Below are 72,089 nucleotides of genomic sequence, written 5' to 3' on the forward strand. Positions count from 1 at the left end.
TGTTATTGTCTATGTGGGAGGCTGATTACCTCGATACTTGGTCTTCGGGGCTGTGGATCACACACTTGGGTATGCCAGGTAGGGTACCGGCTGGGTGGATGTGACAGTTGTAACCATGTATAGCATGTTGTTCTTATTATATGCTTGTGTGTACTGTCTTTACATATACTTTGTCAATTATGAATGTGATATGATGATGGTTGATGGTTTGTGGTTCTGATGGAAAGGGTATTCCATTGGAATATCTTGGCTTGAGATATCAGAGAGTTGTGGTATGGGACACATGCTCATTGATGTCTCCAGCACTGTCATAACTACTGGATGACATACCTAGGTAGAGTCTAGAGTTGCACGGCTAGGTACCCCACATATTACTACCCTTTTGGTAGGGGAATTGAAGCCGGATGACCCGTGACAACGGTGATGTGACTTTGTTTCATCCTATAGCAGTAACCAGTCCGTGCAGAGACTTAGTGGTCCACTGTTGGTCATACAATGGTAGGGTTGCATATGTTAGGGTTAGGCTCATGGACGTCCAAGGAGCAAACCGGGTGTCGTGAGGGAGTCATGAGAGCATTCCGCCCCAACAATATGTGGATGACCATAGGGTTATGGAATGGAGTCCAATAGTGGTAGCCAGTCCGTGAGGGTTCTCATTCCTAGGTTGCGAAGGATACTGAACCAAGTTGGTTGGTGCCATAGGGATGTATCTGGACTTCATGTAGTATGTTACCATTATGACTTGCATTGGATTAGAAACCCCGACATGCGCCAGTACTCATGCCAATGGTCATGGTGAGAGAGTGTTGACTTAACCCCGGCCATGGTTTGAGAGCCAGTGTGGACTTTCCATTTTACCCAGGATCCCTATAGAGGTAACCAGTCCTTGCCAGATCAAAGTGACTAGACCTACCCAGAGGAGGGCTGGTGTATATCTTAAAGCATGTCAACTATTAGAGACTTGCACAGTTAGATCATAGTGGTATTCATACTTTGCACTCATACATATCATATATGCATTTTTTATGGTTTGTCATATGGATGGGAATCATTATTGTTCTTACTGAATTCTCCAGAACTCATTCCTTTATTTGCCTATGTTTTATTAGCCTATACAGATGGAGGATATACGCCGGAAGATGGATTGGTTTCCCATGAAGGAGCCTTCTCGTATGAAGAAGATGTGGCACCGACAATGGGAAATGGAGATAGCCTATGCGGGAGCTCCTATGAGAGCATGGAGTGCGCTTATAGCACCCATTGATGGGCGTAGGAGACAAGTTGCTAGGCAGTTTGCCTATCGTATGGAGAAGAATTGGAGGACCCCTTTTCTTAAAATACATGAGAAACATTACCTATCTTTAGAGAAAGAAACTGGAAAGAAAATCATTTAATTCTTTTTATTGCTTCCGCTAAACTCATATTCTTTTTGATTAATTCTTTCCTTGATTATTTTATTGGAGTATTTGGACTCCTGTAATCCTTTTTTTTTAATTATTGAACTAACTCTTGCTCATGATTGTCTTTTTTTTGCTAAAAGGATCATTATATTAAGCGAAAAAGAAATATAAAAATACATCAATTAATACCTTATAAGGAACCAACCTTCCTTACCCACAACAACTGTTGACCCCAATGCACCTTTCCTCACTAGTTCCTACTCAGATTAGAAAACCACTACCTCATAAAACAAAATCTAGGACGTCTAGAGGCATCCACATCAAGTTCATTAAGGATTGAAGCTGACCAAGGAATGTTAATATCAGAAGTTCCTGTCCTAGCTGCCGAATTTGCCAAAAAATCTGCCACTGTATTAGTTTCACGATAGCAATGTAAAATCTTCCAATCTATAGTCAACAAATATTCTTGTAACTCTCTCCACATATGAAAGATATACCAAGGTATTTTCTTCTGTTGTATTAAAGTCACCACAGCTTTTAAAATAACTTTCTACCCAAAGCTTTGTAATTTGTAAATGCCTTGTCCAATGTAATCCATGAATGAAAGTTTCCAATTCAGCCTCAAAGTTGGTTTTAACATCTAAAAAAATATTGAAATTGAAAACCACCGCATCAACTTCATTTTGAAATACTCCTCCACCGCCAGACCTTCCTAGATTGCCTAAATAAGACCCATCAATATTTAGTTTAACCCAACGTGTAGCAGGAGGACACCAAAAAATTCTTGTGGAGGATCAACACTAAAGACAGAGAAGTGAAGGCACAGTCTTCTTGCATACGAAAAAAATGTTTCTTTACTTGCATTTATTATTATTAATAGACTAAAAATTGTGGATCCTATGACAGATCACTCCCACGGGTTGTCGGGCGGGTAACCAAGATCGGCGGGTGGGGTGTGACAGGGTAGGTCTCAAATCACTCTCCCTCAACCATCTCGATATCTTGAATTCTTCGATGGTAATTGGGTCCTGCATCCTTCTCGGACATTCCATGGTTGGGGTTTAGGTCACCGCTCTCTCACTATCTCACATCACCATTGCTCTGAATAGTGGCACATTTCAAGGTTAAACCTATCCCAATGCAAGTCTTCAACATAGTTATATCAACTCAGAGTTAGATACTTCCATTCCTCACCTCTCGCGATCCTTTCCAATATCCTTCTCACTAGAGTCGGTGTATCCTATGGCTACAACCAACTCAAACTACAGACTCATCAACCCTATTGGTCATCCACATATAGTAAATGGGAAGCTCTCATGTCCTCTCACGGGTTGGTTACCGGTCTTTAGCGCCCATGAGCCCAAGTCTACTACTGCAACCCTACCAATGAATGGCCCCTACAATGTGATTCATGTCCTCTCACGAGTTGGTTACCAGTCTTGAGTGCCCACAAACCCCCATTGCTGCCACGGGTTACTTGGACTCAATACCCTTTCGAATCGGGTCTGATATAACAAGGACATCCTAGCCAAACACTGCAAGACAAGACCTAGGTATGTCAACCAATAATCCGGGAAAGAGTTAAGGGGCACCATAGGAAATGTCCCATACTACTTCCACTAATGTCCAAAGATAGAAACATCAAAAGGACATTCCCCATTCCCAAATTATATATACTTAAGCAATCACATTCCCAAAATCAGTCATTCAAATACACAATTGATAATCCAATACATTGAAAGATAATCATTCATACATGATCAATTTAATAAAAAATTACATGAACAAGATCTACTGTAGTTACTGTACTTACAACAGTAATTAAATTATAAAGAATTATATGAACAATAGTAAGATCTTGCAAATCCAAATCATAAACAAGAGATCATGCATTTTAGGTTATTAGAGAATCAATCATCCTTACCTTAATTATCTTCGAAGAATTCTGGAGGAACAAAGAGGATAGGTCCAAGGATAGCAAATAAACCCTAATCAAGCATAGTTCAATCATTAGGAACAAACCCTTGAAGATCAGAAGTCAAACGGATCAAGACAGACCAAGAAAACAACTACTCTCAGCTTGGGCTGATTGGCTAGGTCAATTGGTCAAGTCAACCCAGGCAGTCGACCCAATGAACAGTATGGAACAGAATTTTGAATTTTGATCCGATACTCAACTTCCAGGATTCAAAACACTCCGAAAATTTAAGGGAAACTCTAGAACAGTAATCTAAGACTAACTAGCATAGATTAGACATCAACATTGATCAAAAGAATAGATATCTAATTTAATCAAAAACTAGGTTTTCAAAGAAAACAATCCGTGAATTCTACAAAGGCTAGAGAGAATGAGAATTCACTCTAGAAGAATAGCAACAGTAGATCATAGTAAGAAACTAACATAATAATGAATCTAACATGCTTTAGAAATCAAAACAATAGAATGATCACACATTCATGAAGATTTCACAAGATCTCTTCTTAAAATCATGTTGTGTAGATCATAGAAGCATTGGAGCGAATGGAGATTCACTCATAACTATAGAGATTGAAGAACAGGTGTTTGTAAGGTTACAAAACTATCTTCATAATCACAAAGATGAGAAGAAATCAATATGAGAGTAGATCAATGAATAGTATGAGCAATTACTAACCTTAATGAAGAATGATCGCTGAAAGACTTGAGAACCGCAAAGGATCTTCCACAACTCAAAGGAATAGGCTTGAGAGAAGCTACCTAGGTTCTCTAGAGGCTTTAGAAACAAGTGTGGCTAAAAACCACGTAGTCTCATTAAATAGAGCATCAAAACCCTAAAAATCAAAAGTTCACAATTAAGCCTCTGTCCCTGAGGGTTGATTGGTTGGGTCAATTGGCCCAGTCGACCCAGGCTGACAACAAGCCCCGAAATCAGGGAATTGAAGCACCAAACCTCCTAATTTTCAATGGGGCTTCTCCCAATTCAACAAGCAACTCACCTAGCGTTGAGGGATGCCTTCAAACCATGTCCAAATAGGCTTCAAGTCCATCAACCAAGCTCTTCTTCTTCAAGGTGTAGTTTCTTCTCCAACTCTGATAAGGTTTCCAAGTATGGGACTCCATCATCAATCTCCATAGGTTCTGGATCAAACACCATGTCCGCCATTGAGATGGCCCATAATTGTCTTCTACCTTCACTTTGGGTCTTCGGACCTACAAACAAAAAGGTTTCCGGGTTAGGGTTAGGGTTGGATTTCACACAAACACTTCTAGACATTTATCATTCATGTATTTAGGTCTAAATGCATACTCATGTAAGTTCACCAGGGTAATGGGCGAACCCGACCCTAGTTGATAAATAGATATAAGAGAATCTAAGTCTCGAAACCAATCACACACACATTCTCATATCATCATTCAAAGAACATTAAAAAATATAAGCAAACTTACCTTTCATTCCCACAAAGTCCACACACATTGTCACATCCTCCCAGCCGGTACCCTATCTGGCATACCCGAGAGTGTGATCCACAGCCCGAAGATCAGGTATCGAGTAATCAACCTCCCACATAAACAATAACATAATCATGAACAATAATAATAAAGTGCGGAAGATAAACCATAGATCCAATAAGGAAGATGATCATATATAAATCGTACTGATATAATCAGTGTCTAACATAGTAAGTGGCAAATCCCCTCTACACCGCGGTGTTCTAAGAATAGCAGAAAATCTAATCCGGGTATGGGAAACTAAATTGTTCTCAACTTTATAGACAACATCCCTATAAGTATAAATCTCATACGGCCGGGCGCTTCCCTCTGGTCGGACTAGCATCGTCGGACATAATCACTCGCGGGATCTTCGTGTTTGTTGTAACCGCAATCACCTTCTGGAGATATGCCTCTTCTCCTTGCGCTTCTTCATGGGACCGTCATATATTCGGTGCCTGCGAATAGTCTAACAAACATTGTACATAAGGAATGAGTTTCAAAGAACTCGTGCGTTAATCCATATAACATATGGCGGGATTTGAACAAACATAATGCAATATGGTATGAGACAGCAATGATGAATGAATCTAACTCTACATATGCTGGTCTCTATTGGCGGACATGCTTTAGTCATAGCATCGTACTTCTTTAGGAGGTCTCAATCACTCATCATCGGTTGGTTGGGTCCGCATCCCTCGAGACATTCCATGGCTGGGGGTATAGGTCACCACTCTCTCACATCACCATTGGTCTAGTACCGGCACATGTCGGGGTTGCCTAGCCAAATGCAAGTCTTCTACTTAGTTACATCAAGTCGGATCCGGATACGTCCATTCCTCGTCCCCGCGATCCTTTCCGGTATCCTTCACACTAGGTCCTCATAGTCCCCGACTACGGACTCATCAACCCTATTGATCATCCACATTGGTACGGGAGCTCTCACGTCCTCTCACGGGTTGGTTACGGGTCTTGACGCCCGTGAGCCCAAGTCTATCCATATGCAACCCTACCAATGTGGCCCCCACAATGTGATTCCTGTCCTCTCACGGGTTGGTTACCGGTCTTGAGCGCCCATGAATCCCCATTGCTACCACGGGTCGTTCGGTCTCAATACCCCTCCGATTAGGGTCTGACATAACGGGACATCCTAGCCAAACACTACTAGGCAGTCCTAGATATGTCATCCAACGGTTTAGGAAGGTGTCCGGAGGGCATCTCCGGCATCCCATAATATTCCCGTAGTGTCCAAGGACGAGTGTCAGGACACCTCTCCTTTCCAAACCATACTTAAGCATACACATGCATCAATTCATATCATCACATATATGGTAACTTCATATATGGAAAGAAATCAATAATTACAATCACTTATATATAATTGATAAGTAAATCATACATGAGTCAATTCAATATGAATAAGTAATGCTACTGTTATCAAGATTATGCAACGGTAATATATCATTGTAAGAATCTAATTAAGGAAACAAATCAATGATATTCAAATATAGAAACTAGATTCATGCTATCTATGTTGTTAAAGAGTAACCATCCTTACCTTTTATAGCTCGAGGAATCCTAAGAATCAAGTAAGATCTTGGCAAACTTGAGAGAGGTCCTAAACAAGTGTATACAACATATTAGGAAAGATCCCTATGAAAAGATACCAAAACATCCAACACGGACCATTCTGGAGTTTTGTACTCATTGGTCGAGTGGATTGGTCGCTGGTCCGTCGACCAATCGTCCCAATGCGGACAATAGCCTAAAATCAGTTTTGAGATATAAAATCCGAATTTGGTGGTTCAAAGGGTACTAATCAAGGGGTAAACTACATCGGTAGTATCCTAACATATAGGGGACCTCAAAACACTAATCGAATCAAGCCATCAAGATCCAAATTAGGAAACAAAAGTTACCATAATTAGATCAACCATGGATCTTGAAGAATTCAAGATAGAAATCAAAGGCAAGAACAATAGGAGAATGGATCATTGCTTCGGTAAAGGTATCATGAAAAGCATACTTAGATCTTCAAGAAAATAGACTTAAAAGCATAAATCTAAATAAGGAAACAAAACCTACCATATATGTAACTATCATGATTCATGAAGAAAACATGGTATGGTAGAAGAGAAACAACTAGAGATTGATAGATCATGGATCATGAAAAGAAAACACAGCAATTGACTACTAACATGATCAATATAGAAGATCCAAGGAGATCAAAATTCAAATCAGAGTTAAACAAAGACTAGATCATGGTTTGATCATGATTCCTTCAAAGCTTGCAATGATCATGGTTAAGATCATTGTTTTGCCATTAATCCTTAGGATGATCATGAGAGACAAGTCCAGAGATGTTTGCAACAGAGAATGCAGCATCTCCTCTCTGTCTCAACTCAAAAAGGAAAGAAAAACAGAGATGGAGGAGAAGAAGAGAGTGTAGACATACCTTTGATGCAAAAGGAAGAGTTTTGTCGAAGATCCGTCAAGAAAATCACCAGGATGCAAGGGAGATGACTTGCGGAGGTCTTTGGTTCGTTCCAAAGAGTTTGGAGGCGCAAATACGAAGTAGACTCGAGATTGGACTTAAATAGAGCAAGCAAGACCTAATTGCCAAAGACAGCCCCATTGGTCGGTGGATTGGTCGACGGTCCGGTCGACCAATCGTCGACCAATGCGACCCACAAACAGGGAAATGAAGACCCAAATCAAATCCAATCCTAAAGGGGTTTTGCACACATATCAAGTGACTTACCTAATAGGTAGAAATGCCTTCAAACCATGATAGAGAGCACTCCAAGTCCATCAACTAATCCGATCTTCATCAAGATTCAGTTTCCATAAATAGAACTTCATCATCAACTCTCATGGATTCAAGCCGGACCCAAGTCCTCCCGGGTGGCCCAAAGTCTTCTTACTTTACTTCGGTCCTGGACCTACAAATAACAAGGTTTCCGGGTCAAGGTTAGGGCTGGGTTTTACACACATAATCACAAGATAATACTAAAGCAAAGCAAGATATCAATAATGAAAACTAATTAACATCATTGAACATGCAAGAAAAGGTTAAGTATATTCTTCACCATTTTAGTTATTAGTATAAGCTCTCCAAAGTTCCACAAAGTCATAATTTCTCCCACAAGAGTTGGTGGTTATACTCACAATAATCCTAATTATATAATAGCATTAATAGATTTTAATTGGGTTTCAAAAAAGTTCCCAAAATCACTCAACAAAACCCCAATCAGTCATATGGGTTCAAACCTGCCGTTCTCAACCTAGTTTCGGCAAAAAGTCATTATTTCGCCACTGATTTGAAGTTGAATCAAAACAAAACTTTGAGAATATCTAATTGACAGTAATAGGGTCCTAAAGGTACCATCAATTTGATCCAATTCGTTTTTTAATCAACAAAAAAAAAAACCCAAATTTGGCTCTGGCGAGTGTCCGTGAGCATCTCTGAGAGCCAAAAAGCGAAATCGTTTGCAATGATTTGCACAAACTACTCACAAACTAGAGGGAAGCATAAATACAACTATTTATGAGCATTAAATATATCTAACATGCTTTAACTACCAAAATCCCATATTTATTATGATGAAACCCACAAACTTAGGTTTAAATAAGAGGGTTTGAAACTTAGGTTTAAAGAAGCAGGTTTGAAGAATTCTCACATTTCCCAAAGATTCCGCTATGATTCGGGTTTCGACATGCTTTCATGAGGGTAGAATCCACTCTTAGCTTTGGTTTCTCCTCTTCCCTTATCCTTAGCCTCGCACTAGCATTATAAAATGCGTGTAGGAGTGAATAGAAGCTTAAAGTAGGGTTTTAGAACACAAAATCTCGATTCTGCCTTGTCTCACTGGGGAGGGGTGGTCGGTCCAAGGCGTTCGAAAGGTCCAATCAACTAGTCCATGTTTGGCCCCCCATCTGGGGTCCGATTCCAGTGATTCTCGACTTGAAAGAAAGGTCTTTTGTCGATTATCTTCATTTAGGTATATTTACATCATCAATCGGACTCTCCATCGTCGGTCTATAGTCATGCCAAAATCGCCTTTTAATGCCCTCATGACTAACCTTCTCTCTTCTTTTAAATTCTAGGAGAGATGTTGAGCTATCACTAGAGCCATCCACCAATATTGAGTCCACTTCCGAACCTTCTGGCTCGACTCGAATGGCCCACAGTTGTTGCCGACTCAAGTTTCTGGTTCGCGGTGTTGAAACTATAGGTTAAAGGATTAGAAATTTGCAAGATTTCACATAATGAACACTTCTTTGCCTACATAAGTGAGAATAACCGTTTTCCATGAAGCCAGTTTGTGGTCATCTTGTTGAGAGGAAACTGCAAATCTTTTGTTCCCAAGTAGAAAGCATCCTTCTTCATTTCATTGATGCCTGGTAAAGAGAGTATTGTCTTTTTTTGCAAGCAATTCACATTCCTACTGAGGAAATCGTCACTTTTTTCAAAAATTATTTGTTGCCTTGTGATATTTAGAACAATTCCACAGCTGCTTTGATTGCAATGACATCCTCAGTTTTTGCTCTATCAGAATAAGTGTCAATAGTAAAAACAAAAAGAAAGTGAGAAACTTCTAGAGCCCTCTAGCAACTTGATAAGACCTCCATGTTGACTTACAGGACCCAGGAATGGAACTTGATCAACAAGAAATCGAACAAGTGTATCTCCCCTGACGACCAATGAAAATGCCTCATAAAGAACACAGCAGCACAGTCTCAGAAAAGCTGTCTTAAAGGTAAACTATATGTTGGAGTCATTGGGTTTTCTGTTAATTAAGCTATAAAAATAAGTGTGAAGATCATGCAAATGCCAAACCAAAGTGAAGATGCATGAAATGGTCGTTTGATTCATCTTCTTCAAAGGGGTTACTGAAGGGTCACTCGATTCACCTTCTTTGGTAGGAAAAAGTTAATCGTTATCTAACTTCTTAAGGGTTTTCAAACATCAATGGCGAAAGGTAACAGGTTTCAGGCAAGTGCAAGTAGCGATGCAGTGTCAGCTTCGTTGATCCCGGAGGACGAAGAGGTAAACTTTCTTGTTTGACCTTCTTGTGAGTTGATTAGGCTATGAAAGTTGGTTTTTCTTTTTCTTTTCTGGTACTCTTTAAAATCTCTGTGTGGGTAGTTACGAGTCCTGCTTTCATTCAGTTGATGTAGCTAATCGCCGCATTCCTTATTTATAGTGCGTTTGATTGCTTAATTCCGTCAATCCTGCTTGAGTTGATTTGATCAAATTTGTGGAATCAGAATCGGTAGGATCATAATTCGTTAAAGTTAACTGTTTGGTTCCCCTAATCATATGAACTGATTCATTTGGCAAGTTACCATGATTATGTGATTTTAAGGGTTGTTTTGTTTTTTCTCGGGTCAATTTAGAGGTACCCTTGGATTTAACCTGAAACATGACATCCGAATACTTCCAGATAATCACACAACCAGACATAACTCCAAATAGTTATTAAAAATTGAATTCATGATTCAATGAATTTGAAATCCAGATAATCACATATACCAGACATACTATTAATGAATTTGTATTTATTGAGCTTCAGTTTATGAGATATGTATTTCCCTTTCTCTATCACTCGTTGAAACAAGTGTTAGAGCTCTTTCATGATGCTATCACCTGGCATGTATTGTTTTCTGTTTGAAGATGACATGGGTTATGTGACTATCAGAGTTATCTACTCGATGATTACATTTCCCAACCATGTTTGTAGCCGGTCGAGTTTTGTCCTCCTTTATCGTTTTGGTTTAAGCAGGTCAAGAGCCAAATGACTGTTGTGCAACCTCAAACCTGCAATGGAAGCTACAGTTTGCAGTTTCAATTTTTTTTTGGTTGCATGTCTAGGGTGTAAACTCATTTCAAAATGTTACCCTGAACCTAAAATCCTCTCTGTTTCTTTCTTTCTTTCTTTCTTTCTTTTCTGTTTCACTGTTTCAGATGAAAATATTCTTGAAGCTTGTGAAAACTATGGCCTTAGAGGTGAAGAGGTCAGAGAGAATCAAAGACATTAAAGCTAAGATCCAGGACAAGGAAAGCATTTCAGGAATGATTCAAGGTCTCTACTATGACGGGAAGAAACTAGAGGACGATCACACAATGGTTGATTATGGTATCCAGAGGTACTCAACCCTTGATCTGTTTTTTCAAAGTGCAGTTGGTATGAAATTATTTGTCAGGTTACCACCAGACCAGAGAACCATAGAACTGGAAGTTGATGCCCAGGATTTCGTCCAAAACATCAAAGCTATGATTCAGAAACAAGAAGGCATAGCAAATGACTGTTTCACGCTGATCTACTCTGGAAGAAAACTTCAAGATAACTGGACTCTGGCTGCTAACAATATCCAGAATGAAGCGACATTGCAATTGATTTTTAACCCAAGGGATGTGATGTCTTTATCTGTGAAAAAACCCTGTGGGCAGAGCATGAGGCTTGAAGTGAAGATGTTGTACACCATCCGTGATGTGAAAGCAATATTGCAATGCATGACTGGCATCCCTATTTACCAACAGAAGCTTCTTTATGCTAAGCAGCAGCTAGTGGATGACCGGACATTGGCTCATTATAGAATCACTGAAGAGTCTGTAATAGAGATGTTACCTCCCTCATTTCAGATTTTTGTCAAACCTTGGAGTGGAAAGACCATTACAGTTGAAGTAGAGAGTTCTAATACTGTTGACGATGTTATGGCAAAGGTTAATCAAAAGATTACGTGTCCAACCTCTGAGTGGCACCTTCTATTTGCTGGTAAAATGCTGAAGGAGCATGCAAGCCTGGGCAGCTATTTGATCCAGAAAGATTCCACTCTAAGTCTGGTTATTTCACCTTCATCTCTTATTAGGCCAATCACCATATATGCCCGGGCCAGAGGTGTGCAAAAGAGTGAGCTTGTTGAATTGGCTGTAATTCCTTCATCTACTACTGTACATAAATTGAAGGCTAAGATCCAAAACCTCACAGCAGTTTCACCAACTAAGCTCTTCTGTAATGCAACCGAACTTGTCGATTCGGAAAAAACTCTGGCAGACTATGGGATTTGGAAGGAAACAACAATAGAATTTTCTACTAAGAAGTCTTAATGGGTTTTCCTGCTGTCTATTATGGAATATGGCTGTGGGCATCTTGGCAAGCAACATGGATCTCTCCATTGCAGAATGCAGGTTCGTTTAGTATTTCGTGAATAGCTAGTATGTGTAGTTGTAAACTTGTGGTGTTTGTCCATAACCGAACCTCTACTTAATGTTGTTGCTTGTAGGATAGGCTAGTTTCTGCTTTTGTATTTAATGGTTTTTGGCTTGAAGGAATGGAACTCTGTTCTTTTTGTATTTCTTTTGAGTACTGCTATCAACAGTGTTCTAAAGTCAGGGTTGTGGAAATTAGTTGACTTGATTCCAACTGAACCAGAACAGCCTAGGATAGACTGGGTTGATACATATCTTCCGGGATCTATTAGGATCCTGATTCTACCTATTAAAACCCTAGTAAGCGATGACTACTAAGCATATACGGTAAAGTGACAGAAATTTGAGTTTGATGACATTGTTTTATGAAGTTCACATCACACCTTCCACCAAAACCTCAATGCTACACAACTTGCTAGAACTATTTTCCTGTAAGTCTGACTGTCTTGTTGCAGAAGACCTGTAAATCATCCACTTTCATAGCAAGAAGGAGCCATTTTATAATTACCAATATACAGTCCAATCAAGTCAAGTTTTGCTAGTTATATGGATCTTGTTGTACCATTGAAATTTACTTTACCACACCATCTTCATTTTCTTCTTTCTTTTTTTCTTTTTTTCTTTACTCAACTGCTCTCGCTTAAATGCCTTTTCTTTTTTTTTTTCTAATTATTTATGAACTTGCACTTGGTATTTTTCTTCCGAAAGCTTGGTGTGCTTGTAAATTCCTAATGTGTTATATCCGAGAAGGAAAAGGAAACTGGAAGAAGTATGTGCTGTTTCATATGACTATGAAACAATGCAAAGAAAAACTCTAATTTTGATAACTAGGTTGCTTACCTTGATGGGTAAGTCTTATGTATTTATAAATAAACATGGTTGTTGTACAAGAGTCGTTTACAATATTCAAATTTGAATTCAAAATTAAAAACTTGAATTCAAATTTAAAAATTTGAATTCAAAACTCAAATTCAAAAACTTGAATTAAAAAATCAAATTCAAATCATAACAGATCCGTTATGGTCTTTCATCCCCCCTCAAACTCGAATTAGCAAGTGCAAGAGTTTGTCTCTATACTTGAAGAAAGCTTGTGATGTTAAGCCCTTAGTAAACACATCTGCAATTTGATCATCTGACCGAACAAAGTGCATTTTTATGTTATTGTTCTAAACCAAGTCTCGAACAAATGATAGTCCACTTCTATATGTTTTGTGCAAGCATGTAGCACTAGATTTGCAGCCATTTGCGTTGCAAACACATTATCACAATAAATTTCCATTCCTCTTGGAAGTTGTACTTGCAAATCACGTAAAACATAAGAAAGCCATAGTAACTCAGATGTTGTGACGGCAAGGGATTTGCACTCAACTTCCGTACTTGATCTAGATATTGTAGGTTGTTTCCTAGAAGACTATGATAATAAATTATCCCCAAGAAAAGTGCAAAACCCACTAGTTGATCGGCGTTTGTCTGGGCATCCTGCCTAATCTGCATCAGTGTAAGCAACTATGAAAGAAAGTTGGGTTGGTTTCAAGAGAACACCAGCACCAATAGTATAATTGACATAACGTAAAATATGTTTTGTTGCTTGAAGATAATCTTCTGTGGGAGATTGCATGAACTGACACACTTGATTGACTGCATAGGAGATATCTAGTCTAGTGATCATCAGATATTGTAAGACTTCTACTAATTGTTTGTATGGTGTTGGATCAGGTAGGGGATAACCTGTTGTTTATGATAAATTTGTTCCAATTGCAATTGGGGTTGTGCATGGCTTTGAAGTCTCCATTCCTATAAACTTCAATAAATCGATGGAGTATTTACTTTAAGTGAGTAAAAGACCATCTGAACTTCGATTAGCCTCAATTCCCAAGAAGTAATGCAAGTGTCCCAAATCTATCATTGCAAATTCTTTGCTCAGGCTTTGAATAACCTCTTGAATTGCAGCTTCATTGGCTCCTGTCAATACTATACCATCTACATATAATAGCAATACTGTCGGTATGTTTTGAATCTGTGAAATCAAGCTCGTGGAACTTGCTTGAGACCATAAATTGCTTTTTGTAGATGACAAACATGTGTTGGTTTAGATGTGGAAACAAACCCCTGTGGTTGTTCCATGTAAATATCTTCTGTTAAGTTGCCATTCAAGAAGGCATTTTTCACATCAAGTTGATGTATTGGCCATGACTTTAAGAGTACAACAGTTAATACTATCCGAATGGTAGCTGGCTTTACAACTGGACTAAATGTTTCATGAAAGTCCACTCTTGCCTGCTGGCTGAACCCCTTGGCAACTAATCGTGCCTTGTATCTCTCAATGGAACCATCACTTTTTGTTTTGATCATGTACACCCACTTATAGCCTACAACATTCATATCCTTAGTATAAGGCACCAAGTTCCAAGTTTGATTGTCTATCAAGGCTTTGTATTCTTGTTGCATTGCATCAATCCACTTTGGGTCTTTTGAAGCTAATTTGTAGGTTTTAGGTTTAGTTGGGATGTTGGAGATGGTGGTAAGAAAAGTTTGAGGTATTGGGTGTCTAATAGTGAATAAAGAGAGAGGGGTTTTTGGTTTGGCGGAATTGGTTTTACTCCTAGTAATCATAAGATGAGATGGTTGGGGTTGTGATTGGTCTATTGTTGGAGGTAGTTGAGGTGGGGATTGATTAACATCTTGGGTTGGATTTGCCATTGATAAGGCTGGTGATGATGTTGTAGGGGTTGTTTGTAATGGTTGGTTGTTTGAAATAGGTGAAAAATAATGTAAAGTGAGTGGAGGCACATTTGGTGGGGTGTGAGATGAAAACAGGCAGAGAAAGAAATTCAACTAGTGGTTTGTTTGATGATTGATGTGATTGGGGAATTTGAAAAGGAAAATTCCTTTTCTTCAAAAATAACATGTCTAGATAATTATACATTGCTAGTGTCCTTATCTAAGCATCTATAACCCTTGTGATAAAGACTATAACCAAGAAAGACACAAGCCTTGGACTTTCGCGATAATTTGTCTTTTCTGTAGGGTGTCAAGTTGGGGTAAGAAAGGTAGCCAAAAACTCTCAATAAACAATAACTGGTTCTAAGCCAAACAGGGCTTCATGATGAGATTTTCCTTGCAATATCGGTGTAGGTAACCAATTTAATAAATAAACAGCAACAGTAAAGGCTTCTAACCAATATTCTTTAGGCATGTGAGCTTGGAATAGAAGGGATAAACCCATCTTTGTAATGTGTCTGTGTTTTCTTTCTGAAAATCCATTTTGTTCTGGAGTGTGAGGACATGAAATTCTAGATATGATGTCACATTCATCAAAATAGTTTTTGAAAGTTCCCCTTGTTAACTCTAAGGCTCCATCACTTTGAAAAAAATTTAATAGAAGTAGAAAGTAAGTTTTCAACCATATTTTTAAAATGTTTGAAACAATGAATTGTATCAGATTTAAATCGCAAAGGATAAAACCAAGTGAATCAACTGAAATCGTCAACAAAGATAATATATGAATTGAATCCACTAATTGACAAAGTTTTAGTAGGACACCACAAATCACAATGAATAAGCCAACTTGGCAAACATCACAAATTACCCTTTTCTAATTTTAGTTAGTAGAACTACTCAACCACAAATTTTATTGGATCTAAGTGTTTCAAATGAATTAAATAAGACAATATTTCTCAAATGGGTAAGTACTTCAGAAGAAGGATGACCAAGCCGGTGATGCCAAATATTAGAAGAAGCTTTATTTCTATAAAGAGACAAAGGAGGCACAACATTGGCCGAGAAAGAATATAGTTTATCTTTGATTGGGCCCTTCAGTAGAGTGATGCCTGACTCCAAATCCTTAACACAAAAATCCCATGGAAAAAATTCAACAGAACAATTATTATCGGATGTAAGTTGAGAAATGGAAATTAAATTATTTGACAATTGGGGAACCATTAGTATATCATTAAGAGATAAATGATTTGAATTTGTTTTCAAAGTTGAGGAGCCTATATGAGCTATAGGGAGTTTCTTACCATCATCAACTGAAACCTGGTCTTCTCCTTTGTAAGTGGCAGATTGTTGTAGCATGGCTGGATTAAATGACATATGGTTGGTAGCACCTAAATTCGGTATCCATTGTGCATCATTCTATGGTGTAATGTGTTGGGTATTTTGGGTACCATGTAAGCCAACATAAGGAATGTGAGGTGGTGGATTAGGATTATTTCGGCTCTGGGCATAACGGAAATAGCATCTATTGGCCGAATGGCCTTGCTTAGCACATATTTGACATTTGAAAGAATTAGTATTAAAAGTGTTTTGGTTTGGTCGGTTATAGGAATTTTGAGATCTTGGAGGGCCATTTGATGAATTTCAAAAGTCAAATCTAGGTGGGTTTCGGTTGTTGGGTGGATAGGAATTAATACTATTATTAGGCCAATTAAATTTAGGTTGATCTATAACAAGTAATGTAGTAGGAGAATGAGAATCAGTTAAGATTGATTGAGTGTTCCCATAGCCACGACGTAATCGTTGCTCATGAGTAAGTAGTTTAGTCCTTAGGTCAATAGAGGTAACGGGTGGGCTATTATTTTCCACAGTGAAGATAAAAGTGAGATAATCCGAACCAAGACCATTTAGTATATATGCTACCAAGTTAGAGTCATTTACCTTATCATTGATTGCCGCTAAGGAATCAGCAATGGACTTAATTTTGTAAAGATAGTCCGTGATTGTGCTCGTTCCTTTATTGATCATCTACAATTCACTGCAAAGATAAGTCTTTCAAGCAGTGGACTATTGTTGGAAGAGTTGTGCAAGAGAATCACATACATCTTTTACTGTTTGAAGGCCAAGAATATGAGAAGAAAGAGATGGTGTGAGGGTAGCATTGATGTATGCTCGAACAAAATGATCATTCTTTCTCCAAGTTTGAAATGTTGGATTCGGCGTTTGAGTTCCTCTAGTAGTGACAGTTTTATTTGACATTGGTCTAGTACCATCAAAATGATGCATAAGATTATAGGTAATAAAAATGGATTCTAATTGTTCTTTCCACATAAGATAATTTGCTCTATCAAGCTTGACAGAAACAATGTTGGAGAGATTGGTAATGGAGAATAGAGTGTTATGCAGTAGCCATTGAAAATGTAGTGTTTTGGGGGGGGGAAAAATCTCAAAACTTTAGCTCTAATACCATGAAACAATGCAGAGAAAAATCCTAATTTTGATAAGTAGGTTAGTTACCTTGATGGGTAAATCTTACATATTTATAAATAAACATGGTTGTTGTACACGAGTTGTTTACAATATTCAAATTTGAATTCAAAATTCAAAACTTGAATGCAAAAATCAAATTCGAACCATAACAGATCTATTATGGTCTTTCAGACTAATTTTATGTTCTGTCTCAAATTGCACAGTATGGTAGTATGCAATACTCAAGTGAAGTTTTCTATTCATTCGGAAAAAAAAAATTAGAAGCTATGTGAAATGCATTGAAAACCTAAAACCCTTCCCTTTACACTCCATTTTACACCACGAAACAAAATTTTATATCACCTTTATGTTTGATAACTAGAGTGCAAAACAAGTGGCATGAGAACTACAATCTATGTATTGGCCTCTTTCCTCTCCTTGGCTTTTAGACCTTTGTCAATGTGAACTTGGGTCTCCCTGGCTTTTAGACCTTTGTCCGTCTAAACTCGGGTGTCCTTCTTGCGTTGTTGAATGAAGAGTGGTAAAACAAAAAAGAGAACCACAACTCAGAGCTACACTCGTGCAAAGATTTAGCTAGACTATCATTAACTCATAAAAAATGACTCTAAGCACATTACCACCATGTGAATCCATGTTTTTTTTTTTCCCTTTTTCTTTAGAGAGGGAGAAACCAATGTTTTTTGCAATTTTTGATGCACTGATTTTATTTACTAATCTTATCCATGGACCGACATGTCGTCGTGTCGGTCCTTGGCGACATGGGTGACATGTCGCCCGATTTTTGCAGGGGTTCGATGAAAAATTGACCTCCTGTTTCGAAGGGTATTTGAAGTCATTTTGACATGAAATTTGACGTGTAGTTTAATTTAAGGCCAATAAAGACATTGTGAGTGTTATTTTGACCTAAAACATCACCTAAACTAATGTTCTTAATCGACCCATGTCCTACTGTATGCGGGCAAAAGCCGCAAAACTAGAAATCTAAAAACTCATAAAAGCCAAATCATCTAAAATCTACAATTCATTGTACAAGTACATAGAGTCATCCAACCATATAAAATCTCAAACTCTCAATTCCGAGTATTGTACCTAGGTGGATCGAACTCCTATGACTCAGACTGTCTCCATTGATGCTCTCCAACCAAACTCACATACCGATCCCATCTCTTACGATATTGATAGTGTCTCCAAATAATCATCAATTATAGCTCTATAGCGGTCATCTTCTGCCGCCAAGAGAACTCCAATTTAAGGGAAGTGAGAATAGGGCCAAGGAAGGTAGGTGTCAATGATTGTGAAAACATGGACTCCTCAGTAGACATTGGCCTCCTCTCGAGACCATGGTCATTGTAAGTATCACAGCTATCGGCTTGCGAGTGCGCATAATACAAAGGATATGAGGGATATTGATATCCATATCATAGTCCATATGAAGGAGGGACACCATAAATACCCATAGGCCAATAACCTAGTGTGGAGTCTATAGACTCATCCAAGCTCATGGACCCCACCGCTCCTATTAAGTCGCCCGCCGGATCCGAAGGATTAATATAAGAACCATAGTATCTATAAGATCCATGCAGTAGGTTGACATCATCATAACCACCTTTGTGTTGTTGCTGGCTCTCATGGCCCTTCCCCCTCTAATGGTGGCTCGGCCTTGTATCAGGATATTCACGACCATGATGATGATCACCACTATGATCATAATATTGGGTGGCATGTGAGAAATGATTCTCCCCAGTGTATCTGAGTGGAGGCTGTTGTGTCTCTAGTAGTGGAACATGTAGACGCTCTTCATGGCCTCCACCACCACCACCACTACCACCATCATCACCACCACCATCATCATCATCATCATCATCATCCCTCATAGTTTGACTAGGTGGGGGTGTATCATCTGGATCGTCATCCTACCGCTCCTCCATGCCTGGTGCCACCATCCAATCCTCATCAACAATGGTAGCTGCATCTGCATGTGCCTGACCCTCTCGAGAGGCCATAAACTCATCCACATCAACCCCTGCAGCTCAAGCTAGGTCTAGGTCAAGCCTCCCTCCAGGTTGGCCCAACACCGGCTCACCCTTGTCCAACATCCACTGAGTGAGGGGATCTTGCTCATCTGCACCCACATCAAATATATCATCGAGATCGATGTCTTGCCTATCATTCTCAACCTGCTCCCTGACATGTTGCAGGTTCAACCTCATATTATTGTGACAAAATACCATATCATTTAGGCGCTGGCTTCCCAACTGGTTCCTCCTCTTGGAGTGGATCATGCTGAATGTATTCCAATTCCTCTCACATCCAGAGGCAGAGCAAGTCTGAGACAGGATCCTGATCGCCAATCTCTAAAGGTTTGATGCACTATTGCCATAGAGATACACCATTCAGTTGCATTATCACAAAAACATTAAGTTAGAAATTCATAACTTTTGTCACATCCCCCCAGCCGGTACCCTAACTGGCATACTCGAGAGTGTGATCCACAGCCCCGAAGATCAAGTATTGAGGAAATCATCCTCCCACATATATAATAACATAATCATAAACAGGAAATAATCAAGGTTTAAATATTATAAACAAAGATTCAAATCAAGAAATGAATAAACAATATAATCAGAGTGCGGAAAATGATACCAGATATCCGAAGATATCAAAAGAAGTAGAGAGAGGCGGAAACTCCCTCCACAAATACAGCGAAATGTAGTATAAGTCTAAAAGGAATAACAACTAAATCAAAGGAAATATGAAAGATAAACTAAACTTAAGAGTCTTCTATCCTATAGATGACATCTTCAAAATAGTGGACTTCATCAATCCAACTGAGATGTTCCAATTCCACGTTGCCTCTAATCGTAGTACGAAATGTGATTGCCTGAGGGATCATCAAAGTAATCTTGATTGTCGCCAACACCTTGCGTGTAGTACGCTTCATCGGTTTGCGCTTCATTGTATTGTTCTTCATAGTAGTCAGTACCTGCAGAATAGTCTAACAAAAGATTGTACAAAAAAAGGAATGAGTTTCGAAGAAACTCAGTAAGGTAGTTAATCCATAACAACATAAATAACATGTGGCAGAACATAACAAGATGCAATGCAATATGAAACAGATAATATATGTATGCATCTAAACTCTATGTATGATGGTCTCTATTGGTAGACATGCTTTAGGTCATAGCACCATATTTCCTTGAGTAGGTCAGTCACTCGGCTCTTGTTGGTAGTGGGTCCGGCATCCCTCGGGACAATACATGGCTGGGGGTTAAGTCACCTCTCTCTCACATCACCATTTAGTCTAAGTACTGGCGCATGTCAGGGTAAAGCCTAGCCCAATGCCAGTCATCTACTCAGTTACATCAACTCAGGTCCAGATACCTCCATTCTTCGCCCCAGGCGATCCTTTCCGATATCCTTTCCACTAGAGTCCTACTAGTCCCGGACTACGGACTCATCAAACCTATTGGTTATCTACATATGGTAAACGGGAAGCTCTCATATCCTCTCACGGGTTAGTTACTAGTCTTAAGCGCCCATGAGCCCAAGTCTAGCCATATGCAACCCTCCAATAAATGGCCCATAATAGATTCCCGTCCTCTCACGGGTTGGTTATAGGTCTTAAGCGCCCATGAATCACACTGCTACCACGGGTCGTTCGGTCTCAATACCCTTCCGATTTGGGTCTGATATAACGGGGACATCCTAGCCAAACACTGCTAGACAGCCCTAGGTATGACAACCAATGATTAGGGAAAGCGTCGATGGGCAACCCCGGAAACATCCCATACTATTTACGATAATGTCCAATGATAGAAGTGTCAAAAGGACACCTCTCAATCCCAAACCATACCTAGTCAAACACATTCTCAGATCAGTCATGACATACAAAATCAACAATTCATCATATAAGAGAGAATGTAAAAGCATAAGCTAATCGATAAACAATATAGTAATAGGCAATTCATATAAGCTTAAATAATAAAAAGAAAACATAAGTGAAGTGCTACTGTAGTTACAGTAGTACATCAGAAGTATAAAATATAAGAACAGTAAACAAACTCATAGTTTCATAAGGTAGAAACCAGAGAGTATGCGATCTATGTAATTTAGGAATAACTGTCCTTACCTTATAACTTGCAAAGGAATCTTAGTAAATCAAGTAAGACTTTGACTAAACCTGTGAAGAAAGTCCTAAACAAGTGTATACAACATATTAGGAAAGATACCTAGAAGGAAAGATATCAAAACAATCAAAACAGACCAAAAATGAGGTTGTTGTACTCATTGGTCGATTGGATTGGTCTACTGCCCAAGTCGACCAACGAGTCGACCAACCGAGACAGTAGCTTACAAGAATCCAAATTTTGGGAAAATAGAACCAAAATTGGTGGTTCAAAAGGGTACAAAATCATGGGAAAACTACAATGGCAGCATACTAGTATAAAGAGGACATCAAAACACTAATCGAATCAAATTTTCAAGTTACAAATAAGAAACCAAAAAGTTACCCTAATTAGGTTAATCATGGATTATGAAGAAAGTAATGGTATGATCAAGGATAAAGAACTAGAGGATGATAGGTTACAAATCTTGTAAAGAAAACACATTGATTGGATATTAACATGATCAAAATATGGGTTCTTGATTTGACCCAAGAAACTAGGGTTTCAACCTTTATGGCTCTCATGAAAAGGTTGTGATCACAAGATGAGAGGGAATAAATTGTTTGGCCAATTATAACAAGAAAATCATAGAAAGATCAAATTTAGATTAACATAAATATTACCCATGAGGTTTCCCTCGCATGGGAGGTTACCAAAGGTTTCCAGAAAGATCATACAAGGGTTAGGGTTTCAAGAAAATCATCGGCTAGGGTTAGGATCATGACGATGATCATAGATCTCAAAGAATAGAATGAGATCATGGAATAGATGGTTGCAAGAATGCAACATCTCCTTCCTGATCTCAATCAAGAACAATATTAAATAAAAGAAATTCAGAGATGTAGAAGAAAAGAGAGCGTAGACATACCTTTGATGCAGGAGGAAGGAAATTACTTGAGTTCTTGCGAGATATCAACCAAGGATGCAAGGGAATTGATTAGAATGGAGTTCTAACTTGTTCCAGAGGCTTAGGAGGCAGATGAAGCGGAGTAATCCAGAGATTAGACTTAAATAAAGTAGCCACGACCTAATTAGCAAAAATAGAACCAATTGGTCGATTCGATTTGTGAAACCCAGCCCTAACCTTGACCCGTTATTTGTAGTCCGACCAGTAAGTACCTTGCCACCGGCTTTGTTGGACCGATTGTTCTTATGCAACTTGATATCGGTTTGTACTTGGGTGCTCCACTGTTTGGGCTTCACCTTTGGTCCTTGATTGTGCCCCTTTGTTTTTTTCTTTTGGGTTTTTTTTGTCCCCTCCCTCTTTTTGTTTCTTTTTCTGTCTCTTTTTTTCCTCCAACTCTTTGCGGCCTCTCTCTCCCTTTCCTTGTGTTTTTTGCGTCTTCCTCTTCCTCTTGTTGTTGTCTCCTCTCTTCTTCTCCTCCTCTCTTTTTTCTTTCCTTTTGGTTGGGGGTCTCTTCTCTTTCTCTCTGGCTTGTCTCTTTCTTCCTGGTTTCTTGCTGTCTTCCTTCTTGCCTTTTTCTGTTCTGTCTTGTCTTTGTTCTCTTTTGTTTTTCTTCTTCTTGTCTCTTTTTCTTTGTTCTTTTGTTTTCTTTCTGTTGTCTTCTCTCTGTTGTTTTCTTCTCTCCTGCTTTCTTCTGTCTGCTTCTCTTGGTGGTTTTGTTTCCTTTTTGTTTTGCTCTTGGTTTTTTTTGGTCTTTGCCTTCCTGTTCTTTTCTGTCTGTTCTTCTCTTTTGTTCTTGTCTTGTTTCTATCTTGTTTTGCCTGTTGATCTTTTGTCTTTTTGTTTCCTTTTGTACTTGGCTTGTTGTTGTGTTTTGGGTCCTCTATTGTTGGTCTCTTGTGTTTCCCCTTGTTTGTCCCTTTTGCCCCTTCGGTCTTATTTCTTAAAACTCGATTTTGTAGGCCACTCTCTTCATTGGTCGACGTTGGTCGCCAATCCAATCGACCAATGGTACATCAACTCCGTTTTGTCTGTGGGGTTTTGATATCTTTTCTGTAGGGATCTTTCCTAATATGTTGTATACACTTGTTTATGACCTTCTTCTCAAGTTTGTCAAGATCTTACTTGATTTCTTAGGATTCCTTTGCAAGTTATAAAGGGTAGGATGGTTACTTCTTTAACAACATAAATTGCATATCTTAGTTTCTATATTTGAATCTTGTTAATTTATTTCTTTAATTAGATTCTTATAATGTTATACTACCGTGGTATTGTCTTGATATCGTAGCATTACTTATTTATATTGAATTGACTCATGTATGATTTACTTACCGTTATATACAGTTGATTGTAATTGTTGATTTCTTTCCATATATGAAGTTACCATATATGTGATGTTATGAATTGATGCTTGTGTATGCTTAAGTATGGTTTGGAAAGGAGAGGTGTCCTTTGACACTTCGTCCTTGGACTACTACGAGAATATTATGGGATGTTTCCGGAGATGCCATCTGGACACCTTCCTAACCGTTGGATGACATATTTAGGCTGCTAGTAGTGTTTGGCTAGGATGTCCCGTTATGTCGACCTAATCGGAGGGGTATTGAGACCGACGACCCGTGGTAGCAATGGGGATTCATGGGCGCTCAAGACCGGTAACCAACCCGTGAGGGGACAGGAATCACATTGTGGGGGCCATTTATTGGTAGGGTTGCATATGGATAGACTTGGGCTCACGCCTCAAGCCGGTAACCAACCCGTGAGGGGCGTGAGAGCTTCCCGTTTACCATTGTGGATAACCAATAGGGTTGATGAGTCCGTAGTCGGGACTATGAGGACTCTGTGTGAAGGATACCGGAAAGGATCGTCGGGGACGAGGAATGGCGTATCTGGATCCGACTTGATGTAACTAAGTAGAAGACTTGCATTTGGCTAGGCTTAACCCGACATGCGCCGGTACTTAGACCAATGGTGATGTGAGAGAGTGGTGACCTATACCCCCAGCCATGGAATGTCCCGAGGGATGCCGGACCCATTACCAACCGATGATGAGTGATTGAGACTTTCCTAAAGAGTCGGTGCTATGACTTAAAGCATGTCCGCAAAGAGACCAGCATATATAGAGTTAGATTCATACATTCATTGTTTGTCTCATACCATATTGCATTTATGTTTGTTTTGTAATCCCGCCATTTATGTTATTATGGATTTAACGCCTTCGAGTTTCTTTGAAACTCATTCCTTTCGTACAATGTTTGTTAGACTATTCTACGGGTTGATCATGCTGCTCGTCGAAGAGCGCAGGAGAAGAGGCATATCTCCGGAAGGTGATTGCGGTTCGACAATTACACCGAAGATCCCGCGAGTGGTTATGCTCCTCGATGCTTAGTCCGCCATGAGTGGAGCGCCCTTGTGCCATTTATGAGTTCTACTTATGGGATATTGTCTATAAGTTGAGAACAATTTAGTTACCTTTTGTCCTTATTGGGATTAGATTCTATCCTGTTTCTTCTCTTTAGAACTACTTTTCCGCTGGTTGTAGAGTAGGTTTCGCCTCACTTTACTTATCCGATTTAGCACTCGATTATATTTAGTACTCGATTTATATATGATTCATTCTTTCCTTATTTGGATCTATGGTTTATCTTTCGCACTCGATTATTATTATTCATGATTATGTTATTGTTTTGTGGGAGGTTGATTACTCGATCCGATCTTCGGGCTGTGGATCACACTCTCGGTATGCCGTTGGTCCGCGGGGGTGTGCCGATTGGTCGATTGGTCCAGTCGACCAATCAAGACAGCAAGACCAAAACAGGGAATTGAAGGCTCAGATTAAGTCCAAACATAATGGGGTTTTGCACACACCTAAAGTGACTTACCTAGTAGGTAGAAATGCCTTCAAACCTGTACAAAGAGCACTCCAAGTCCATCAACTAATCCGATCTTCAACAGGGTGCAGTTTCCATAAATGGAACACTGACAACATCAACACTCATGGATTTCAATCCAGCCACCAAGTCTTCTACAGAAATGGCCCAAAGCTGACTTCTTGCCTTACTTCGGGTTGTCGGACCTACAAACAACAGGGTTTCCGGGTCAAGGATAGGGCTGGGTTTCACAACTTTAATACTTAACATCAAATCAACTTATCTATAAATTATAATAATAATAATAATACTAATGCATTTATGCATAAAATGATCTAACTATATAAGTATCTAACTTGGATCACTGGTTTCTCTTGCTCGTACAACAGCATCTCCACTAAAAGACCCAAATGCATCCCTAAACAATTTGATCTGCAATAATACAATCACTAGTATTGATTGGTTAGCTAAACTCTCTAAACAATAAATACAAATTTTAATCGTTTGAAATTCCTAATGTCTCACCTCGTTGTGGCAAAATGATTGGAGCATCGGATCTGGCTCCAACTTAGAAATAACCTGTAACAGAGCATCCAACAGGTTCGTGTCCAACCCTAAATGTTCACTATATTGATATTTATGGTTTAGAAAATAGGCTGCATAATTATAAAAAAAAAATTAAAAAAATAAAAAAAAAAAAAACTTTCAATTAGTACTTAGAGCTAGGATTGAATGAATTACAAATACCTACAAGGTTACCAAAGTCAACAACCCACAATATTTACTTACCGGCCCTATGCTGGGGATGCATCAGATGAGATGTCCATCGTGCATCCACAATATACAAGAAAGCCCAATGTCCTCTAGGGTTTACTGCCTGTATAGCAGCCTTCATATGCTCAAGGGATGCATACAAGTGGGGCATAGTGGGTCCCCTCAAGGAAGAGTCCACCATACGCAAGACCTTTACAATAGGCTCTAAGGTCTACAACACCACAGTAACATTTCTCCAGAAATCATCAGATGATATTGTGTAATGTGCCTTGCGCCCATTGGTCGTGCTAAATTATAAACTCATTAAGTCAATAGACAGTAAATAACTAGATACAAGATAATCATAATCTCATAGTATAAATATAATAATTTATAAAATGAAATAGTAGATAGTTATCTTACTTGGATCCAACCCAATCAAACCACTCATGTGATGCAAACATGGATCTTGCATGCTGCTCAAGGCGATGAAATTCGTCGCGAATCTTGTCGGACCAGGTCGCACCAACTCACCTCCACATGATCTCCTCATCATTGCAAAAGCAGTGCTATAATTGTACATGAAGTTGGTTACCTATCTTGCCCTTTCAACTGTGTTGTGGACAATGCTGATTTTTCCAATGTCCTTCAGCATTTCGATCAATAGAATGAGCTGCACAAGGCATCCACAAAAGATGATAATCTAGTGAAGCCATCAACACTTCACCGGCCTTCTTAAAGTTGGAGCCATTGTCAGTGACAATTTGCACCACATTTTTCCTACCAACCTCATCTATCACATCCTGTAGGAGACCCATGATATATCTATGGTCTTTTATATGACCAATAGCATCCACTGATTTCAAGAAAATGATTCTCCAGTCACAGTATATCATAAAGTTGATGATGGACTTTCTTATCGTACCAACCCATCCATCAGACATGATGGTGCATTCATAAGTTTCCCATAAGGGTTTCATACTATCAATATACTGTTGCAGCTCTTGCTTCTCCTTCTAATGGAGGGTGATCATCAATTCTGTAGGGTTGGAACCATCATATCCAAGGCCTGCGTCTGCAATAGTATCAATTAGTGTATCGTGTGTTGGCAATATATCGCAGACACATGCGATATTTCAACATGTCACTGGGGGCAACACGAAACCCCCCAGCGATACGACTTTAACATTAAGTCGGAGATATATCGCCAAAAATCGGCGATATATTGCCGACGGTTGAAAAGTCGGGACATCCATGACTTGTTTTCCAATTCTTGCAGGTGCATCCATGGATAACTAGAGGAAGAAAGGGAGAAGTAGGCCTTTTAGGGTGGATTCCATCAGGCCTTCGGTTTTACATCATCCACAATTAGAACTTAGAAGCAACAACAGAACATGAGGAGGAGGCAAGATGGTGAGACTTTTAGGGCGGCGATTAGAGAGAATCAGGTGTTGAGGCTGGAGATGGATAACATGAGATCTAGGGTTAATCTCCTCCTCCAACAGCTTCATCACCTACATCAGCGTCTCTTAGTCCATAGAAAACCCATCCAACATCATCATCTTCTCATCTTCATCATCTTCTGCCTCAGTCAACTCATTCGGTCAAGGTCTTTTCATAGCAACTTTGACGGAGTTCTACTTCTTCCGACTCCGGCCTCTCTCCCCTAAGGCCCTAACCGCCTCATCCTCTTCGCCTCTTTGGTTGCAGAGAAGGGAAGAGAGAAAGAGAAGGAGAAACCCCTGAAACAACAGTAGCGAAGGAATGCGAATGACACGGAGGGAACAGACATGAGTCTTAAATTCTAAGCAAGAAATCGCCCGACATATCAGCCTATGTCACCGTGTCATTGGTGTCGCCAGGCACCGACACGACGACACAGGTCGACATGTCGGACCGTGGTATCAATCATATACTTGTAGTATGGACCCTATGTTGTGCTTGCTAGAATGTGATTGAAATATATCCACTTTGATACTGCTCTTTTTACCTTCTTGGCCATACCTTTCCATGCTCCAGATATCTTGGGCTGCTTGGCCCCCTTCCTCCTAAATATATTAGGATCCTACTCCATGATTGGGTCTCTACGGCGTGGATAATCAAATGGTGGCGGCGGTGCTGAACTTGATGTACAATGGGCCCGCTGACTCTGTGATCTGCCGAACATGCCAAATACACCACCCCTCCCCCCAGATTTAGATGGTCTAGCCCCTGCAGGCCTAGAGGGACCAGCTCCTGAAGCTCTAGCTCTAGCCATATCCTGCTCTTGATGGTGCAATCGTCTACTCTCTGCCATGGCCCGCCGCATGTCCCTCTCCTCCTAATCTCTCTCCACATCAACAAGATCAACATCCCTATCATCATCTGAATCATCTATGTATGATGACGGTCCCCGCACTGCATCATCTAGTGCTCTGTTGACTCTCCTCCGATCATCTTTCTTCTTCCCCTTCTATTTTTATAAATCCCTAAGTGCCTTTACTACATCTTGATGGGCCTCTGTGCATGTAGTCACATCCTTTAAACTCCCAGTAATGTGACCCTTGAACCTGTTGATGCCACTTGAATATATTCTCTTCCCACAAAAATTACACTGTGTTTTATTTTTATCTCCATCAATAGCTACACAGTATTACCATGCTGGGTCAGTCCTCCCTCCTACTGTTGCTCTCTTAGGCTGTCGCTGTGTCTGTCCCCCGTCCACCTTGGGAAGACCCAACTCCCCTCTAACTCCCACCAGCAGAGATGATGACTGTTGCATTCAAAATGATGGCATAACCACATAAGTCACTTAACAAATAACAACATCAAAATAATTTTCTATACACAAATAAACAATCATATATGAATATTGCATGTATGATGTAAATATGTAATCATGTACTAATGTACCTAAGCATAACTGCATAAGTGTATAACTGTATAAGCATATAAATATTAAGTATTAAATACTAAGTATGAAGTATTAAGTATTAACTAGCAACTCTTTATCTTATTTTTAAATACAAAATGGATTTTTACAATTTTCTCGGCAAAAAAAATAGGTTGCCCAAATCATAACCGGCGATGAAGCACATGGGCAACACAACCAACAATTGAAAAATACTTACATAATTATTCCATAATTTTCAAAACATTTTTCCCATTTCCCCTATTTTTTCCATTTTTCATAATTATTGATATTTTTATTAATAATTTAATATTTTTTGAAAAATAAAATAATTATTTATTGGGTCAAAAAAATTTCGCCTTCCGTGAGTCCGTGGATCGGCTCACGGAGTTCCACATATGTTTTTTCTATCATCATACAACATTTATATCACTTAAAAAATAATCATACAAGATAATCAAAATATAATTTTTTACTCACAAAAATTAAAAAAAAAATTACTTTGCAAAAAAATTCCGACTCCGTGAGATCGTAGACCGGCTCATGGTATTCAACATAAATTAATTTCATAATCATCCAACATCATTATAGCATGCATTTTGTCAAAAATTAGTTGGAGAAGAATGATTACCTGTTTGATGAAAAAACTCCCAGATCTGTGCAAAACCCCTCCTGATCGAGAGAAACAACATGATATTTGGCAATAATGAAGCAATATGTATTTGTAGATGTCGAAGATCAGACCAAAATATGGTGAAAAGTGCAAAAAATAAGAGAGAGAAGCTTTGGAGAAGTGGGACAGGAGAGAGAATTAAAAAAATTTTGAGTTGGAAATTCGGGCGAAATGTCGCCCAAATCCCTATTCATCGACGACTTCTGGAAGAAATCATGTCGTTGGGGGGTTTTGTGTCACCTCCCAGCGACACAGCGATATATCGCTAACACACGGTACCATGATCTTATAAAAAAAAAAAAAGGGGTTTCATTTGCTACTTCGAACATCTACCAAAATTTGCACACAGATCTAATAAGGTCCACAAGTTGTTCCGCAAGTTGAGTGTACCACTGTACCCTGTAAGTTTCTGAGCCAACCAAATTGCCCTTGTCACTTTATGGCTGATTGTATGATCATTTTAGTTCTTTCAACTCATCATAATCCACTACCACACTGATGATATGAATAAAAATGTTGCCACCAATGACAACACAAATACATAAAGCTCTAAACGCCCAATAGGGATTACCAAAAAAAAAGAAGATAACAACCAATACTATTTCAACTTGAAATTTAATAAATAACCCGTTCAAACCAAGCACATGAAAAGTGGTATAATAGGATTTTTGTTCGCGGCTGCGTGGATATTTTTCGCACAAGAACAAATGGTGACGCATGTCTTTAATAGATCCTACAGCTAGGGGATATGGGCGGATTGGTAATTAAGTTTCTAAAGTTTAGAAAATTTTCTTAATTTAGAAACCCAACCCGTCTAAACTCAAATTTACACAAAAGATCACTTTCACTGTTTTTTCCCAACATGACCGCTCAATATCTGTTCCAAATTGAAATTTCAAGACCAAACATTACTTCAATAATGCATATGTGAATGATGCTACAAAATAACTTCGTCATGTTTGATTCATGTAACCAAATTTAGTAAGAATTAATCAATCATATTTGAACGAAATAACCACTATCTCAGTGAGACATTTGCTTTTAAATCTTATAATCCATAGAAGTCGGCTCCATTATCTATGGGTTTAGAGAATGCAGTGCTCCAAACACATTTCAGTGACTTTTTTTTCCCCGAATAATCTAATGAAATGGTGGGTTGAGATTGTTAAGATTGGCGGTTCTTAAATCCTTTTCCATTTCTAATCCTTCTATTCCTAAATCACATTAAAGAGGATTCTGAGTGCACATAATAGAAGCAATCACAAATTTGAAGAAACCACTTATTCTTTAGGGTAAAAGAGAAACCACTGATAAAGAAATACAAAATAATTGATAACCCTAACAACAAGAAACAAAGAGATTTAGAGCAGAAACCAAGCCTATTCCAACCTTGATGTCTACGTTGTTGGAGGATTCCTTTGAGACTCCACTATTCTCCAACAACGGTGTTGATGAAATTACTTCAACAGCTATTTGATTGACCGAAAAACGGAGATGCAGATGTAAGAGATCCAGCGTTTCGAAACATTGATTTGTTTTGTCTATATTTTAGGAAGAGGTGTCTACACTTTTATAGAAATTATATTCGCTCGCCATCGCCGGAGAAGAAGGCATATGCACGACTGCTAGGGTTTCACTCGATTCATTTTTCAACAGTTGGGTGAAATAGATCATTTTTGTAAATTCTAGTTTAGATGGGGTGAGATTTTGTAATTTAGTAAAAATTTTAAACCTACAAAACTTAATTACCAATCTACCCATATTTTCCAACCGTATGATCTTTCCGGAGACACGTGTTACCATTTCGTTTCTGCAAGGAAGATATCCGCACACCCGCAAACATAATCTGTTATAACAAAAAAGAGAACCACAACTCAGAGCTATAGTCATGCAAAGATTTACTTAAGATCTATCATTAACCCATCCAAAAATGACTGTAAGCACATTACCACCATGTGAACCCAAGTTTTCATTTCTATTTTTTAGTCTAAAAAAAAAACCATATTTTTGCAATTTTTGATGCACTGGTTTCATTTGTTAATCTTATCCCCAAAAAAGGGGGAGTTTCATAATTTCATTTGCTATTTCGAACATCTACCAAAGACTGCACACAGATCTAATAAGGTCCACAAGATGTTCCGTAAGTTGAGTGTACCGTTGTACCCAGTTAATTACTGAACTGACCATATGGTTGATTTGTATGACATTTTAGTTCTTTCAACTCATCATAATCCACTACCAAGCTGATGATATGAATAAAAATGTTGCCACCAATGACAACACAAATGCATAAAGCTCTAAACGCCCAATAGGGATTACCCAAAAAAAAAAAGGGTAAATAACCAATAGTATTTCAACTTGAAATTTAATAAAATGACCATTTGAAACCAAACACAACTAAGCTGGCAGCTTTGAGAGGGTTGTACCTAATGCACAAGGCTTTTGCATTTTGCATTACAAATGGAACCAAAATAAATAGTGTATTATAAAAAAATATTAAAAAAAAAGTTTAAATTTGAAAGCCAACAAAAACAGCCCAAAAAGTGAATTTTTACAACATGAAACAACTAAGACAAAATTCAGGAAAAAGTTTGAGTCCACTTAAACTATATCCAACCATGCCTTAGGGTCTGTCACTATCTAGAGTTTGGTGGCCTAATCCCCCTTTCTTCCTTCTTAATCCTACTGTAATTGGGATGAGGTCTTTGTCTCCCCCCTAGATTTTTTCCCCCCAAGCTTGTTTTGTTTGGTCCAAGTGGATTTGATAAGATAATTTATATTTTGTTAAAATTGAGGCTAGAAAAACAAAAAGGAAAAGAAAAAAGGGAAACTCTTTGCATGGTGCAGATGCTCCCAACCAGTGGGTAGCATCTTATGAGTTTTGAGAAGTCTCCACAGAAAAACAGACCGACATGGCTTCCTAAACATGGGCCTTGCTCAGTTTGATCAAACCCTCAGTCTCTGCTGTATGGAACAGGTGAGGGAGACTCCTGCTATAGAAGCAGAAGCCAGAGGTTTAGTGGGTGTTCTCTCTGCTTTTGAGATAATTGCAGGATATTACATGTCTAGTCTGATCAAATCTACTGTAAAAATATCTTACAGATTAGGAATGGAGAGGAAAGAGGAGTTGATTCCTATGAGGCTATGACAGAATAAATGAGGGAGAATGAAATTCACCAGGGGGCTGCACTGTGGAGTGTTGAGATACATGCTTTGATGGAATTGCTCTGCAAATTTGATTAAGATGAACATCCAGGTTAGACACCAAAACTGCTTTATTGGGCATATCGAACAAAAATGAAGCCAGCCTATTTCTAATGCTGGCACAATTATTGCCAATGACCCCCACAGACCCAATTTCATATTTCCTTGAACAGACCATGCTATGGATTTCTCCCACATTGCTCTGAGTATTAACCTGTAAATGTTTATATACAACCCTTTCCCTCCCTGGGTCAGATACAGAACAGAAATTCACGTTGTTCCCTCCCATTCAACGGCTCTGCGCTGAGTGTCGTGGATTGTCTATCCTATGCTTCTGTTGCTGTTGTTGTCAGTTTCTTCAAAGTGGTAAGGCATGCCATCAAGCTACAAAATCTGACATGCCATTTGACCTTGTAGAATATTCAGTCACCAGCTTCAGAAACATAGATGACTTATCCTCCAGTAGTCGCATAGGAGAATTGAATTCAGCAACTCGTCCTGCCAAAACATTGGACTCACATGAGTATTTCACAAGCACAGTGAACTGATGCATAAGCTTTTCAGAGGCTACCCTTACCATCATTAAGAACCAGGACCAAATCACTGTCAATAACGGTAGGTATACGATGTGCAATAGTACAGACGGTGCAGTCCTTGAACTCCGTTCGGATAATCTTCTGGATAAGGTTATCAGTGGCAGAGTCAACAGAGGCTGTTGCCTCATCAAGCACCAGAATCTGAGCCTGCTTCAGCAAAGCCCGGCCTAGTGCAACAAGTTGCCGCTGTCCAACACTCCAATTATCTCCATTCTCTATCACTGCGAATTAACATGAAATACGCCTAATTCATGAATCCATGATACCCCCAAAATGAACTATCAATACTGCTGAAATGTAGTCTGAATGTTCCCACCTCCTTGGGTTGGACGAATGCATATATTACTGTCAGCCAGCAATCAATATAAATTAATACAGGTTATTCTAAATGTGTAGGGCACATACCTGGAGTGTCAAGTTTTTGATCTTTTTGGCGGATTACATTTCCAAGTTGACACTTGTCAAGAGCCTGAGGGAAAAGCACAGCTAAATTGAAGCCAACTTTTTTCTTTTTCAAATAATCATCTTAATGATGAAAAAGTAGGGGTAAAGCTTTCACCTGCCATATATCATGATCAGAGTGCTCTTCAAGGGGATCCAGATTAATCCTGATTGTCCCTTCAAATAATGTAGGATCTTGTGGGATGATACTCAGACGACCACGCAGGTCATGTAGACCAATTGTTGAGATGTCAATGCTGTCTATTATTATCCTTCCACATGCTGGTTCAATTAATCTGAACAAAGCCTGGATCAAAGTAGATTTACCACTCCCAGTACGGCCCACAATCCCAACCTTTTTTCCACCAGGAAATGTGCAGGTTACACCATGGAGGACCATAGGAAGATTCTCCTTGTAACGGACCTTTTATAAGAATGATAGTCAGTGGCAATGAACTAGTAATCTACAATTGAAGGAAAAATAGAACCCATAGGAGAGATAAACATAAAGAAGAACTGATTGGAGAGTAGGAGAAAACTATCACAACCAAGTGAACAGATAAAATATGATTGAAGTTAAGCATTCAAGTATAAGAAATGTTATTTTCGTATGCCCACAGAGGTAATAAGGAATTACACTGGTATTTTTATGTTTATTGGAACTTTGTAATGACATATCATTTTGTCGTCATGTCAAGAAAAAGTGGTCTACCCCTACCCCGCTCCCCAGGGTCTCACACAGATTTCATCCTACCTCCACCTCAAAGGTTTTCTCCTCTGCCTAAAACCTCTCCCAGTTTCCCAGCAAAGTAGTAGCCTGGTCCCTCTGGTTTGGTTCAAAGGTCACATAGCTTGTCACGCCCTCATAGTTTGCTGATCCATACACCATTGTCTTCCCACACAATCATTTCTCATTCACCATCACATCACTCCCAGCTCCAATTGCATTCTATCAGGAATGGTGCTGAAGATGTGAATTACCTGCTTTTTTTCCTGTCCCTTCTCCCATTCCATTTTCGGAGAAAACATTTTCCTACATTTGGCCCCATTGTGGACGCTCCTTTGGGTTCTCTTAGGATTGGTGGATCTTGATTCTTGAGAGCCTTCTCTGGCTTGTCTATTTGTGATACTGTCGGAAAGTAGGCTTTTGGAGCTGTGGTATCTCACCTTTGGTGGGAGCAAAACCTTAGGAGATGGACTTCCAACTCTAGGTCCTTAGACTCAATTTAGAAAGCCATATTTTTTTTGTCTCTTCTAGACTCCAGCTGCTACTCAACCCCCCAGCCTTGGATACCCCAAGGAATAGGCTCATTGTTGTTACAAAGGGTTTAGGTTCTCTGCAACCCACTAGCAGATTATAGGTTGCCCCCCCCCAGGGGGGGGTTCCTTCTCCCTTCTTTGTCTCTCTTTTTACATTCTCTCCCCATTTCCCCTTTTGGCAATGATATTTTATTCATTAAAAAAAATGGAGGATCATGAATAGTTTATTAGTTTAGTTTTTGCTCTGGATTAGGAATTGATAGGATATTGAGTTTAAAAAGGAAAAATTTTGTTGATGGAACTCAGTCATTGAAATTTCAGCAATAAATGGCAAGTCAAGGGGAAACAATGAAGGAGAAATTAAGCAGATTTTGCACTGACACCCACTGCTGCAGAAAACAAACAGAGTTCTAGAAATAAGTAAACCCAGAATGTCTGTAGATTCTATATATATGAAAGATAGGTTCATGACTAGTTTCTTATGCACTCACTCAGTATTTTGGTTGCTCTATTTTGGTCTAGGTTCTTGATGACTAGCTGAGCGTCATATCTTCCATTTAATCAAAAGCTTTCCTTGTTATTACCCAACCTTCGCATTCCCTCAGATAACCATGTAAACCTCAGAGGATGTGGGCAAGTTGGATGAACATCTAACATCGTTTACCAGTCGCAAAGTATGCCTAAATAATAATAACAAGAAAATGCAATTGGCTTTTAATAACAAGATATGATTCTGTTTTTATTATTCCAGTAACAATAAGTTTTGGGCAAAGCATTTTCCATTAGCATTTTCTGTAGGTAATACGAAAGGAAGATATCTCATATTTAGCTTTCCATAGACAAATAACTGTATTCTACACTCGCCTTCTAGTCACCATCCACCAGCCAAGCACTCCCATTTACTCAATATTCAGAACAGAAGGCCTTGCCTTCAGGTTTGAATAGCTATAACTTCTACTTGTTTTCTATAATCCAACTCAATTCTACAAAGGCCTTTTGACAACATATTCACATGAAAAGATACATTCCACATAACTTTTCCAGTACCAATGTATGGTTAAAAATGTAAGTGCCAAACAACATTTCCAGATTGAATCTTCAAACATTATCCCATAATGAAAATGCACAGAGAGAAACTGATCACATACCTTCAGATCAATCAATTCAATGGTACCATTTTCTGGCCAGGAAGATGGAGGGCGAGAGTCCTCAATTATGGCTGGAGCTTCACTTGGTATTTGACAGTACTGATGAATACGCTCAATTGATATTATTTTATTCTCAAGCTTGCAAAAGCTCAGTATCCATCGTGATAGCCGTGCATTCAAGTTAAGGCCATACGTAACAGCAAGACCAGCCATACCTACAAAGAATAAAAAGACATAATTACCAAATGAAATGGCAATTCCTAACTTCTAAGCAGCTCCAACAAAATTAAAGTTATCCAGTTTTTGTATGTAATATAATCGTCATCTGACTTATGCCATTCTAACTTGTTTATTCATGGCTACTTTGTACCAGATATCGGTCAAATATATTTTAGAGTAACCAGTTAAAACAACATCTCAGATAAGTGTAAAAGCTATTGTTTCAGATGACAAATTTACAGCAATATTGTGCAGCATAAGAAGAGACTGAACACAAAGAGAAGCTGAGAAAACATTACATACTTGGATCAATGGTTCCATGTGGGAAGCTCACAAGCAAAGTCATGCAGAAGGCAAATACAAAAGTTGATAGTAACTCCATACGCAAACACAGCCACTCAATGGCAGAAAGGCTGCAGAAGAAGGGGCGGGCAAAACAATCAAGAAGATATAAATTCCTCTTCATGAACCGCTTTTCTTGCCCAAAGCCTCTAATTGTAGCTGCCCCAGCAATTGACTCCCCAAAAAGATGGATGATCGGAGATTTTTGGATGCTAACTATGCGAACAAGTTCTCGTGATGAAGCCATGTAGTATTTCTGCAGTTATATTGCAAAGTTACATTTTGATATAAGAGCAGCCATATTTTGAATATGCTTCAGAGTTCCATCACATGCAGACCACATAGTATGTGATATTTTAGAGTGATGATGTAACACCCTCAAAAACCAACCCCAACTATCATTGCTACTTCTGATACTTAAGTAAATTCCTTTAGAATACTGAATTAATATAAGCAGATAGTCAGTTTCAGTACTTTCACTTTAAATAACATATATTTACTGAATTATTCTTTTAAGGATTAGATTGAAGGAACTACAAGAACTAAGGGCAGTCCTAAGATAACCTTAAGAGAAGTGGTGAGAGAAAATGCATAGCTTAGGCCTCGTATCTAGCATGGCATCAAATAGAGCTGATCGGAAGGCAAGGGTCCACATAGCCAACCCCATTTAGTTGGGAAAAGGCTGTTGTTGTTGTTGATGTTTTATTCTTTTTAAGGAATAATTGAAGTCCTACTTTATGCATAACAGTCATAAATTATAATTCCTTCACTCCCTGCATAATCAACCTGATGCAGATAAAGGAACTATAAAAATATACTTTTAGGGGTCCCCAATAGAAGGGATGTTCTAGTCTTCTAGATCAATAGTGTGATGATGCCCCCAACAAACCCAAAATTCTTGCTACTGTCTAAACAACCATTCTCTGGGAGTTCTTTGTTCCCTGTTAGGGTTTGCACCTTTTATTTTTTATTTTTTATAACTCTTGCAAATGATACTACCAATAAGTCAGTGCAAAACAGTGAGGGCTGGCCCATGCCACTTTGCTGAGCTTCAAAATTTTATAAATGATTGTACCAAGTCCAAACTAATTAACATGCAACAAACATGAATTGAGCAGCAAATCATAGAAAAAGAACAATAAATTCTAGCTATACTGCAAAGTCTCCAAATTTAGATCAATTAAGATTGTTAAGTAATAACATTTTATCCTCAGGGTCTCGGAGAGGAAAACAGAAAAAGACATTACCTGCATCCACAAGCATGCAACAGCCAAAGGGACAACTAAAAGCAAGACTTGCCAGGTTACTTTTGTCATTACACCAATTATACCAAGAAGTTGTATTGTTGTTGCTGCAAATCCTCCAAGTCTGAAAGGAATATCAAGATCCACCACACTTTGATCTACAGACACCTGCCAGTTAAAATACATGTGAAGATAGATAATGTGACAGCAGAGGGGGAGTGTTTTTTTTTTTTTTTTTTTTTTTTTTTGGGGGGGGGGGGGTGTGAGGTGAAGAGGCATCATTTCATGTCTGTTCTAAGCTTACTTTCAAATTAAAGATAAACACTTACACGATTCAAGATCCGTCCGGCTGGGGTAGAGTCAAAGAAAGACATCGGTGCACGAAACACACTTTTGAGCATCTTTGTGAACAACTTCTGCGCCGCTGCAAGACCAAATGTGGCTACCAGAATAGCCCTCACAAATACAAACCATGAGCTCCCAAAAGCAAGGGCCATATAAACCATAAGAAGGACCATACTACTAGTCTTAGGACTGTCGCCCTTTGTTTGTGGATTTGCCCAAGCCATCCACCAACTGCTAGCTATTTGAAGCACTTGAAATAATGTTTGTGCAAGGATAATGAGGGGAACCAATAAACCTTTATATGCTGCTGCCATGTAGGAAAAGTACACCTTCATGCTAACTTTTCCCCTTTCACGTTCCTCTTCCTGCACAAGCTGTTTTTTCCTTGGGCGTTTTGCCTTCTTTTTTTCCTTAATAGCATTCTGATCTGATAGTGATGCACTTTCAACTACATCCTTTGCTAAGTCACTCATATTATTTGCAGTTGAATCACATTTCTTACTAAACATTATAGAACCAGGAGTAGGAGCACTCCTCTCTGTTTCATCAGACAAGTGTCCAGAAATATCCAAAGCTTCAATTGCTTCGTGATGAGCTGAAACTAACTTGTTGAAATCAGTTCCAGCTTGCAAAAGATCATCATATTTTCCAGCCTGTATGATACAGCCATCCTTGAGAACCTGCAGAAATGGAGGTTCAAAATATTAATTAGAATGACTTGAATCTTAGCATGTACATTCTTTCCTTAGTAATATTGGCCAGAAAAGCCACCTAATTTGATACAACTAGAATGAACAAGACACAGAAAAAGAAAAATAATACAGTTCAAGCATGAAACCAGAAGTTCATGCACAAATTTCAGCTAGTACACATTTTGACAGTTAACCTAATGTCCACTCAACAAAGACATACAACATCATCAGAACTTAAATGAGAATTAAGTACATGTTTACTTTGCATAATCCGAAAAGTAAACGTTTCAGTTCAACTGCCATCCAGGGAGTTAACTTCAATATGGATTGTCTTGATAGTATGCTAATGGAAGAAGCAAAATATTCACCCCTTTCCCACATACAATTCAAATGAAGACATAATAATCAGGACATTATTACCATCAGCCTAAACAATTACCATTATCAATCTTCTAAGTCAAAGAAAGGATCATATGCTAACTTTACTTAAGAGCTAGAGGCAACAATAGCATGAGAAGGAATAGCAATAAACTGAAAATTTTCAACCTTGGAGATTTGATACAACTAGATTTTAAAGTCTACTATTTTTCTTTTATTCAAAATTTCAGTAAGAGAAAATAACAAAATCTAAAATGAGCAAAAGAATCAGAAACTGTAAACACAAGAACCAATGAAACAGAGTATTGATTACCAATATCAGATCTGCAGCTGGCAGAAACTCAACTTGATGTGTCACAAAAACGACAGTCTTACCAGCCAATGCTGTTAATATGTACTCCTGCAACATCAATTCCATATTTAGCTACATCACAAAATTATGAGTTATTCATCACTCAATGATCACGAGGAAATACAAAGAATTCAGCGTGTTCCACCTTAAATAATTCTGAGCCTGTATGTGCATCTACTGCACTGAAAGGATCATCAAGCAAATAAATGTCTGCATCTTGGTAGAGCGCCCTTGCGAGCTGTACTCTTTGCTTTTGGCCCCCACTCAGATTAATGCCTCTATCACCAATGATGGTCTGGTCTCCATGCAAGAGGAGCTGCAAATCCTTTTTCAATGAACAAGCATGAAGGACATTCTTGTACCTGACTTTATCCATAAGGCTGCCGAAAAGAATATTTTCTTCAATGTTTCCCGACTGTATCCAGGCTGACTGAGAAACATAAGCCACAGACCCACATATCCTGACCTAAAACCATCAGTAAACATTAAAAAGATTTTGTACTCTTGATACCAATGAAGAAATAAAAGGCTTTTCACAAACTAAGAGAACCAAAATGGAGAAACGAGATTATTCTTTAGGAACTTACTTCGCCAGAGATCTTAGGTATTTCTCCAAGGATGCAAGAAAGGAAGCTTGACTTCCCAGAACCAACCATGCCACAAACGGCCACACGCATCCCCTTCTCAACTCTCACCTGAACTCCTGATAATGTTGGCCTTGGGGAGGAAGAGTCCCAGCTAAATTCACCATCTTTAATCCCAATAGCAATGTTTGTCATGCCCCTAGGGAGAACAATAGTTGCATCTTCCTTCAACTCTTCCTCCTGTAAGAATCCAGAAATGCGATCAAGAGAAACCTTTGTTTGCGCCATCATTGACACCAGGTCTGGAAAATTTCTTAGAGGTTCTTGGAGGATCCTGAAGGTGGCAAGAGCAGAAAGAACACCTCCTGCTGTAAGCTGACCTCCCAAGAGAATAGCAGTACCGAAAGTGACAACAGCAACAAAAATTGGGGAGCCCCAAAAGATGAATGTAATGAAAGCCTGTGAGTAGAGTGCTTTGCGAAGCCACTTGAATTCCACATATCGCATCTCCTCAAGCTTCGCCTGGTATCTGTCCTCCCATGCCTGCAACTTGAGAATCCTCATGTTCCTCAAACACTCAGAGGTCTTCCTCATCCTTTCATCCTTGGCGGCCATCAAATTGTCCTGATACTCTTCTTGCATTTTTGCAAGAGGAACAGTAACAATAATGGATACAATGGTGGCAATTAGTGTTGCAACTGAGGCTATGCCTACATTCTTGTATAGAATAGCTAGAGCAAGAACTATTTGCAGTGGGAGCATCCATATGTCATGGAGGTACCACGAGTAATCTCCTACTCTCTGCACATCAACAGCCATGTAGTTTACAATCTCACCACTGCTATGGCTCTGCCTGGCTCCACTCGAGAGCCTCAGTCCCTTCCGGTATACCATGGCTGTAAGAGCTGACCTCACATGCATGCCCAGTATGTCTACTCCAAGGTACCATTGCCTGGTCGTAATTGTCTCCACTAGCTTGGCCGTGAAGAAGATTGCAGCCAGAATATAACCTTCATTATGGAATGTCTGATTTCCCCCCAAGTATTCCACGAAGTAGGTGATCAGATAAGGACCCACATATGAAACAACGGTATTCAAGCCAGCAAACACAGCATTACAGGCTGCCTCCTTCCAAAACGACTTCAAAATTGCCCGAGCTAACGAAGGCTGCTTGGAAGGATATTCTTGCTTCAATTTCTCCCAATTTGAGTTCAAAACCTTATAATTAGCCTTGGCTCGGTCTTTTGGTGCCAGAAGGGGAATATCCCTGAGCTCAAGCGGCCTTTTTGCTCCCACAGACAGTAGAGGATTCAACCAAGAAAGTGTGAGCAGGCTAAAGAGCCTAGCATCATTATAAGGGGTCACCTTAAGGCACCCTGCTTCTTCTTCTTCTTCAACCAGCAATGGCTGCCGAAGACCAGAGTTTCTGTGAATCTGTAAACCAGTGGAACCTCGAACAGAGACAAAACAGAGGAAAGCCAAAGCCAGAGTTGCAGCAAAGTTAGCCACAACATGTGAATTCAAGAACTCAGAGCCATGTATCCACAGTCCTTTACCATCAACATACATAGTATATAAACAGATGACAAAGGATACGAACCACCATATCCTCAGCAATAGAGGAAATTTCTCCAAAGCCTTAAATTTGCAACACAAAGCCGAAAAGCTTAAAATGAACCAAGCTAAAGCTTGAGCTGCAGGCAAGTAAAGGAGAGACCAATCCTCATTCTTCCCATTAGTTCTGTCTCTAACCAAGCCAGCACCATCAAACCCTAACACCGCAACTTGGAGAAACAGAACATAGAAGCAGCAGAAAACAGAAACCTTGAAACTCGTACCTATCTCAACATCATCATGGGTTCCTTCTTCACTCTGAGCATGGTTAGGAATCGAACGGCCATTCGCCAATTCGTCCTTATCGACGCGAACCCGTGAGACACAAGCGATTAGTCGCCTCACCGATGCAAAGAAGAGAAAGAGAATAACAAAAGCTAAATGGATCAAAATTGATATACGTTCCAAGATGCCCAAATGCTTAAATGAGCTGAGAAATGTATATATCGCCGGAGAAGAAGCCATTACTGCAAGTGATTCGCCGGAGGTAACGAAGAGAGAAAACTACAAGTCGGTGATGCGGAAGAATATTTAAGCAGCGAGAGCGAGAACTGAATCCTCTGTATCTTCTGAGGGGCATTTCACCATTTGTTGCACACGAAATTTGTGAAAACAGAGACAAAACGCAGCAACGTATCGAATGGTGACTTGGGTAGAAGATCTGTAGACACATTGCAGATGAAAACAGAAATTTTTTTCAACAACCCAGAAGAAAATAAAACCCAAAAGGAAGAGAGATGGATTAGAGTCGGCGTTTTTATCATTTATCTATCTACGTCATATTAGGACACAACACAGACCAGAACGAGACAACGAGAAAGCTATACTAAATTCTGAAACAGAGACAGAAATTTGAAAAGAATCCAAAACAAACCAGACCTGCTGGATTCAGATTGCCGATGCAGCTGTGTAAGCGTCGTTTGAGAAGCAAACACAAGGTGACCCAGACAAATAAAACTTTGCTACTTGAAGAATTTTTGTAAACTAAGACAAACGATCCTGCATTCGTGGCATGGATCTTCTGCTTTCACAATGCACACTCTCTTTCCCTCTCAGAGGATAAAAATTAATGCCAAAAGGGAAAACCTTTGTTGCATTGGTGATGAATTAAATGCAGATCTGCCCTTCTTCTTTTTTCTGGTTTAATGTCTAGAAATCTGTTTGCTGGTCACTAGATCCATCTCTTCTATAAATAGCACAGGTTATACTCCCCAGTTGCCCAGTGTGTTTGTTACTGAACAAGTGTACAGAATGAAAATAACTGGAGAAATCAAAAGTTAACAAGTGGAAAGAGAGATGATGATAATAACTTTGAAGGAATATTATTGTCCAGGAGAATGCATATACTGTTACAAATGAAGAAGGGTTTAAATATATTAAACTTGTTATATCAAGATCAATGTTACCACAGGAGAATTGGTCATTGATTATGAGAAAGACATGGAATGTTTTTGACGAAGAAGAATATGAGATTCTGGGCATGGTTCTATTTTAATCTTTACAGAGAGAGAGAAAGAATTATTCAGACATGAGGCTGAGCTGTTGCTATGACCAGTGTGTTTCACTTCCCCTTTTTCCTGGGTTGGTTATGGTTGGGTGGTGGATTCTGATGAGATTATGAGTGTGATTTGCATCTCTGAGATTTTAAGTCTAATAAAATTGTTTATTAAAACTAGTAATTCATTATATAATTAGGGGACTTGTTCTCTTATAACACTCTCCCAGCTAATTTATAAATCACATCAATAGCGTTACAAGAAACGGTATCATTCACGTAAAACCTAATCCAAAATAATAAAACCGATTCAAATTGAACCATTATACACTGATTGAAACTGATTTGATCACAAAAATGTATTTATTAGTATGATACAACACTCAGTATGAGACGATAGGTCTCTTAAAATCATCTAGCTGACATAATATTTGATACCGATACTTTAAACTTTACCAATAAAAATCCAAATTTAGATCAAACATGTTGGAACCTCGTCAAATTGTGTTGAGGTTGTCTAAGGTCCATCTAGATCCAGACTCAAATCGAGGTGTTTGCTGGCTACAATATAAGGAAATATTAGTGGCACCGTATCCACAGGTCCGGACTTTTGAAACAACAATAAGCATTTAATCCTACAAGTGGTATCAAAACTAGGAGTTCGCACGTTTGAATCCCCGATAGTGCTATTTAAAGGGATTTTTGGAGGATTTTAAGGTCTCGCTGGATTTGGACAGCAAGCGGTTGATCCTACAAAACAAAACCATAAAAACATGATAAGAACCCAATGCCAACCTTTGAACTTATAGAAACCGTAATGTCCCTGTCAAAATCAAACCGAAAACCAGACCAAAAGAACCGATTGATACTCTATCCATGTGATTAGACCAAAAGAAAGACAAAAATGAAAAAACCCATGTGAGAAGGAAATTGTATTATCACGTTGTGGGGACCCTCTTACTTAGATCCCATTAAATGCTAATCTTTGTTTAGCTCCTAATCTTGAGAAACTCATGCTTCACTTTCTCTCCCATTATATCTTTTTCCTTAATCTTTATACTTTATACCCGATATAGTTAATATTTGACCTTTGTTTTAAAGATTGTTTTAAAGATGTTACGTATCAATCAACATTAAGAAAGTAATTAAGAAAGCTTACCAAGGGAATGCTTAATTGTACCATTCAAAGCATATCTCCACATAAGCACATGGACTTTTATCACCAATGTTTCTTTGCCTAACTTCATATTCTTAAATTTTCTTTTTAATTTTCGTAAATTATTATTATGATTGCATGAAACACTAGTTTTTCCATCACCAACATGCATGCCAGCTCATAACATTATTTTTTTTTCTCTTTATTTATCTCAATAATATAAAAAATATTATTTCTTTCAAATTTCTTAAAGAAAGATTTTACATACGACCATATGTGTGTCACAGTCAGACTAGAAATGAAAATGGCCGATGTACCATTTTCATCACGTCCAACGATTCTTTGCATGTTTGCGCAACATATATAATGCTGGAAAGTCATTAATTTGTCATGTCCTTCTAGTACAGTGGTGACAACCTCCTATTTAAGCATATTAAAACTAATGAGGTTGAGGATGACAAAAAAAATTAAAAAAAAAGAATATCTTAATATAGTTAATTTTTTGAGAATTTGTTCTTTTGTTAGACTAATTTGGTCAATGCCTTACCCCACTTTGTGTTGCTGAAATTAAGTCTAGAAAATTAATCTTAAAAAAAAAGACATTCTAATCTATCATATGATATGATGTATCTGTGGATATGAGTCTAACACAATACTGACATTTTATGTAGAGTAAATAAGTCCAAATAGATCATGGGTTCAAACATCCGTTCCTTCGCACACCTCTCTCCCTGGGCATGTGGGCCCTCAATCATTTTTAATTGCTCAAGCTGAAAGTCTTAATGAAAGTTGTAGAGTAAATAAACATTATCATTAAATATGGTAGGTGAAAAGTATTTATAACTAAACCTAATTTCTTAAGAAGGTTGGATCATCTAGATGGCATAAATCTCTTCTTAGAACAACACATCAGGAGGAGAGTTAACTGTATTGGCCTATCACTAATTGACGACGTTGGAAATGGTAGGGATGGTTGGACAAGACAACACCTTGCATAACGTTGCAGCTAGGGTTGACAATTTAGTGGGTGTGTTGCATAAGAGGGATGTTGAGGAAACAGTCCTATCGGCGTATCCTCTAATAGGTAGGGATTGAAGAGGTTTCATTATAAGTGAAGCATCGTCCAAAGTGGAGGCTAGATGAAAATAGTAGATGGAAAATATACTCAAGCACGTGTTTGTCACGATGATAGAATTCTTTTTCCTGTGGACCCTCGTGGTCGATTAGTAAGGCTTGGAACAAGGCAACACTCTTCGGGTCCACCACTGCTTGAGACCGATTTTTTATACTTGGCGCAAATATGTACAACAATCAATTCAAACGTTCTTTCGCAACCGCTTATCTTGAATATTAGAATTTTAACTTCAAGTTCTTTTTATGTTCATTTCTAGGGAGGCCAATGTTGTGGGCCAATCACCTAGCTTCTTAGCCTTATGCCACACCTTGGTTAATGAATATTATCAGTCCCCTTCCTTGGGCTCTTCTTCACAGTTCAATGAATGAAGTCTTCCTACCAAAAATATTGTTCTATTATGTATTGTAATTTTTTATGGCCTTCACTCACCTCTTTTGAGAGAGGGGGGGGGGACCATTAAAATGCCTAGATAACTAGGGAAATGACAAAATGTTTAAAAGTTGAGGGAGTTGGATGGTAAATTGATCATATATCTCCCACAGTATACCATCCATGGCTGGCATTCCATTACATATGAAAAGAGTCTCTCAGTAGTGGTTGTAAGGAGGTCACTTTAATGACATATCTTTAGTGGCCATCATGGATTCATGGTAGTGTTGCAAAACCTTTTTTAGCCATGATCATAACTATTAGGAAATAAACATGTGATTCTTACACACAATTGGCCCAATGCATAAAAGTTGCTCCAAAAGCTATATAATGCTCCCCAGTCATTATGTGAAGGATGACTTCAAGCCCTAAGAAGATACAAAACTTTCATTATTGATTAAAAGAAATACAAAGAATGGATTCATCATCTTATAAACAAAAGTTATCTTGTGATGTACTTTTGGTACACTGTCCTTAGTATCATATACAGAGATAGCAAATTCAAGAAGGTCATGGTTTTGCATCATTGTCTCTTGATTTTGCTTGGAAACTGCATTGCTCCCAGCAGTCAAAGGCTCAAATGCATTTCAGAGTCCAGAGCAAATTTAGATCCTTGAGTAAAGTGTTCATTCAACAGTTCACATTCGATCTGAACCCCAAAATGCATCTGGGCCGTGTGTTGTTGGAAGTGACGCTGCTCCCAAGCACGAGCCCTTGTCTCTCAAAATCTTTTCTCACTTCCTATTCTATTCTCTGGCTCTATGGACCCCCTCTGCCTGTGAATAAATTGATGATAACCTAAAAAAAATATTATCTTCTTGACTTGAATGGTCAAAAAGGTTTTCTTTAATTATTGAAATATTGTTTGTTTATGAAGATTAATATGCATTTGTACTACGGAGCATGAGATGTTATTATGAGATTCTCAAGCATGGTATATTAGAAGCAAAGAGAAAGCATGGTTTTAGGAAGCAAAGCTAAAGTTGTAAAACTCTCCTAAACTATTAAAGAGAAAATTGAGATGTTGGTACACTTTTTGTACTTCCAAGACACCTTTGATTTGTCAAAGCTTTCTTCATTGTCTACTAAAAAAACTTTCTTGAAAGTGAATCATATCTTAAGGCTTTTCTTGTGGCATTCATCACTTGGAGTGTTGGCCAAGGTTGTGATATCTTGTATTTTGTTTTTTCCATTGTGGGTTGATTTTATAGGGTGATTAGAAGATATAAAATTCAAAACTAAAACAAAATGTTTATTAAATTTTTATACTTTTAGAAAAATGTGAGATTTCCCCCTGCTAGATGGGTATTTTTTATACGATTCTTCGAAGGCAACATGTGGCAACTTTAGGATCCAACATCTATAATTAAAAAAATTAAGGAAGATGTTGTAAATATATTTAAAATTTATTTTATATAAATATTTGTTTAAATTGTGTCTTTTATGTATGGTTTTATTTAGTCCCACATCGGGTTGAGAGGATCTGATTATATGGTTTATATGTAGTAAGGACCCATATATTATTAATTTGCCTGAATCCTGTTGTGATCCTGCAGTGATTAATATTATTATATCTATAGGACTTGTGACTTGGAACTTGGGGCCGTGGGTTTTGATCCAGGCCAGGGTTTTGATCCGGGCCCATTTTGTCATGGGCCCTATTTTGGAAAGCTCCGTTACTGGGTGATTATGTAGAGATGCCGTTAGAAAGGCACTCTCTAGTAGGGAGGTCAGTTGGACAGGTATCTTCTTGAAGGGAGTTGAGCTGAAAGGTACCCTCAACAAAGAGAAGTGACCTTACCCTTTCACCCACAGCCTTTGGAGCTCTGTATAAAACCATTTTCGAGTTCAGTATAAGCACCGAATTCCTCCTCCTCTTTCTGTCTCTCTCTCCCTGTTGTTGTTCTGTCAAGCAGTGAACATTACCTGATACACTTGAAGTAACTTTTCTGGGATACAACCTTAAAGGTTGAGCTGACTGATCTTGGGGAGAAGACACTGTAGAACCCGTATTGCACAAATTGGAGTGTTTAAATACATTAAAGAAAGTACCTCTGGTACGTTTCAGCTCATTTGACAGTATTGTGAGAACAAACGTTCAAGTATATTTGTAGATTCCTCAACAACATTTCAACAGAAGATCATAGTCGTTATACCTAGATCCAAATCTAGCTAGAGTTGCCATGTATCACCTTCAGAAAAGTACGTATGAAGAGAAATATCCACGTGACAATAAACAAAAATTCAGAAGGTAAGAGTAACCCACTATAATCTATTCTTCATTGATACGAAATAAATCTCATCTTATTAAATCATACTAACTTTGGTGTTCATTATGAGATTTTTTATTGTTATTTTTATGACAAGTACCAGACAGGGGGGAGATTTTTTTTTTCCTGTAGCACCTAAGATATGATGAGAATCTTTTGAGTCTTTTGGAGAGGGAAAGAAGGAATCTTGGGGTTGGCCCAATGCAATTGTTGAGGCTGTAAAGATCCCTTTGGGGTAATTGATTGCTTGTACGGGTCAAAACTTATCCAAAAAGTGTGGGCCCAACAGAAAGAGAATAAGATTGAATTGGTGCACCATTTCTGATGCAGTGGAAGAACCCAAGTTTTCCATGGAATTTGTCCTTCTCTTTCTCAGTGCTCACTTTAGAATTCCTCTGTAGTAACCACCAGCTTAAACTGTGTTGCCAAATCTCACAACCCTTGTGGCCATATGGGGCTTATAAGCAGTGAAGTGATGAACACATCAAACACATCACTTAGAAACATGCACGCACGCGCGCAGAGACAAAAACAAAGCCCCTTGTGTGGCGCTTTATGTCTTCTTCATGTCCAAACCCAGCCAAAAAAGATCCAGTGAGAAGCCTTGTGTGATGTGTCATTACTTTCTGCTTTCATTTCAGCTTCTCTTCATCTTTGGAATATTATATGTCTCTTCTCAATGCCTTTGTTTTTATTCTCTTCTGGACCCACCTTCCTTGTCCTCAACTGGCCCCACCCATGCATGCAAACATGATCAAAGTACAACACCAAAGCCAAAACCCGGCCATTTGAGTAATTTTGATTTTTTGGCCTCATCAGGTTCAAAACCCGGCCCTTTTTTTTTTTTTTTTTTTTTTTTTTTTAACTTAATTACCATTGGATTCTTCTGTGTAGAATTTACTGCAAGAAGCTCACCGTGAGAAGAATGTGATGACGATGATGGGGTTCTGGGTTTATTCTCCTGGTCTCACAGAGCCACCAGTTGGTGGGTGGTCACTGGTCAGTGGTGGTGGTTCAGTGAGGTGGAGGCCACTTATGTGGGTGGACCACAAAGGTTAAAGGCCATTTGGGCAGCCAGAAAAGCATGTTTTGGGTGGTGAGTTTGGTGTAGGATTTTGTGGTGTACACTGATGTACTACATGATTCAACTTTCATGATTCAATATATAACTGGTTTTATTTGGATAAGCTTCTGCCTGGAAATTGGGGAGCATAGCAGGACATGGGGTTTTCTGTAACTAAGCTCACCATTTCCAAGGCCGGTATGTATCATTTGATATCGGTGTGATTTTGATACATTTTAGAATAAGTATCAATTTACTTAGAAAGATTTCCAATTTTGAAGAAGATCTGGAATCTTGTCACTCCTACTTCGGTTAGGGAGATTAACTTCTGAATACTGATAAGGTGTACCCTTTTGAATGTATAATGACGAAATACGAATAAGGACACTTGGTAAAGGGTTAAGAACTATTTTTGGTGTTCTATCATTTTCAAGATACCAAAAAACGACAAAAGAAAGTGTTTGGTAAAATGAGACGTTTTAATGTTCTTAAGAAACGATCTGATCCAATTTTCATGCTTGGGACTGCTTTTGCATTATAATTTTGATTTATTTCGTCACTTTCAAAAGCAAGAAGCAAGTTTCAAAATTAGAAATAAAAGTAGACACTCAACGCAAATTTCATTGACAGATGACATCCAATTCCTTCTTGCTTTCACACACACAAAAATAAAAAAGAAATAAAGAGCGCTTTTCTCAATCATATTTGACAAAATTGTGCATGGACCATCATTCTTTGATGAGAATGCTAAAAAATAATTTTGATAAAGAACATCATTCTTAAGAAAATAACTATTACCAAATAATACGAAGACTACATTATACACTACCTGCAAATGTTGAGAAATTAGTTTCAAGGACTTATTGGGTTGGGGTGGGGGGATCTTAGAAAGAAAAAAAAAGACTCATTGGTTATTTTTTTGTTTGTTTGTTTGTTTGTTTTGTTTTGTTTTTTGTGTAAATATTGGGTTCTTAAGATGACTTAAGTCCTGTTTGGTTGTCTGATTCCGGAGATTTCAAATCACTAGATTCATGAATCAGAGATTTATACCTGTTTGGTTGTAAACATCCCTAGATTCATGAAATTCAGGGATTTCATTTTTTTGCTTAAAAACGTGAATTAAGTCATTCTTGAAAATTAGGTGTAATCCATGGATTCCACCATAAGTACAAAATTGGTGAAATTTGCGGATTCACGTGGAGTAACCCAATGGTACTCTATGAACTTCAACAGATTTGAGACGAACCAAACAGTTAATTTTTTGATCCATGAAGTTATAGATTTGAAGTCCCATTTCATTTCAAATCATTGAATTCATGTAGCCAAAGAGGCCCTTATAGCTTATGCGATAGTTAACATAAGAATTATAAAATGTATTAAATGAAAGCAAAATCTAATCTAGGAGGCGTTTGGCTTCAATACTATCCAATTAATGCACAATACTGAGCTACGAATGGTAAGATCAAAGCTTGTGATTGAGACTCAATCTCAACCACTCGTTTTGCTTCTTCTTCTTCTTCCTTTTTTTTTGTCACAAAATAAAATAAAAAAGCAAAATGGATGGTTGAGATCGAATCTTGACCACCACTTTGAATCTCGACCGTGGATAGCTTAGTACTGAGCATTAATTGCACAACACTAAGCATGACCCAGCCATAAGACCTAAACAACAATAGAGAAGCATTTCATTTCATTTAATTGGCAAAGAGTTTTTCAGATGGAGTAACAGGTAGGAATCATCATCTTCTTCATTGGCCATGTTCTTGGAGAATGTTCTCAGATTCCTTTGAAAAGAAATAAAAGCAAGAATCTTCTCAGACTCCAATGAGAAAAAAGAGACAAGGTGAAAATGTGATACAATATGAAAGATACATATGAGGGAAGCTACTTTAATGCCTTTCCCATCCCCACAAATCCAAGAACCGAAAAAAGAAACTTTAATCTCTCTTGCCAGGTTCCTTTTCTTTCTTACTTTCCTTTGTCACCTTTGTGCATTAATGGAAAACAGAAGTAACACTGAAGACAGAAAGAAATAAAGAACCTTGCTTCCTCAAGAGCCATGGAAGTTATGTGGTGGTGGAAAACAGGAAAAGGTAGAGCACTGCCATGCATTCTTGGATATCCTAATTGGAGTTCGGTTCCTTAGAATAATTTTCTCCACTTCTGTCAAGCACTATATATTTGGGGGATCTAATCCTGTATAATAGCGCATTTGGTTATACGTTATAGAACTGTTTTCGGCATTCTATCATTTTTATCGTATAGAAAAACGACCAAAATATATTTGGTAAACCGGGTAATTTCATTATTTCCAAGAAATAAATCGATTCAATTTTCGTACTTGAGAAGGCTTTGAGTAAAGCAACTTGGACACTTTCATCGTTCTCAAGATCAAAAAGCAATTATAACTATCATTGGAAATGAAAAGAGATTACGTTGAACTTAAAATTTCCTTCACACAGGATTCAACTGCTACCCATTTTACAGAAAGTAGTAAAGATTTCAACCAAGGTATAAAATCTTATGCCCCCAAAATATAGTTTGTTTACCAACTTATTTACTACAGCTTTTAAAATTACTAATCTAATCTTAGACTTTACGTGAAACTACTAATGCCCTTACTATTAAGTTCTGTTAGCGAACTAACAACATAACATCTTTACATTTTTCAAAAACCCCAAAATAGACCTAGTGCTTGTTACTATATATTCATCTCATCAAGATCTAACTCTTTGAAGTCCAAAATGACAACAATATAAGGGAGAAATTTGGTATTTCATTTCATTTTTCTAAACAAGGATAAGTTTGTCTTTTGACATATTAATTCTAAGAGCAAATTGCATTGAGACCCCAAAATGGAGGCCTTAAAGTCCTGACAACCCCTTTATGTTTAAAAAGCATAGAGATTCAAAATTGGATTTTTATTGGATATATTTGTCTAATTTGTCACTAAAAACCTTTTAGAGACTGTCTATTATAAGGATATTTTTAAAAATAAACAGTTATTTAACTGTTTTCAGTGATAAATTTGACAAATAAATCCAATGAAAATCCGATCGATTTTGGGGTCTCTTTGCTTTTTAAACATAAAGTGGGGTGCCACTGTTTTAAAACTTCTTTTTTTGGGGTGCCAGTGTAATTTGCTCTAATTCTAATAAAGAGCAAAATGGATATTAGCCTTACTAGCCTCTTTAATCTTTACATTGTTAAAAGTGAGGGACAATAATAATTTTATAAAGAACAAGGTTCTATTAGTAATTAAGTTATAATACAAGGGGTTAATAGTAATTAATTTTTTAAAAAATTTAAAATATGCTTAAGTGTACTAGACTTTTTTTATAATAATTTTGGAAGGGTGTTGTTTCATATATGTATTGATGGTATCTTCTGTCATAAAAATCATCTTAAAGAACATTTATTACCAAATGTCAATTTGATCTGTAGTCGTTTTCAAACATTTTGAGCACAAGTTTTATGAAACAACCAAAACTATACCATCACTCAAATCACCTTTCTTTAATGAGAATGCCATAAAGCGATTCAATGAAAGAACATCGTTCAAAAAAAGATGTACATTGGAACTTACCAAACACATACTTAGTGTTTAGAGGTGAACCTTCCTCTTGAATGTGTGGTGGAAGGAATATCGCGAATGGATTATCTTGATCATAGTTCTCTTTACTATTAGTACAAGTGTATATACCACACAAATAAGATAAGACTTACATGGTTCACTCGAAGGTTGCATCCACAGCAGAGCAGAGCAGGTTTCACTATAATATAGAAAAACATAATACGGTCCTAATCGTTTTCCACCCTGACTCAACCCTGTTGAGAGATCATAAACATAGACACAATTGAAAGAAAACCCTAACTCAAGGAAAATACCAAATTGCCCTTGTCCCTAAAAACACCCAAAACAACAAAATAGGATCTCCAAATACTTTGAAGAACACAAATAGTCATTTTGAAGGACTCAGAGTTGATGATCTAGACACATTTAGGCCCCAAAATGAACCCTAGAATATTTTACATGGTAAATTTATCTTCACAACAACACTGAAGCCATGCAAGGAATCTCTACCATCTAATTAATCACCCCAATTGCTGAAACAGATTGTAAAGATAGAAACCTTGGAATATCTAAATTATATTCTCAAACAGGTTTGATATATTCTAACAGTTCAAACCTTTCTTTTCTGTGAGATAGAGGATTTGGTTTCATTCTTTGGTACTCAGAGACATTCCTGTAGTAACAGAGATTTGGAATTTGATTCTCTTCTCTAACTTTGTTTCCCAGATTCTTTTGGGCTAAGGTCTGTATGTTCCAGCTTTTGAAGAAGTATCAAGGGCACATATTCTATACTATCCACCCATCATGTCCTGGTTGTTAGAAACTTAGAATCATTTTATTGGTTTTAACTTTCTGGGTAGTTCAAGAGATTGAAAATTCAAGCATGAAATGACACAGAATTTAGGATTAAATGGTACAATATCTTATCCATAATCTTCATGATATATTGTTATTTGTTCTTAAAATAAAAATATACTCCAGAACTAAGAATCAAATTTTTTGGGGTAGAAAGAAGTATCATTAGGATACAATTCTATCATATTCGCGATGACGACCATTTCATTGTAAACAAACTGAAAATAATCCGGAATAATCAGAAAATTGTGATTGTTTGAGTTTTACAAGGCAAATTCCGTACCAAAGGTTTTCAAACAAACAGAGTCCAAGGGAAGGGGAAGGTAATTGTCCAACAGTCTTACCCCCAATAATTTTTGCGATAGAATGTTCCTTTATCCTAATTTAGAGGCACCAAAATAAAATCAAATTCTTTTCATTGATTGAGAAAAGTATTGAAGACAATAATACTATGGAGAATAAGAATATTTACAACATATTATAGTTGCCACCTCCCTTCAAATTCAAGTTGCTAAATGAGAAAGATAAACCAAATAAATTTGGATAATAGATATTAAAAAAAAAAAAAATCCCCCCTAAGTGGTATTTGAGGAGATATTTGTGAAGAGAAGCATTCCTTGATGAAAATGATGACGGATAAAGTGATAATAAATTGGGTATTGAAAGGATCATTTTAGGAGTCCAATCTTTGAAAATGACACTTAAAATGCCTTATGCAAATTAGTCTACTTTAGTTAAAGTGATGTGAATTAGTATTACTGCCAAATTTATCTCCTCTCAGCCCATCTTAACTTGTTGATAAACAATGGGATTTCAAGCCTTTTATTTATAATTAAGTGGAAAGTACAGTGTTACATAAATACCTTTACTTGAGTAACAAGAAATAGAAATTTACTTGAATAAAAACTCTCATAGAATTGGACTCCTAGTATAACTCAACCAACATAACTCCACCTCATAACTTTTGCCACCCCTACCATTGGCCCATATCGTCCTTAGATTTTGACAGGTGAAGAAGAACATAGCACAAAGAGCATTATGGCTTAAGGGGTTGGGAAAGGCATAAGGATTGGGTTAGAGTGGGGTTGTAAAATTGTAGGTTAAGAGTTAGGATCCTCTATTTGTGAGGGTAGAGGATTGTACTTTTATATGCTCCACCACATATTTAGAAATAGGTCTATTTGTTGGAAATTGCTTGGGTGCTGCACCTGCAGCGAACGGTCGAGATCGAGATTTCGACGGAGATTTCGATCTTGACCGTCCGTTTCTCAAAAGTATATTTATCGATTTCGACCGTCTCTAATACAGTGCCACACATTAATTATGCAACATTGAAGTCGAGCCCCTATTTGTGGTCCATCTTCTTGGTGTCTTGAAGTGAATTCCCCTTTCAAAAGTGTGGCGGAAAAGTTTAGGGGGAACACAATCCTTTATTTATGGGTTAAGGCGATGATGATGGCAATAGTGCTTGGAGGCAAGTTGATGGTGGCTGTGAGGGATTTTTTTTTTTTGAGGTAAGAGTTGTGGGGGTCCAAAATTTAATGATTTGCTATATAGTAGATTGAGACTAACTAAAAAGGCATTTTGAATGCTCATTCTCAGAGATAGATCATAAAAGATAAAACTCCATGTGAAGCCAAACCAAGTACAAATAATAAACACAAGCCGGTGATGCTCTTATTATATGTTGGGCCCTTAAAAGAATAGTGGGCTGAAGCCTATGTAGTAGTTGGGGCTTAAAATTGCGTAGGGGATAAAAGCTTCACAAAGAATGTTTTTCTTTTTCTACTATTATGATATTAAGAGGATGAAAACTTGTTTGAAAATTAGATTTTTCAAATTGTGGGGTCAAAATATTTTCATAACGAAGAACCGTTTTACAACATATAAACATAGAAACATAAAAACAGTTTTCCTCAGGAATTGGTCTCCTAAAACAGAAATGTTATATCATTCCCTAGCGGGGATGATCTAATAGAGTAGCCTCTTTAGCGTATTATCCCTAATGGGTTTTTTTTTTTTAATAAATTATATGGAATCTTATTTGGCCATGTAGATCAAGCCCACCTTGAGTCTGAATAGGCCAAACTAAGATGTCGTGGCCATGAAGGCAAGTCAAGGGCTGTGAATTTTGGCCTAGATCCAAGGTCTCAATTGCTAGGATTGAGGTCATGAGTTGAGCCATGGCCAAACCATGGCTATAACTCTTTTCCCCTTCCCATGTTTAGGGCCAGTCAAGGTCAACCCAACCTGGCCTTACCTGGGCTTTAGGCCAACTAATGGGATTCAGAAATGGTCTAGAGTTTTAAAATAAACCAAGCTAAGCCAATCCAACTCAAACCCAAACAATTTTAGTTCTACTTTTGTTGGTGTAGAATTTGCCGGGATCTATGAACTCGTGAATCACACCAAACTCATCAGATCTAATTCGATCTGGATTTGAATCTACTATAACCTACAAGAATAATAGAAGATTGTTAGAAACAGATCCGACCAGCTTGGATCGGCGCTCCATCTCCGATGGTCAAGTCAGTGAGTGACGAAGGTTTTAGGTTGCAAAGCTCCTTGGAGCTTTAGAAGTGTTTTAATGCCTAAAGGCAGAAAAAGTGCAGGTAGATTTAGTGAACTAGTATGTGGTACCTTCCGAATGTTGGTGACCTTATTTATAGATCCCTTATGTGGACTTGAGCTTCTCTTTACCGTATATTGAGTGCCTTAAATCCGATGGTCAGGATTAAATCCTTGTATGGTTTTCAAGTTGGCCCCTTTACTTGGTTTGAACCTTTGGTCAATCCTGGTTGGACCAACACGAACAGGGTCTTGGGTGATTTATTCACAACACGAGCCCCCAAGCCTGTTGATTAGGTTGAGACCAATTCAAGACTCTGATTAGAAGGTTTAAAATCCTTTCCCTAACCCTTTGATTTGCCTTTATTCATTCAATCTTTGAAAATTGCTTTTCTCACTTTATCTTAACTATGAGAATTCTTCAATGTTTGAGCTCATCTCCAGTCAAGAAGAATCATTTGAGGCTGCGTTCATCCTTTGGTTGGAAGAGTTCATCAAAAACTTTTGAGCTCATCTTTCACCCTATGGAACTCATCGAAACTTCCCGAGCTCATCCTTTGATCAACTGAGTTCATCAAAAATCTTGAGTTCAATCTATTGAATCATAGAGCTCATCAGGATTATGAGCTTATCACTTGATCTAGGGAGTTCATTGAGTATCATCAAGTTCTTCTCTGAGCTGAAGAGTTCACCAATGAATACTAGATTCAATCAGAGTTGTTATTCATTTATTTTGCTTTTGAAGTTAACTATTCAACTTTGAATGTTGATTCTCAAATTTTCCCTCCACGTGGTGAGATTTGGATTCGAGTTTCCACTTTTGAGTTTTCCAAAACCATAATTTTGATTTACACCGAAATGAACTTTTCCTGTCTTGGGAAAGTGCTTAATCTCTATAATCATTTCAAAGATAGAGCTCAGTCCCCCTAATCGTCTCGAATATCTGATGGAGACCTCATCTTGTCAGCCTTTTCCATTCCCTCATAAATGCCAACCTTTTTTTTTTCTACAAATGTGGTTGATCTTCTAGTGCACAATTCCAACGCCTTTTTCTCAACTTACCCATTTTCTCCACGTGTTCAATTGTATCGTTCCAAAATTAAGTGATTAGACTCAAATATCTATTCGAATCAGTCACACATTGATTTGAATCATCACATATTTTCCCTCCAAATTTGAAGAGTTTCCAATCACATCGTTTTACTTCCTATATTTACTCAACCTTTGTTGCCTCTTTTCTTCTCCATCTTCCCTTCAACCTTCTTTTGCTTTCCTTACTTGCCTGTAACTTGTTTTATCATTCTGCTGAATAGTATTCGGACCTCTTTCTTTTTCCTTTTTCCTTCTTTTCCTTCCTCTCATGGGTCATTTCGCTAAACCTCCTAGTCCTAGTTCTACACCTGAAGTAGGAACTCCTTCAAAGCTTGGTTTAGAAAAGAACTCAGCCGGTCCTTCTTCTAGCCAAACCCCTCCTTAAAATTGGGAACATGTTCCCTATGCGCATATGACGAGATAATGATCCCTTATGAGCCCGTATATGTTGAAAAGGAAGAGAAAAACCCCAAAACTGCTGGCCTGAATGTTATCCTTCCAAGATCAGGAAGTCCAAACTATCTTCCTATTTGCGAGATTATTGTTTTCCTCTTGAGGTTAAGGCTTGAATTCTTGAACCTTCTGACCGTGCTCATTTGACTGCTCTTAGGGTCATCGTTGTTTACACCAAGAGTCTGGAAGTTGGGTTTAGGATTCCCCTGATTCCTGCTCTTAGGGTCATCGTTGTTTACACCAAGAGTCTGGAAGTTGGGTTTAGGATTCCCCTGATTCCTTGGGTTAAGTCTCTCCTTGACTATTATAAAATATGTCCATGCCAACTAACTCCAAATAGTTGGAGACTTGTCTACTATTTCTTTGCATTCATTAAGAAAATGGGACGCAATCCCTTTGTTAATCTTTTTAGGAACTACTATACTCTAAAGGTTGGAAGTGAGTGTGGTTACCTGCATTTTTCAAGGAGAAGTAGCAGCAGCACCGAGTTGGGTGATAGTTCTATCTTTGTTGATTCGTCTATTCCACATGATAACAAGGGCTGGAGGGAGCAATATTTCTTTTGTGCTATCCGTTTTCCAAACTACCATTCTCGTTGGTGTATGCATTCCCTTGATTCCATAGCTCCAATTAACCCAAGGTCTCCTCTTAACGAATATGACAAGCAAACTTGGGACTTCCTTCCTTTTAGAAATATATATATATATATATATATATATATATATATATATATATATATATATATATATATATATATATATATATATATATATATATATATATATATATATATATATATATATATATATATATATATATATATAATTTTTTTTTTTTTTTTTTTTTTTTTTTTTTTTTTTTTTTTTTTTTTTTTTTTTTTTTTTTTTTTTTTTTTTTCTTCTCTGGCTTTTACCTTCCCTTAGGAGTTGGGATTTGGAAATGCCCCAACATTGCCGAAATTCAAGAAGAGGTGTATGCAGAAAAAGAAGTTGAGACTGCATTTGAAAAGGAGAAAAGAAAGAAGAAATACCCCAAAGACAAAGAAGCTGATGAAGGTGGTTCTGATAGGGAGTCTAATCAGTTCACATTGAAGAGAAGAAAAACTAGAAGTACAAAAGGAAAATCTACTAGAGAAAAAGAAACAAGTTGATAAAAAAGTTGTTGACGAGAGAGTCAGAGCTGATGAAAAAATTGATGATGATACTGAAGTTGAGATTACAAGAGTGGTGGTTGATGAGAATCTTGCATTCAAGTCAAGAAGAACAAGGACTTCAAAAAGAAAGCTCTGATCCATGGGTCCCTCTTCAAGTTAGGAATTGACTTAATCTGAAAAGAGTAGGAAAATTCTGCTTTCATCTTCCTCAAAGGAGAGTCCTGAGATTGAGAAGAGGAATACAGAGGGGGCAGCTGAGTCAGTCCAGCCCTCTAGACATGAAGTCTCCACTCTTCCTTCCCTAGTTCATCCTTCCGCCAATGAAGTTGCTATCCCTGTAGTTTGTTCCATAGAAATTTTATCACATGCCAATGTATCTGATTTTCCCTTCTTTCTGGGGTCGTTGGAGAGGACCATACTTCTCCTAAAAGAAATTCTGAGCTGAAAGTGATGGAATAGGAACCAAGAGGTGAGAACTCTTCTGATAGTCTAATTAACCAACTCAAGCAAATGGCTGAAGAAATTGCTGCTTATGCTGCAGGTGAAGTCATTGAACAAATAGCTAGTTAGCTATTTGATGAGGAAAATCTTGACCGATCACCTCATATTCCTGATCATACTTCAGACAATGTTCTTGATGAAGATTTTCCTAATGTTGCTTTCCCTGCTTCTCAGATGTTGTTCCCCCTATTCTAGATGTTGCTCCCCCTATTCCAGATGTTGCTCTTCCTACTCCAAATGTTGTTCTCCCTACTCTAGATGTTTCTCCCCTTGTTCTAGACATGCAAGTCGAACTTCACAATTAGCCTTCTATCGGAACTAATAGCCAAGAAAACCTTGCAGCTAAAGTTGTTGACCTCCAGGTTGCTTCTAAAGATGTTGAATTAGCAATTGATCACTAGGAAGCCCTTAATGCTGTAACTAATCATCAAGCTGGTCCTACTCTCCCTGAAGACACCCGGAGTGTTGCTAACTCTGGAGACCACTTCAAACCCACTTGGAATCTAAAGGAGAATCATACAACACACTGGAATTGGGAATCAGTTGTTCGTGAATGAGGAACCAAGGGCATAATCTCATGTGACAAGAGAGAAACTACTGCTATAAGTGACTTTGGTCTTTATTCTCATGCCTGGGGGTAAAAAGTTTAGTTTCCTCCTATTAACTTATAGTCAATCTCTCCTTCTGATTCCTATTGTTAACCTTTTCAAACAATCTTGCTTATTTGCTCATAGATGTTTTGGTGCTACTTTTACCACCTTTTCTGAAGTTCTAAAAAGGGAAAAAAATTCTTTCCAGGGAGAACCAAGATCTGATCAAAAGGAATTTTGAATTGATTGACGAGGTACATGATCTCAAAAGCAATTTAGGTATCTTAGAGAGAAGACTAAATGAAGGAAAAAGAGCTATATTCTGAAATTGACATTTTGCAGGATGATTTTGCCTTGTGTTCGACCTCTTGTATCGAATTGCAGGAGGAAAACTCTAGTATGAAAGCTTCGTTCCGGAACAGAGAGAAGAGCTTATGCAATTGGATGCTAAAAAATGATGTTCTGGAGAGGGCCAGGTTTGCCACTTATGAAAGGGAAGAGAGTCGTCAAAGATTGGAAAGGGCCATAGCATGGTCAAGGAGTCTTGAGAAAGAGAAAGATGAGTTGCTGGTCAAATTTCACGTAGAATTGAGAAAAAGAATTCAGGCTTAGAGAAAGGAAATAGGAAACTGCAAGAGATCGTTAATTCTCTTTCTCAAGAGAAAACTGATCTAGAGATTGAAAGGGACAACCTATATACCAGCTTGAATGATATTTTCTAAGAGAAAGCAGCTTTAGAGGAAAAAAGCAAGTTTGAGGCAGAAAGAGAGAAGTTGCATAATGATTATGAGAATTCCGTCAAGGCCATTGCTGAGGCCATTGTCCAAGCAAGAGACAATCCTGCCTTCATGGGATTTTGCAAAAATATATTGAAGGCTTGTCTATAATGAAGTTTGGGGCAAAGTTCTTAAAATTCACCCTGAATTGGACTTCAAAAAAGTTCCTCCTCGCCTTCTTTCAACCAAAATTTTCTTTTCTCTTTGACAAATCCATCATCTTGAAGATGACAGCTCTTTAGAGGAATCTAAAAAGGAAAATTTCTCTGAGGATGGGACTTCCAGCTCCGGTAGTTATGAATCTGTCAATGAAGACCCCTCTGAAGGAGGAAAAAATGCTGACCATCCTACTTGAAGTATAAATGTTGACCATCATGCTTTCTGACTCCAAGCCATAACATCAATTGAATCAACTTTTATTTTTTTTTTTATTATTATTTGTTGTATCTCTGATCACTTGTTGCATTTCCATTGCTAATTTTGTTTAAGATAAGAGTACAACTTTTACATTTTACACAAATTTTATTCCTTGTCCATGTGTATTGTTGATACTGAACTTCCCCCCTTGAAGAAGTTGTACGATTACTTAGCATTTTTCTTCATCAAATGGATGATTAGAAACCTTTGTAAAAATGGCTAATCATAAGCCTTTAGAAAAAATGGCTGATGAAAGCCTTTTTGGTTGATGAGAGCCTTTTTTGTGGTTGAGAGAAGCCTTTAGAAAAAAAAAAAAGGCTGATGAAAGCCTTTTTGGCCGACAGAGAGCCCTTTTTGGCTGATGAGAAGCCTTTTATGTGGGCGACGCCGCGCGGGTCCCGGGCACCACAGCGGCCCGGGACCGACCCCCTTGATGGAGAAAGGACAAAAAGGGGCCCCAAACTAAGAGGCACCACCCCCCCCCGCCGCCCCGCTCTTCGGCCCTGCCGTTGCGCCCTGTCCTCCGCCGTTCCGCCCCGTCCTCCTCCTTGGGGTTTTTTTCTTCTCGCCCTCCTCTCTTCTTCTTTTCTTCACCTGAGCCGGGCTTCCTTTCTTCCCTTGTGTTTCGGGGCTTTTCTTGGTGGTTGGTGGGCCCCTCCTTCTCCTTTTTTCTCTTTCTTCTTCTTTCTGTCTCCTTCCCTCGTTGTTTGGTCCTTTGTTGCTCTTCTCGGCTCCCTGCGCCTTGGGTTGTTCTTGCCCCTCCTTTTTTTTGTTTGTTTTTTCGTTTTCTTCGCTGCTCCTGCCTCTTCTGGTTGTTGGTCGGTTTTGTTTTCGTTTCTCTCTCCTTTGTTTGCTGGGGTTCTTCCGTTTGGTTTGGGTGGGCTTTTTGTGTTTTGTTCTCTTCCCCTTCGTTTTCTTGGGCTCTGTTCCTTCTTCCCTGTCGTCTGTTTGTGGGTGTTTCTTCTTTTTTTGGGGGGGTTTTTTCCTTTTTCCCTTTTATCTGGCGTACTTTTCTGCTTTTCTCCTTGCGTTGGTTGCGTTTTGGGTGGGGTTTGGTTGGGGCGTGGTTGGGGCGGGTTGTTTGTCTTTTGTAGGTTTCCCTTTTATCCGTTTTCTCCGTCCCGCCGTGCCGTTTCTCCGTTTTTCCGTTTCTCCGCGTTTTTCCGTTTCATCCGCCGTTTCGGCGTGGTTCGATTGGGTTTTCTCTCCGTTCCCTCCGCGTCGCCCCTTTATGTTCCGGGGCGCTCGGGGTTTGTTCGGTTGCTTTCCTTTTCTGTCCCTTTCCTTCGTGGCCGTTCTTGTGCTAGGAGCCTTTAGAAAAATGGCTGATGAAGCCTTTTTGGCTGATGAGAGCCTTTTTATGTGGCTGAGAGAAGCCTTTAGAAAAAATGGCTGATGAAAGACTTTTTGGCTGACGAGAGCCTTTTTATGTGGCTGAGAGAAGCCTTTAGAAAAAATGGCTGATGAAAGACTTTTTGGCTGACGAGAGCCTTTTTATGTGGCTAAGAGAAACCTTTAGAAAAAATAGCTGATGAAGACAATTCAAAGTATGAAAACCATCTCAAAAAGGAAAACTTCTACGTTTATTACTGATAATATTTCTTGAGGTGAATTACATTCCAAGGTCGTCTCGAATGATTCCCATGTAGATCCTTGAGCCAATAAGTATTTGAGCTAACAATATTGACTACAACGTAGGGTCCTTCCCAATTTGTTGACAATTTTCCACAAGTTTTAGGATTTGAAACTGCCTTCTTCCTCAAAACCAAGTCATCAACTCTAAAAGATCTAGGTCTGATCCGTGCGTTATAATAAGTTGTTGTCCTCCGCTGATATTCTATATTTTGGTATAACGCATTTTCTCTGACTTCATCTATGAATTCCAAGTTTGCTCTCAAACCTTCTTCATTCATCATTGGGTTGAACTCTTTTGACCTTTCGGATCCTGCTATTACCTCTACTGAGGCAAGAGCTTTAGATCCATTTGTTAGTTTAAAAGGTTTTTCCCCTATTGGAGTTTGAACAATTGTTCGATATGCCCAAAGCACGTATGTCAATTCATTCACCCACAAAGCATTTGCCTCATCCAGTCTCCTCTTGATTCCTTGAAGAAAAGTCCTATTTGTTATTTCAATTTTCCCATTACATTGGGGACAAGAAACATATGAATTTTTATACTCTATATGGTAATTCACACAAAATTCTTTGAATCTCTCATTGTCAAATTGTGTACCATGATTTGTAAGCAAAATTTTGGGCAAACCAAACCTAAATATTACCTTATTTCTGAAAAACTTCTCCATATGATTTGTAGTTATGGTTGTCAAAGCTTCAGCTTCCACCCATTTAAATCGCTACTACAACAAATTTCCTTCCTCTTGATGCTACAAGAAATGGACCAAGGATGTCTATTCCCCACATAGAAAAAGGTATAGGGCTGAGAACTAGAGTTAATTGGTCAACATGTTGTTTATGTATCGGAGCATGGATTTGACACTGATGACATTTCTTTACCTAATCCATCGCCTCATATTGCATCCGTGGCCAATAAAATCCTTGTCTTACGATTTTATAGGCTACAGAGCTCTTCCTTCAATGTGACTTCCACAGATTCCTTCATGGACCTCTGCTAGTGCATACTGTGCATCAGATGGCCCCAAGCATTTTAACAATGGCCCAGAAATTGTCCTCTTATAGAGCAATCCGTTCTTTCAAACTAACTTTGCCAATCTTCTCTTTTAAAGTTCTAGCCTTTTCTTTGTCATCATGCAAAATGTCATCCTTGAGATAATTTATTATAGGCTTCATCCAAGACAATTCACTATCAATTTCCATTATCTCAAGCTCTAGATATGCTAGAGAGCTCAACTCCTCAATATACACCGCTTAAGGGAAAGAGGCAAATTTTGCTGAAGCAAGTTTTGCCAAGGAATCTGCCATCGTATTTTGGCTTCTCGGTATCCTTCATATTAGAAATTGCATGAACCATGCCTTGCATTCAAGCACCTTCTTCAGATGGCTGATCATCATGTCATCATTTGCCTCATATAACCTTGTAACTTGGCTAACCACTAATTTAAAATCACTTTTGACCTCGATATCTTGCACACATAGAGATCTAACTAAATGGAGTCCTGCAATTATAGCTTCAAATTCTGCTTCATTATTGGAAGCATGAAATTCGAAGCAAAGTGCACTTTGAATGACAAAACCAATTGGACTTTGACGAATCAATCTTGCCCCAGATCCCTGAGAGTGACTCGAGGCGTTAACATGGAGAATCCATCTACTAGGAATTTCACTGGGATTTCCTCGATCCATGGGTGGCAAGACACTCTTAACGACAAAGTCTGCTAAGATTTGTGCTTTGATTGCAGTTCTAGGTTTATAATCAATATCATGCTCTATTAATTTTATTGCCCAAGATACCATTCTCCCAGCAAGATCGAGCTTATAAAAAAATCATCTTCAACAACTAGTTAGTTAAAACAATAATAGAGTGTGCTTGAAAATACGGTATAAGTTTCATGGCTGCCACTATTAAAGCCAAGGCTTGTTTTTCAATTTTGGGGTATCTAGTTTCCGCATCTAACAATGTATGACTCACAAAGTAAATTGGATTTTGATGCATACCTTCTTCCCAGATTAATACTGCGCTCACTGCTGCTATTGAAGAAAATAGATATACTTGTAAAGCCTCACCTGGAATCTGCCGAGACAACACTGGTGGGCTGGTCAATCTCCTTTTTAATTCTTTGAATGAGGCTTGGCATTCCTTTGACCATTTGAATTCATTTTGCACATTTAAATTTTTTAATGCTTTGAAGAAAGGTGCACACTTATCCCCATATCGGGATATAAATCTGCTCAAGGCTATTATCTTCCCTGTCAAGCTCTGAATCTCCTTTACGCTACTTGGAGGCTCCATGTCTAAAATGCTTTTATTTTTTTTCGGATTTTCCTCAATGCCACGTTGTGTGACCATGTATCCTAAAAATTTTCAATGCACATTTTTCAGGGTTGAGTCTCATCTCATTTCTTCTTAGAATGCCAAAACATTCTTCCAGATCAGATAGATGATCAACTTTAACCTTACTCTTCACCAGGAGATCATCCACATATACCTCCATATTACAGACCAATCTTATCAACAAATAATTTGTTCATTTGCCTTTGGTACGTGGCTTCGGCATTTTTAAACCAAAGGGCATTATTTTGTAGCAATAGCTTTCTTGATTGGTCATGAATGTTGTATGAGGCTGATCTTCCTTTTTCATAAGTATCTGATTATAATCAGAATATGCATCCATAAAACTTAACATCTGCTGACCTGAGGTTGCATCTATCGAGCAGATCAGTGTAGTCTATACACATCCTTCATTTTTCATTGTGTTTTTTCACCATCACCACGTTTGCTAACCACTTTGGGCATTCAATTTGCTCTATAAATTCTGACTTTTTGAGCTTCTCCACTTCAACTTTTATGGCCTTATGCTTTTTTTATGAGAAATTTCTTCTCCTTTGCTTCACAGACTTCACGGTATTGTCAATCCAGATGCTATGCTCTGTAACTTCTCTGCTCAGTCTTGGCATGTCTTGAGTTGACCATGCGAACACTTCTGCATTCTTTTGAAGAAATTCTATTAGCAACTTTTTGTCTCGTTCTGTCTATTCAGCTCCTATCATGGTCCCCTTCTTAGGATCTTTGAGCTTTAGAGAAATCTTTTCTAGTTTCTCCATTAGTTCACCTCTATGGATCTTTTCTTCATCCCTGTTATCCATAATTTCAATAGTTAAGGCTAGAGCCTTACCTTGGGATTTGTAATCTTTTAGAAATGTTGTGTAACACTGTTTGGAAAACTTCTTATCAGATTGACACTCTCCAACGCCTAACTCCATTGGAAATTTCATTTTTAGGTGTCTTATCGAAATGACAGCACCTATTGCATTCAACGTTGGTCTTCCCAAAATCGTATTATATGCCGACAAATTTCTTATCAATAAAAATTTTGTTACAGTCATTACTGTTCAAGGATGAGATCCTAGTGTTATTGTCAATTCGACATCTCCCTCAATAGAAGTAGATTCTCTAGAGAATCCAAAGAATCTGGTTCCACATGGCTTTTACCTTCACAAAATCTGTAACAACCACCAAAATTCTAACTCGAGATCTGTATTATAGGTCCGAGTACCCGAAGGTCCAACCGAAATATGTTGCAAAGTATTCAGATTGAAGTCCATAATCCATACCCTAAGCCCATGGATTTGGATTCCACCGAAGAAGAACCTACCTTACTAGGAATCAGAAGAAGAACCTATAGAAACCTTGATGGATTGGGAAAGTGGATCACCATTCAAAGTCAAGGTGTGATTGAAGATATCTAGAATCAAGATAAAGAACACCCCCCTGCACATGTTGGTTAGGGTTAGGTTTGAGTTAGGGATCAACCCCTTGAGCAAATCACCCAAGTACTGAAACGTACTAGGGGTGGTTGCTTAAGGCGGTTGATTGACCAATCAACCATCCCAATCAATCAACCACCCCAAGTGACTGCCCATGTCTGCTTGGGGTTTAAACCCTATTTTTCTCATGTCCACTATAAATAAGTAACTTCGACCTTTTTACTCATTATTATATTCGAGATTACTGTTGTGGACAGTTAGGAGGCAAAGAACACATGTTGGAAGGTGGGAGAAGCATGATTGGTGAAGAAGATCCAATCATTCGTCAGTTTAGCGAATCATTAGGAGGTAAGTTGTGAAACCCAGCCCTAACCTTGACCCGGAAAGCCTGTTGTTTGTAGGTCGGACAACCCGAAGTAAGGCAAGAAGTCAACTATGGGCCATCCCAATGGAAGACTTGGTGTTTGGCTTAGAATCCATGACTGTTGATGATAGTGTTCCATTTATGGAAACTACACCCTGATGAAGAAGGAATTAGTTGATGGACTTGGAGTACTCTTTGACTTGGTTCGAAGGCATTTCTACCTACTAGGTAAGTCACTTAGTGTGTGTGCAAAACCCCTTCATGTTTGGATTTGATCTGAGCCTTCAATTCCCTATTTTGGACTTGCTGTTCTGCTTGGTCGACTGGGCCAGTCGACCAATCAATCAACCAATGAAATCTGATTTGTTGATTAGGTCTTTGCTTGCTCTATTTGAGTCCAATCTCGAGTCTACTTCGTATTTTCTGCCTCCAAACTCTTTGGAACGAACCAAAGCCCTCTACAAGTCATCTCCTCAGCATCATTGGTGATTTTCTTGACGGATCTTTGTCAAATCTCTTGCATTTACACAAAAAGGTATGTGATCATCCTCTTCTATGTTTCGTCTTTGATTCTCCATTACTTTTCTTTCCTTTTCTGTTTGAGGATAGTAGAGTTGATGTTGCATCTTTGTTGCAACTATCACTTTTTCTCTTTCTTTTTTTCTCACTAACTTTTTTTTTGGTTTGTTTTTCTCCAACATCCCCCTTTTTTTTTTAAGAAAAAACAACTATCTATTCTCTTTCCTTATTTAGTAAAAGAATGCAAAGAAAACTCTGTTGTTGATAAGTAGGTTGCTTACCTTGATGGGTAAGTCTTATGTATTTATAAATAAACATGGCTGTTGTACAAGATTCGTTTACAATATTCAAATTTGAATTCAAAATTAAAAACTTGAATTTAAAAACTTAAATTCAAAACTTGAATTCAAAATTGAATTCAAAAACTTGAATTCAAAAATCAAATTCAAACCATAACAGATCCATTATGGTCTTTCATCCCCACTCAAACTCTGCATTGGCAGGTGCAAGAGTTTGTCTCTATGCTTGAAGAAAGCTTGTGATGTTAAGCCTTTAGTAAACACATCTGCAATTTGATCATCTGACCGAACAAAGTGCACTTTTATGGTGTTGTTCTGAACCAAGTCTCGGACAAAATGATAGTCCACTTCTATATGTTTTGTGCGAGCATGTAGCACTGGATTTGCAGCCATTTGTGTTGCAGACACATTATCACAATAAATGTCCATTCCTCTTGGAAGTTGTACTTGCAAATCACGTAGAACATAAGAAAGCCATAGTAACTCAGATGCTGTGACAGCAAGGGATTTGTACTCAGCTTCCGTACTTGATCTAGATACTGTAGGTTGTTTCTTGGAAGACCATGATAACAAATTATCCCCAAGAAAAGTGCAAAACCCACTAGTTGATCGGCGTGTGTCTGGACATCCTACCCAATCTGCATCAGTGTAAGGAGCTATAAAAGAAAGTTGGGTTGGTTTCAAGAGAACACCAGCACCAATAGTGTGCTGACATAACGTAAAATATGTTTTGCTGCTTGTAGATGATCTTCTGTGGGAGATTGCATGAACTGACACACATGATTGATCGCATAGGAGATATCTTGTCTAGTGATCGTCAAATATTGTAAGGCTCCTACTAATTGTCCGTATGGTGTTGGATCGTAGAGGATAACCTGTTGTTGATGATAACTTTGTTCCAACTGCAATTGGGGTTGTGCATGGCTTTGAAGTCTCCATTCCTGTAGACTTTAATAAATCAATGGAGTATTTACTTTGAGTTAGTAAAAGACCATCTGAACTTCGATTAGCCTCAATTCCCAAGAAGTAATGCAAGTGTCCCAAATCTGTCATTGCAAATTCTTTGCTCAGGCTTTGAATAACCTCTTGAACTGCAGCTTCATTGGCTCCTGACAATATTATATCATCTACATATAACAACAATACTATCATTGTACCTCGGGTTTTGCGTATAAACATGGAAGAATCTCACGCTTTGCTTGAAACCTTCTCCTTGTAGGTATGTTTTGAATCAGAAACCAAGCTCATGGAGCTTGTTTGAGACCATAAATTGCTTTTCGTAGATGACAAATATGTGTTGATTTAGATGTGGAAACAAACCCCTGTGTTGTTCCATGTAAACATCTTTTGCTAAGTTGCCATTCAAGAAAGCATTTTTCACATCAAGTTGATGTATTGGCCATGACTTTGAGAGTGCAATGGTTAATACTGTCCGAATGGTGGTTGGCTTTACAACTGGACTAAATGTTTCATGAAAGTCCACTCCCCCTCGCTGGTTGAACCCCTTGGCAACTAATCGTGCCTTATATCTCTCAATGGAACCATCACTTTTTGTCTTGATCCCGTACACCCACTTACAGCCTACAATATTCATACCCTTGGAATAAGGCACCAAGTTCCAAGTCCGATTGTCTATTAAGGCTTTGTATTCTTTTTGCATTGCATCAATCCACTTTGGGTCTTTTGAGGCTGATTTGTAGGTTTTAGGTTCAGTTGGGATGTTGGAGATGGTGGTAAGAAAGGTTTGAGGTATTGGGTGTCTAATAGTGAGTAAAGAGAGAGGGGTTTTTGGTTTGCAATTTGTTTTACTCCTAGTAATCATAGGATGAGTGGTTGGGGCGGTTGGTCTATTGTTGGTGGGGATTGATTAACATCTTGGTTGGATTTGCCATTGATATGGCTGGTGATGATGTTGTAGGGGTTGTTTGTGATGGTTGTTGTTTGAAATAGGTGAAGAAGAATGAGAAGTGAGTGGAGGCACATTTGGTGGGGTGTGTGGATGAAACGTAGAGAAATAAGTTCAACTGGTGGTTTGTTTGATGATTGGTGTGATGGGGGATTTGAAAATGGAAATTCTTTTCTTCAAAATAACATGTCCGATAAATATACCTTGCCGTGTCCTTATCTAAGCATCTATAACCCTTGTGATAGAGACAACCAAGAAAGACACAAGCCTTGGACTTTGCATAATTTGTCTTCTCTGTAGGGTGTCAAGTTGGGGTAACAAAGGCAGCCAAAAACTCTCAATAAACTATAATCTGGTTTGAAGCCAAACAATGCTTCATGAGGAGATTTTCCCCCAATACTGGTGTAGGTAACCGGTTTATTAAATAGACAAGCAAGAAAGGCTTCTAACCAATATTCTTTGGGCATGTGAGCTTGGAATAGAAGGGATAAACCCATCTCGTAATGTGTCTGTGTTTTCTTCTAAACTCCATTTTGTTCGAGTATGAGGACATGAAATCCTGGATACAATGCCACATTCATCAAGATAGTTTTTGAAAGCTCCCTTTGTTAACTCTAAGGCTCCATCACTTTGAAAAATTTAATAGAAGTAGAAAGCAAGTTTTAATATTTTTAAAATGCTTGAAACAATAAATTGCATCAGATTTAAATCGCAAAGGATAGAACCAAGTAAATCGACTGAAATCATCAACAAAAATAATATATGAATTGAATCCACTAATTGACAAAGTTTTAGTGGGACCCCAAAATCACAATGAATAAGTCGTAATGGTCAGTAGTTCTACTAACTGAATAGAAAAGGTATTTGTGATGTTTGCCAAGTTGCAAGCCACAAATTTTATTGGATCTAAGTGTGTCAAAAGAATTAAATAAGACACTATTTCTCAAATGAGTAAGTACTCAAGAAGGATGACCAAGCCGCATGCCAAATATCGAAGGAGCTTTATTTCCATAAAGAGCCAAAGGAGGCACAACATTACGAGAAGGAATACAATTTATCTTTGACTGACCCTTCAAGAGAGTGATGCCCGACTCCAAATCCTTAACACACCCCATGGAAAAAATTAACATTATTGTCGATGTAAGTTGAGAAATGGAAATTAAATTCTTTGACAATTGGGGAACGGAGTATGTCATTAAGAGATAAATGATTTGAATTGTTTTCAAGTTGAGGAGCCTATTGAGTTATAGGGAGTTTCTTACCATCACCAACTAAACCTGTCTTCTCCTTTGTAAGTGGCTTGTTGTAGCATGCCGGATCAAATGACATATGGTTGGTAGCACCTGAATCCGTATCCACTGTGCATCATTCTGTGGTGTAATGTGTTGGTATTTTGGGTACCATGTAAGCCAGATAAGGAATGTGAGGTGGTGGATTAGTATTATTTCGTTCTGCATAACGGAAATAGCATCTATTGGCCAATGGCCTCGCTTAGCACTATTTGACATTTGAAGGAATTAGTATTAAAGGTGTTTTGGTTTGGTCTTATAGGAATTTTGAGATCTTTGATAGCCATTTGATGAATATCGAAGTCGATCTAGGTGGGTTTCTTGTTGGGTGGATAGGAATTAATACTATTATTAGGCCGATTAAATTTAGGCTGATCTGAACAGTATGCAGGGGAATGGGAATCGTTAAGATTGATTGAGTGTTCCCATAGCCACGCAACCGTGCTCGGTGGGTTTGACCTGGTCGTGGTACTGGGGTATATTCTCCACTGATGATGAAGTGAGATAATCCGAACCAAGACCATTTAATGTATATGCTACCAAGTCGAGTCATTTACCTTGTCATTGATTCGCTAAGGAATCCATGGACTTAATTTTGTGAAGATAGTCCTAATCGTGCTGCCTTTATTGACCATCCAATTCATTCAAGATAAGTCCTTGCGGCTTGTGGTTGTCAAGAGAATCCCATACATCTTCTTTGAAGGCCAAGAATATGAGAAGAAAGAGACGGTGGTGGCATTGATGCTGCTCAACATGATCATTCTTTCTCTTTGAAATATTTTGAGTTCCTCCCGTAGTGATAGTTTGATTTGGCATC

The 72,089-nt window shown here is 38.3% G+C and overlaps 2 protein-coding genes across 2 annotated transcripts; one reads left to right on the forward strand and one right to left on the reverse strand.

Moving 5' to 3' along the window:
* Window positions 1–9,507: 9,507 nt before the first annotated feature.
* On the forward strand, window positions 9,508–12,265 carry LOC149022724 (polyubiquitin-like). The gene is made up of 2 exons (XM_089150680.1): window positions 9,508–9,919; window positions 10,838–12,265. The coding sequence occupies exons 1-2, from the start codon at window positions 9,842–9,844 to the stop codon at window positions 11,978–11,980; spliced, it is 1,221 nt and encodes a 406-aa protein (XP_089006806.1). The 5' UTR covers window positions 9,508–9,841; the 3' UTR covers window positions 11,981–12,265.
* Window positions 12,266–32,481: 20,216 nt separating this feature from the next.
* Window positions 32,482–43,501, reverse strand: LOC149022725 (ABC transporter C family member 5-like). Its single transcript, XM_089150682.1, has 12 exons — window positions 42,845–43,501; window positions 40,355–42,626; window positions 39,913–40,233; window positions 39,729–39,815; window positions 38,330–39,025; window positions 38,004–38,168; window positions 36,718–37,012; window positions 36,196–36,410; window positions 33,906–34,211; window positions 33,752–33,815; window positions 33,328–33,567; window positions 32,482–33,248 (listed from the first exon to the last, which is right to left on the reverse strand). The coding sequence occupies exons 2-12, from the start codon at window positions 42,428–42,430 to the stop codon at window positions 33,130–33,132; spliced, it is 4,584 nt and encodes a 1,527-aa protein (XP_089006808.1). The 5' UTR covers window positions 42,431–42,626; window positions 42,845–43,501; the 3' UTR covers window positions 32,482–33,129.
* Between the last annotated feature and the right edge of the window lie 28,588 nt (window positions 43,502–72,089).

Source organism: Hakea prostrata, chromosome 3, assembly GCF_041222555.1.
Source record: "Hakea prostrata isolate BN-2017 chromosome 3, UWA_Hpros_2, whole genome shotgun sequence".
NCBI classification, from domain to species: domain Eukaryota; kingdom Viridiplantae; phylum Streptophyta; class Magnoliopsida; order Proteales; family Proteaceae; genus Hakea; species Hakea prostrata.

Excerpts from the sequence above, each read along its gene's own strand:
- LOC149022725 (XM_089150682.1), bottom strand. The coding sequence starts at position 42,430 with ATGGCTTCTTCTCCGGCGATATATACATTTCTCAGCTCATTTAAGCAT. Across the intron at positions 39,026-39,728 it reads CAGCTGCAGATCTGATATTG|GTTCTCAAGGATGGCTGTAT; the intron begins GTAATCAATACT and ends CCATTTCTGCAG. Across the intron at positions 33,249-33,327 it reads GGTCCTGGTTCTTAATGATG|GACGAGTTGCTGAATTCAAT; the intron begins GTAAGGGTAGCC and ends ATGTTTTGGCAG.
- LOC149022724 (XM_089150680.1), top strand. The coding sequence starts at position 9,842 with ATGGCGAAAGGTAACAGGTTTCAGGCAAGTGCAAGTAGCGATGCAGTG. Across the intron at positions 9,920-10,837 it reads TGATCCCGGAGGACGAAGAG|ATGAAAATATTCTTGAAGCT; the intron begins GTAAACTTTCTT and ends TCACTGTTTCAG.